Genomic DNA, 72089 nt, shown 5'->3' with positions numbered 1-72089 from the left:
ACCTAATTATACTGAGTTATACTGGGTACTACTGAGGTATAGTTAAACCGAATTCTACTAAGTTATACTGGTTATATTGAGTTTCACTAGTTATACTGGTTATACTGAGTTTCACTAGTTATACCAAGTTATACTGCATACTACTAGTGAGTAAGATATACCTAGTTATACTGGTAATGCTACGTATTACCAATGTGTTAGGTATACATCGTTATACTGAGTTATTCAGATCTGAAGATGAAATGAATAAAAAAAATGAAACATACAAAAATCTTTCAAATAAAGAACATGAAGAACCCTAAAATATATATATAAAAAATAGAACATGAAGAACCCTAAAATAAAAAAAAACCCTGAATTTCTAGAATTGTAGATCTAGGATCGTAGATCCATAACCATAGGTTTAAACGCTGCATCTCAGGTAGGTTTGCCACCTTCTCTTCTCCGTTTTCGTCATCTTCTTCATCATCACATGAAGCTCTGAGCCACTGCAGATTTGTTTTTGCTTTTGGTTTTCAGATCTAATCTCAGGGTTAATTGAAGAAGAGAGAAGAAGAAACAAGAAGGAACAAGAGGAAACAAGACTTTTTATTAATTGATTTGACGGAGAAGAAGATAGAAGAAAGAACAAGAGAAAGAGAGAAGTTGCGGAGAGGGAGAGAAGAAGAAGAAGTCGCAGAGAGAAAGAAAGAAAGAAAAGTGAACCGTCGTAAGAAGGAGAGAAAGAAAAAAAAAGTAAATAAGAAATAAAACACATATACTTAGGGTTGGTTTCTAAAGGGCAAAATTAATTTAATTTTTACATTAAAAATAATTCAAAAAGAAAATGATTTTAGATGACGTCTTTGGGAGATTAGATTTTCACATAAGGGAGTAATAGAGAAGATGTTTCTAGCTAAGACATTCAATCACCTAAACCCACTAATCCACTACCTGATCTTCATTGCAGCTTTCATTGATCGTTTAAAAGCTTCACTGAGTGATATATGCACCTTTTGAGATGCCTCTTTCCCAACTCATCTACTTCCTCTCGACAAATTGCTCGAGTTCTTTCTCAAACAAGCTTTCCGATAATTGCAAGTTCCTAGATTCGTTTCTCTTAAGGGAGGCCGCTGCAGACAAGTAGCCAAGACAAGATTGGGAGGTCTGGAATGTAAAGAAAGGGGTGAGTTAATGGGTGTGGATATGCTTCTGCGTGATGGCAAGGTATGTCAGTTTATGATTTTTAATTTTTCTGTTTGACATTATGGATTTTGTGAATAGCTGTTATCTGATACATGGTTCTTCGTATCAGGCTACGGTGATCCAAGTGTCTATAGATATGCACAGTCCCAACGGCTTCAAACACATATTGATTGATTGAAAGATTATAGTTTTGTTTTGCCGTAAAACATCTTCATTAATAGTTTTGTGTGGTTGTCAGAGAATTTGTAGTTGTGCTCATTAAAAAATTGTTTTGGTCTATGGGTTTTAGCTTTTAGGTGTACAACCTCATTGATGGAGGCTAATATCGAGATGTTGAATCTCACTCTAAGGATACAACTGGCGTTTTGGTGAGTTATCAGTTATCACATTCTTACCGAATGATCACTTACATCTATCAATCCTTAAAAGAGTTGAAAGTCCATAAAATTTTGAAGGATTTCTTTAGATAGGAGAAAGATAAAATTAGTAGGACCTTTGGGATCTTTGTAAACGAGTGGGGCTATTCTGACTACGACCAAACCAGTGAATTGTTTGGTATCACCGGAATAAAGGCAGGTCAAAGAATGAAGCTTTGCGGTCTGCATTACAAGATCCTTGTTGTAGATTAGATGTAGGCATGGACTTTCAAAACTTTTTTCTAGAAAACTGCAAAACTCAGTATGTTGTAACCCTTGGTTCTAAAAATCGGCCGAGTTGACGATTTAACGTCTGATTAAGCATGACGCGGGAGGTTAACGTGGCGAACTGGATCGATTCGGTTGGCTCCAGTGTGCCGCACACGTAGTTATTGAAGATTGAGTTTCGCAATGTTCAAAGAAAAAAGATTGAGTTTCGGTGTGCAGAGTTTTTGTTTCAGAGAAGAAGGAGAAAAGAGTTTTGTGGGTCCTAATAATAGTTTAAAAATCTTGCATACCATGGACCATAGTGAAACTTATGGACTTATTTCCCTTTTGTCTTCTACCAAAGTGATGTATTGATTTTGTCTGAGTGGTTTGCAAACGCACCACCACAGTTACTCTGGCGATGTATTAATGATGTTTTATACATATAATATTACACACAAAATTTATATTATACATATAAATGAGATATTATATATATATATATATATATATAAAAGGACAAAAATTCCTCTCCGCGTACTCTCCGTATTTTTTCTGCTTTTTCAATAACTCGCTAGGCTCCAGTGTGCCGCACGCGTAGCGCCTAGCGAGTTTTCGAACAAGGGTTGTAACAGGTATGTAAATTTTCTTTTTATGAAGTATCAAGAGAATTGATATTTCCTTTGTTAGATATAGTAGAGGTTCGTGGATTTCGATATATATGTCCTTTGTAGGTATTGGTAAACACAGTCGTGGACATGCTTCTCTCCCTTTAACTGTAAAGACATTAAAGTTTCCATCAGCAAATGACCACGTAACCAAGTAATCTCCTTCTTTTTCAAGCATTGAGTATATAGTACGTGCAACAAAGTGTTGAGTGTGCGTGTGTGTTACTGATGTTATCAAACAATATAGCTCAGACTCTATTTCCTTGAATTACACAGTTATATCAAAATCTGGTGGTGCACAATTGGATCTACTTATCTGCATTTTTAAAATATATTACAATAACAGCTATGTAGATAAACTTCCAAACGGGAAAGCAAAAAAATATAATAATATCTACTCAAACTTAGAAAATAAACATCAATAACAAAAATACACTAAAATACTGATAATGTAAATTTTTAATAGGAAAATAGATTTTTTAAAAATTATTTTCTTAGATTGTCACCCATCAAAAACTTTTTAAAATCAATACATCATCATAACTTTTAAAGATTTATTAATTTTACCTACATTTTTATTTACAAAAATAGCATTATAAACACATTAGCCCCATTTCTATAACCGCATAGGAAAATGGTCATATGCATATGAGAAAGAAATTGTGTCAACAATAAAAACATAACAAAAATAGATAATAATAATCAAAATGAAAAATTGACAAATATATTACACCATAAATGAAAACCAAAACACTTTAAAATATAAACAAACATCAAACATTAAATTAAAAATACTTACTCTCCCGCGCGAAGCAACTTATGTATGATATTTTCCTGTTACCATCTTATCTCGAAAAACCAATCGATTTAGGAATCAGATTTTTAAAGAATTTTTAAACATCATATATTAGAATTACATTTTAATTTTAATTTTACAGAGAGTCTAAATTCTTATGTATATAAGTTCACACTTCACATAAATTCAAGCATATAACAATTTCATGCTAAAAATAAAGAAAATATAACACTTCTTGCAACTTTCATAACATAAATACTTTTACGTACAAATGAAAATACTATTACGTAGAATTAAGAAAATATTTAAAATTTTATTCAAAAAAATTAAGAAAATATAACACTTCATGCAAGTGCATGGTTAAATATGAACACTTCCATAACATAAATATTTTTACGTATAAATGAAATAAATTCATGTATGTATTTAATAATTTATATTGTTGTTTTCCTTTCTTTTTCTGTTATATGACATATTGTTTTTAAAATAAAATAATGCTTGATTAAATAAAATTCAACAACTAGAAAAATAAATATTTACAATAAATAAGTATCATCTCATAGTTGTAACCGTTATTGTTAATATGGTTACGAAAAATTGCAAAACCCTTCAAAACGTATTTATAAGAAAATTTTGCTCAAACAAAATGACCAATTATACACATACTACATTAGTTAAGATTTTAAATATATAAAATATGTATCAAAATAACTTATATAAAATATGTATCAAAAGAATCTAATTAGCCGAAACAAAGGAGTACTGGATACATATGAAAATCTAAGAGATTGATTAATAGGGATTTAGAATTGGATTTTTTGCTTTAAAAATTAAGTTATAAATTTTACAGCTTTAACTTTAGATTTTATTGATGTAGAATTATTTAAAAGATTTAAAAGCACTAAATATAAAACTTTATGTTTAATTTCATAATTTTAAGTTCACTAAAAAAAAATATGTTAGTGGTCTTTTCAACTCAAAACCAGAAAAATTTAATAAATCTACAATTTTATTTTAAAAGAAAAACATATTATATTTATTAATAAAATTTAAAATAAATTTCCCAAAAATATTATAGAATAAAAGTACCTTTTGATTAATGAAATTAAAATATTTCTTCGATCAATAAAATAAAAATATATTTTAATATAAAATTGTTTTAGTGTAAACTCCCCGGTCCGTAGGACGGCCAACCAAGTAGACTTAATAAAAGACTTATACCATGACTTTAAAAGTGGTAAAACTATGGTATATCATCAATCAACAATGGAGGTTCTGAAAGGTTCTATGAAACGAGTCTTCATGGGTAATCTCTACATCAATCTAGGTTAGTGTCGTTTCGTGTGAGTTAGTGAATATAGAATATTCTCTTGTATCAATTTGAATATCCTAGTATTCAGATCTTCTGTTGTAAATATCTTGTAGATCACGCTTTCTGTGTAACTACACAGCCTTTCTAAGGCAACTTAATATGAGGAATCCCAAAATTTTACCAACTATCATGGTATCAGAGCCAGAAGCTTCTGAACCTAATCTTCTTCTTCTTCTTCTCAACACATTAACTTTGAGAGAGCCTTTGGTGTGACAATTATAAAGTCACACATACCGCTGATTCTAAACCTAGATGATCACAACTATGATACCTGGCGTGAACTCTTCTTTACTCACTGCCTGACATTCGATGTTGCTGGCATATTGATGGGAGTTCTGTACCTGATGGAGCCAACGATGTTTAATGGAACAAACGAGATGGATTTGTCAAGCTGTGGATCTACGCAGGGCCGGCTCAAGAAAATTATGGGCCCCTGGGCAAAATAATTTTTCAAAAAAAAATTTACATATACTCTATGGATAACATAAAAATTTTGGGCCCCTTTTAAAATTTTTTTTTTGAAAATCAAGTCCCATATTAACACTAATTATGCAAAAAAAAAAATTGGGCCCTGGGCCCACGCCCCCCTTGCCCCTATGCCTCAGCCGGCCCTGGATCTACGGTACCTTATCACCAGATCTCTTCCGCAGCTCCTTCGAAACTGGTGGCACAGCTCGAGATATTTGGGTTCTTATTGAAAACAAATTTTGCAATAACAAAGAAGCTAGAGCTATTCAGCTCGACAACAAACACCGAACTACTGAGATTGGCGATCACACCATAGAAGCTTACTCCCAGAAACTGAAATCTCTATCAGATCATCTAGGCAGACGCAGAGAGGACTTGGGTGTGGCACTTGCCCCACACAAAATTTTGTATTTTCTTCAGTAATTAGCTTATAATTTATCTAAATGTCCTTAATGTATATATTCTTTATAATGTGTGCCCCATACTCATTAAGTTGTTGGATCCGCCCAGACTAGCTCAACTTCATATTGGGTTCTTGGATAAATTTAATTTATATACAATATAATTGATTATATATAATATTTTGGGCCTTTATTGCAAAAAATACAATAAAAATTTGGACCATTTTTATCATTAAATTTATTTGTTTTAAAGGTGGGCCCTGAGCGTGTGCCCCACTTGCCTACCCCTCATCCAATGTGGATTCCCATCACTGATTGTACGCTTGTTACCTATCTCCTTAATGGTCTCAACGAACGCTTCGACAACATCATTAACGTGATTCGACATAGGGATCCATTTCCTTATTTTGCAACTCCGAAGTCAATGCTTCAAATGGAGGAAACACGACCGAAGAGAACTAACAAACATGTCGCGCAACACTCGGATCAGGCTTCATCATCTACGGCTCTAACCAATTTTTCTCAACCAAGCAACAACGCAGGCCGTGGCAATCACCCACGCTCTAATGGCAGAGGTAGCAGGCGTGATGGCAACAGAAACAGAGGATGCAACAACCAGCGATACTATCAGAAATACTACTCGAATCCACCATCGCATGGCTCCTACCCTCAGCGGCAGAATCCTCAACAACAATCATGGGCTCCTTATATGTCATCACCAGCACCTTACCGTCGCCTACGTGGACCTAGGCCACAGATACATCAAGCTCCCATGTTGAAAAATGAGTTCCAGCCCAGAACTGATTTTGCGGCTGCATTCAAAACGATGACTCTTGGAGACCCCATTGCTGCAGATTGGTATATGGATTCCGGAGCCACCAGCCATCTTGCCTCCACGACATGTATCCTAAATTCTAATCACACATCAAATATATAGACCACCAGATTATATAAAGTAAATTTGGAAGAGACAATTTGTTTTGCTGGCCGAATATTATTGATTAACAAAGTCTGTGTACAAATTAAAGTTCATGAAGCCAAATACGTTCTCATCTGAGTAACCGTTGATGAGAACTTAGTCACTTAGAAAGCATCTTTTTTACCAACAAGCCATAACCAACCCAAAGAAATTCCTGTAAGTGCTCCTCCTAATATAAAAGTCACCAGCAGATTCCCCAATGCATTCTTCTCCGGACCCTTCACAAAATATAAGTTAGAATAAAAATGTAGCTAGAGGTTGATTGTTTATAATATGTTTGTGCTCGAAGACTGTCATAGACTGTCATAGTTATAAGAAATAGAAATGTAATAACAAGGAAACGATCAAACCCGTAGGAAGAGTAGATTGATTACCATGTAACCTTTAGGGGCTACAGTGAGAATGCAAACAGTGAGATGGCCAGTACTTAATCCCAAAATAGAAATGAGCATAATCATCCATCCTTTATCACCATATTTTGCGGTGAAGTAAAACGCCGGAACGAGTAAATAACGGGACAAAACCACAATTGTAAGTGCTTTCCTATTTTTAGTCTGCAGCCATTTCACCAGCGGCATGTACCTCCCAACCAAATCCCAAAAGTTGTACACCGCTACTAGGACAAGTGCGTACCAAGTCCCTAACCCGTGTTGTCCTGTGTTCTCGTATAAGAACCCAGGGAAAATGGATAATGTCAAAACATAGATGAGGAATAGATTCACTGCATGGTCTATGTTTTGAAGCAATAGATCTTTTTTACTTAGCCTTTGACTCTTGGAATCATAATTAGTCTACAAAAAAAATTAGGAAATCAAGCAATGTTTCATATTAAAGAATCTTGAAAAAGAACAAAAGAAATATCATTTCATTTTGTTTTGGAAATTATCAAGAAATATTCTTAAATAATCTTGTAAAACAAACTAAGAAAGTAGTGATTCTTGAGGAATCTGAATTTACCATGTCTGATTGATATTGGATACCAGCAGCAGCAAGATCAGCAGAAACAGTTTGGGATCCTTCTGAAGCTGCCTTTTGTCGGTAACATTTGACGATGGGTAGTTTTGGGAACACATAAGCGTATAGCATCACACAGAGGAATTCTATGAATGTTGAAATTACTAAGAATATCACTGCACACGAAGAAAAAAGAAAAGAAAAAGCAAAAGATGAAACCATAAAACACTGAAAATATATGTGTTCTCCCAAAATATGTTAAACGTACTTGCGCCTTTTCGTAGACGGTCGTTTGATTTCTCAAAGGCTGCTTTAGTTATTAGCCTAAGCGCTGAGGTTAGAGCACCAGCTACAGCCAAGCCAGCCATGAATGACTACAATGAAACAAGAAGATGTATATCTAGCAAAAACCGGCTTATTAAATCTAATTTATCTAAACTAGAGACCTTAAAAACGTTAGATATTATTAAACCTGGATGAGTTCAGGGCACATTAGAGATAAATCACCAATCATTCCTCCTTTAACAGTAGCATCCGCGATGCCAAACAAAGATACAACTGCGCATAAACCGATATAAGGTCCGATTCCACCTTGACCTTTTGTTGTCAAGTCCAACTGTTTTTGAGTTTCTTAGAGTCGAGTCCATAAATAAATTCAGGCTCATGAAAAATAATAATGTAGGAGCAAGCCTCGAAATTTAAATTTACCATTATGAGCAAGAACGTGGATATTGTGAATAGAATGTAACCGACTAGTATTCGCTTTCGAGTATTGATTTTCGATTCATGGTATGCGAGAATGACGATTGTTCCAACCGCAAATGGTTGGTATACAAGTGGTAGAACCCTTGAAGGATGATAAACCTATTAGAAACATGTCATCAGACTGGTGAATGATGACCACTAGAAGAATAGTTAATAAGAATGAATATACAAATGAAAGGTAAACAGTAATTAAAAAGTTGTTGATAAGAATAAGATTTCGTTGTGAGAGTGAATATAACAGAAAGTTTAATAAAAAAATTCAGATCAAGTGAAAGTAAATTCATAACAAACAAAATTAGTTACATACTAATCATTAATTTGGAATTCGGTTCTTTAAACTGAATTTAATATAAAATGAATTTAAATTATTTTATTATCAATATTAATTTCTAAATTAAAAGCATAATATTTCAATTATGAATTATTATGAAATTAAATTTCAAAATAATACTTCCTCCGTTTAATGAAGAATGTCATTTTAACTTTTCACACAAATTGAAAATTACTAAAATACGCTTATGATTAAAATGTGTTTATGTTCTTAAAATTACAACTATTTAATCAATAGTATTTCAGATAAATATAATTATTTATATGTCATTGTATTTTGTAATTATTATCAAGATATCTGGATCAAACATTTTAGTATTCGGATTCGGTCACTTCAGATATTCGGATTTTTGGAGCGGATCCGGATCTGCTCGAATCAAATCCGTTATCTCAGATAATAATTCCAGCCATAGTTTTAAATTTTCTCATCATCTATTCTATTAAAATAGGATCATGACCTATTGATAAATGTTAAGTCCAACTATTTATTCTCTTTATCTAAGGAGCCAATTATTGTACTCTTTATATAACCGTACTAGGATAAGACATATGTCTTGTGCAAGGTAAATTTATATGAAAATTATTTAAAAAATATCATATAGAAAATAAAATGTATATTATTGATCGAATTAATATTTTTGGCCCTTAAACAATTTTTTAAAAACTTTTTTTGTTAATTACATAATTTATTTACCAATGAACTGATCCAATTTTTTAAAATATTTTAGGTCAAAAAATTATTTATCGCATAAAAACCTAACGCTTAGGCCGAAGAATCTCATGCCTATTATTTGGTTACAATGAAACTATGACAACTCGGTTTTATACCATGCTTTAGCAATTTAAAATTTAATTATGGTTATGATAAGTTTACGTTCACGTGCCAATGCTATCTATCTTTGATATTTTTCTCTTTTTTTGTGTCATTTTGGTTATAAATATTGATTTTTGAGTTTATTCTCATTTCTTTCTTTTATTTTGGCCTGAGATTTAGAAAATGTTTAAGATTCAAAATTATTAAAGAGATATACTTAGGTTATGATCTGCGTCTTGTGTATAATAAATATTTTATATTTATTACTTATTTTATATTTTTCTGCATATTATGAAATAATAAAATAATAATTATATATTAAATAACTAAGAAATCAGTTACTTTTATGTTATAAATTGGCTTGCACATATAAATCAAATGACCTCTCTCTTTATTCGCAATCATTTTAGGATTAATAAATCAAAAAAATCAATATTATCTATCGTATATGATATATAATTAAATTTGAACGATATGAAATACATATATATTAACATTAACACCTATTAAAATAAAATTATTTATTTGTATGATTTTATTATCATTATATCTTAAAAAATTTAAACATTGGTCATAAAAGTTTATGTAAGACTTTTAACAGTTTTAGAAATTTATACTTGTTTTGAAAAATTTAAAATACAACATATACAAAAAATCTAAATTTTTAATATATGATTAATGTAATTTTGTAATTTATTTTAATAATAAAGAATTAAATAAAAAAAATAAAAACAAATCAAGATTATTAGCAAATATTCATTATTTAAAATCATTAATTACTATATATATATATATATCATAATCACATTAGGTAATTCTGTAAGTTTAATTTAAGGAAATAATATATAATAAATTTTAATTTGATAAATGAATGGTCTATAATAGACATATTTTTTAATATAAAATTCCCTACCAATTTAATTTTGAACTAACAAAATTCTCAATTGATTTTCAAGTCGCCACGTAAACAAATAAATATTCCAATTAAGTGACGACTTAGCATGACAATTTTTTAATTAATACAAACTACATGTTCTACACTTTTTAAATGTTTCTCTATTAATGTATAGATAATGTTAAACCATTGATCATTAATTTTTGACATAATAATCTTAACAGTTTAGTAATTTTGTCATTTTTTTTAAATTCTAAATATAACATATACGAAAATTTCTAAATTTTAATTTTATGGGTAATTTGATTGTTTAATTTATTTTATTAATATAAAATTAAACAAAAACGATGGATGAGATATAAATTGTTATCAAATATTTATTATAAGAATCATTAATTATCATATATATATATTAGTCATTTTGGTAATTTCATGGCTTTTATTTAAGAAAGTAAAAGAAAATAGTAATTGTACACTTTAATTAATTTTATGATTAGTTTAATGAAAAGTATAATATATACTTAACTAGACCAATATATTTTTTAAGGATTCTGAATTTCATTTTGGTGACGACACGTGGCTACACTTAAAGGTTGTAATGTTTCTCAATTAACTAGATTTTTTATCCGCACATCCGTGCGGGTAGATTTTCATTTTATAAATATATATCGGATACCATCGCAAAAATTTAAAAGATATGATTTACATTTTTGTGTTATATATTGTGTAAATCTATAATGTTATTGGTTATGTTTCTTATTCGATAATATTAATGTATAATGATTTGTTTATATATTTTACTTTATTATTAATTGTTATTATTTATTAATATATTTTTGAGTTTTGTAAAATAAATTCATAGGATGAAACACAAAATTGAGAATCTCCTTCAATTTTTCTAATTTTTACAGACTGAATACAATACATTTTAAAATTTTATTCAGTTATACTATAAAACTGATATTTTCTTAGCATAATCTATATTTCTATGTTATTTATTTTAGTATATTGTGGGATTTTATAAGTAAATACATTATAATAATACTATATTATTAATTATGAAATCAATCGCTGCATTAATTTAAAAATATTTTAAAATTTTATTAAATTTTGTTAGGTTTTTTCAACAAATTTTGCTATAAGTAAAAATAAAATTTAAATTTACAATTAAAATTTAAAATTTAAATTTACTGTTAAAATTTAAAATTTAAATTTACTGTTAAAATATATTTATTAATATATATATAATTTATAAGATTTTTTAGAAATGTTATATATTAAATAGATTAACTTAAATAGTCAAATAGATGTAATTGAGAAATAGACCTAGTATGAATTTTTATGGTATTTCTTTTAATAAAGAAGATATAGAATATAATTATAAAATTTGAAAAATAGCATACACTTTTATTTTATTTTGTTTTATAATAAAATTTTATTTAAATTAATATATAATAGTATATATTATTTGTTACAAAATTAATCAATGGTATTAATTTAAATAAAATATTTTAAATTTTTAGAAGGATTTTGTTAGATTTTTTCTCAACATTTTGTTATAACTAAAAATAAAATTTAAATTTACAGTTAAAATTGATTTATTATTAATATTTTTATATATTGAATAGATTAATATAAATAATTAAATAAATGTAATTAATGAAATGGACCTAGTATGACTTTTTTATGATAGATAAAATGGTGCTTCTCTTTTAAGAGAGAAGATATTTTAAAATTTTAGATATATTTTGTTAGATTTTTTCTCAACATTTTGTTATAACTAAAAATAAAATTTAAATTTACAGTTAAAATTGATTTATTATTAATATCTTTATATATTGAATAGATTAATATAAATAATTAAATAAATGTAATTAATGAAATTGACCTAGTATGAGTTTTTTATGGTAGATAAAAATGGTACTTCTCTTTTAATACAAGAGATATATAAGATATCTGATTTTATTTCAACACTAACCACTGCATCCCATATATATTAAAAGAGAAGCATTACAACATATTTTTGTAGTCACATGTCATCACCACAGTTAGAGGTGTCAAAATGGGTCAAATGGGTCAACACAATCCATAACCCAAATGAGTTTATTGTTAATGGGTCATGGATCAACCCAACCTATTAAATTAAATAGGTTAGATGGGTTAGTGGTTGACCCATCGACCCAACATCTTTATATTGAATTACTAGGGTCGGTCCGCCCTACAGCCGGGATATTAGTTAATTTGATATTTACTAAATGCTCGAGTTGAAGTTTGTTTTAAGATTCAAGAATTTGGTTATCTATTATGTGTTACTTATTAGTATGCGGTGGTATTTTAAAATGACATATGGTATTTCATATATTTAGTTTAGAATAAAACATGGACATATGTATTGACTATATATAAAAGTTGGGTATAATTTTAAAATGACATATGTATAGAGGTTTTTTAACCATTACTTCACTGGCACAAAATATTTATAACTGCAAATAACTTCTTTTAAAAGCAAAACTAATAAAAGCGTGTACAACAAATGTATTTTGATATATATTATATGCATCAAGTTATAAAGGTTGGAAACATTGCAAAACTGTTTGGAGCAAAATTTTTAACTTCACGATCTTCATCTTGACGTCAGTTCAGTGCCGGTCCTGGCCACAAGCAGAAGAAGCATGGATTTCAAGCCAACACGATAATAAGCATTTTCGTGGCCACATATTTATAAAAAGTGACTTTAGCCTATTGGTTCTAAGAGAAATTAACAGTGCTGGAGGTGCTGGGTTCAATTACCCTTGACAGCCTTTCGTTTTATTTTGGCCCCAAATATAAAATGGGACACGTGTCACTCCCATAACGCACGACTTGATGACGTGGCATCACAGGAGGGCGGCGAACATATTTTTATATATATATATTTTTAAGTTAAGACCAAGTTGATCGAAATGAGAAAATTTTTTGTGGTTTTGGCGGAAAAACGCATTTTTGTGGAAAAAAGAGTTTTTGCAGTTATGGCAGGAAAATGCGTTTTGTGGTTTTTGTGGAAAACAAGTTTTTGCGATTTAGGCAGGAAACCACGATTTTGTAAGGAAACGAGTTTTTGCAGTTTTGGCGGGAAAGCGCGTTTTGTGGTTTTACAGGAAAATGTGTTTTTGTGGTTTTGGCGGGAAAACACGTTTTTGGGATTTGGTGGGAAAACGCGTTTTTGCGGGAAAACGAGTTTTTGCGGAAAAACACATTTTTGCGGGAAACGCATTTTTGCGGAAAATTGCATTTTTTGCGGTTTTGGCGGAAAATGCATTTTTGTGGTTTTGGCGGAAAAACGCGTTTTTGTGGTTTTGAAGGGAAAACGCGTTTTTGTAGTTTTGGTGGGAAAACGCGTTTTTGTGGGAAAACGCGTTTTTGTGGGAAAACTGATTTTGTGGGAAAACTGATTTTTACAGTTTTGGCGAAAAATTGCGGTTTTGTGGTTTTGGCGGGAAAACTTGGTTTTCAGTTTTAGCGGGAAAATTGGGTTTTAAGTTTTGGCGGGAAATTGCGTTTGGTGGTTTTGGCGGGAAAATGTGTTTTTGCGGGAAACATGTTTTTGCGGGAAAATGAGTTTTTGTAGTTTTGGCGGGATAACGCGTTTTGCGGTTTTAGCGGGAAAACGCGTTTTTGCGGAAAATTGCATTTTTGCGGAAAATTGTGTTTTTGCGGAAAATTGCATTTTTGCGGGAAATTGCGTTTTTGCAGTTTTGGCGGAAAATGCGTTTTTGCGTTTTTGCGGTTTTGTCGGGAAAACGCGTTTTTTCGGGAAAACTGATTTTTACAGTTTTGGCGGAAAATTGCGGTTTTGGCGGAAAATGCATTTTTACGATTTTGGCGGGAAAACGCGGTTTTGCGGTTTTGGCGGGAAAACTAGGTTTTCAGTTTTGGCTGGAAATTGCGTTTGGTGGTCTTGGCGGGAAAACGTGGTTTTGCGGGAAAACGAGTTTTTGCGGTTTTGGCGGGAAAACGCGTTTTTGCGGTTTTGGCGGGAAAACGCGTTTTTGCGGTTTTGGAGGGAAAACACGTTTTCGCGGTTTTGGCGGGAAAACTCGTTTTTGCGGTTTTGGCGGAAAAACATATTTTCGCAGTTTTAGCGGAAAAAATTATTTTGCGGTTTTAGCGGGAAACGCATTTTACCACCAAATAAATAATTGAACTTTTGAGAAACTCATGATTTTCCAATTCTATCAAACCTTAGAATTGGGTGGTTTACTCATGGTTTTCTTAATTGAAAACAAAATGGATCAGAGTTGACCCAACCCAATAAACCCATTAACTTGTTAACCCATTAACTTGTTAACCTATTAACCTATTAACCTATTAACCTGTTAACCCATTAATCCATTAGATCAAAAATAAAAAGTTCATTTGGGTTAATGTGTCAACTTGGGTTGGGGTAACCCATGGATCATGACCCATTTTAACACCTCTAACCACAGTCATTCTTAGAATACTTAAAAAATAAGTTGGTCCGTATAAATATATAATAAGCTTTTTATTAAAGTAACCATAAATTAATCATGAATGTTCTTCATTGTTTCCTTAAATAAAAATCACAGAATTACCTAACAAGGCTAAAGTATATATGACAATTAATGATTTTTAATAATAAAGATTTGATAAAAATTAGTCTATTATCTATTATTTTTAAAAATTTTAACTTATTAAAATAAATTAAACAACCACATTAACTATATAATAAAAAAAATTTGTATATGTTATATTTTGAATTTTTAAAAACGACTATAAATGACTAAAGTTATTAAAATTCTCATATTGAAATTTTTGTGATCCATGGTTTAAAATTTTGGTTATAACAAGATACAAATGATTACGAAATTACATAAGTAGGAAGTCTCATTTAATAAATATTATATATATATATGTATATTAATATTTTTTAAATAAATTATATGCCATATAAAATACATAAGTATTTTATTTTCGAAATTTGCTTTGAATTTTTTTGATAAACATTTTGAACAAATATGGACAACTTAATATTTAGATTTTAAACTTTGCAGTGAATGTTTTTAAAATTATAAATTATTAAAACTATTAAACATCCCACAATTTTTTTATAGTTATTAGTGATTTAAAATTTTTGTTATAAAGAAATACAAATGATCAAAAATAATATAAGTATAAAATATTTTAAACAGATGTCAATATTAAAAATGTACTATATATCTATGTTAATATTATTTAAACTTAGTTTTATACCATATAAAATAAAATAAAGTGTTTGTGTGGATTAATAAAACATATTTATGTATTTGCACCAATTTAATTATATACGTAATAGTCACTAAATTTTTAATTATTCAATATATATTTATTATTTCATAATATGTAAAAAAAACATATAATACATAGAAATAATTTATATGTAATATTCATTCCGCGCAAGACGCGGATCTTAACCTATTTTTATTATAACTGACGTACATACTACTTATTATTAAAATACATTTTAGTAACCTTTACTTTAACTCAAAAACTTTCGGAACTGACCCCTACGGTTACAAAAATGTATTTAGGAGGAAAAATAAATGCTGGTCGACCAATAACGTATAACATGCTAAGTAATCATATTAACTCACTCAAATATAGTTCTCTTATCCAAGCCCAGGTACATTCCCAGTGTCAAGCGTCTACACAAACATGGACTATCTATTCTGGAGGAAGAATAATATCATAGAGCCAGATCAAAACAGAGATCCTTATCCCTGGATTATTTGGTATATTTGGAAGGCTCGAAATGATAAGCTTTTCAGGGGAATAGACAGAGACCCGTTGGAATTAGTTCGCTACGCAGAAAGTGAATGCCACGCCTGGTTTAGTGCAAATGAGATGGTACCGCCAGTAGTAGCCAACAATAGCGAGGAAAACCAAGTCTTAAGCTTGAGTAATATTTGCTTACTGGATGGATCTTGGACAGCTTCTGCTCGATTTAGTGGATGTGGATGGGCTTGGATGGATAGTGGGGAGAACATACAACTTATGGGAACACGGAACTTCACTCGATGTGAATCAGCATTGCATTCGGAGTTAGAAGCACTGCGCTGGGCGATGGAGAATATGCTTCAACACTCGCCATGCCAGAGCTTTGGAACAGACTGCAAGGAGCTGATTGCAATGATAAAGGAACCCCAAAAGTGGCCAAGATTCGCGACAGAATTGGAGAAGATAGAGACGCTGCAGATTTGCTTCCCAGACTTTAAGATCACCCATGTCTCACGAGTGCGCAATCATTTCTCGGACTATTTAGCTAAGACTGCTAGGACCTTCCATAGGGAGTTATTGTTCATTGGTTGTTCTATTCCGGTCTGGTTACCCAGACCACCTCAAGCCTGAGTAATAGAATAGCCGTTCGACGTCAAAAAAAAAAAAAAAAAAAAAAATATAGTTCTCTTATTAATTCTTCTACGATTACATTTACCACTTATATAGATATTTTATCAACACTTGGGACCCAACGTATTTATCCTTTCTAGAACATTACAAACAATTCGTCTAGCTATTATTTAGTTATTTGGTTTCATGTGTTGGGTTATATAATTAACCTATCAGATAGTATTAAAAATTAATTCTTTCAAACATTTTTCAAAAAAAAAATATTTGGTTTGCGGTGCGGGTTGGGGTTGATATCGGTTTTCGGATATAACACCTTAAGAACCGTTCGAGTATATAGGACATGTCTAATAGAGTATGCAACTTTGATTTTCGGATCAATTCCGAGTCGAATTCTTGGGGACGAATATTCTTGACTAGTTATGTTAGGTAACTACTAAGAAAATATAATATCTTGCAAACTTTAGGAATAAAGTTTAAAAATAATTTCTGAAATGCATATAGCACAAGTGTATAGTTATGCAACTTAACATATTTAATATAGTTATAAAAAAATATATTAAACTAAATTTATATTAATTACAGATATAATTACAAAGAAAAACAAAAATATAAAAAAATTCTAAAAAAATAAAACAAAAAATATATCCACCTTTTCAAATGACGAGTCAGAATCTAGTTCTCTTTTTAATTTGTTAGTAGCCATTCAAAATCAACATTTTCAGATAACCAAAACAAAACATCAGATTTCAAGAGTCAATTTGAAAAATGTGAATTGATTCAATGTTTTTCTCGTTCATTTCCAATTTTTGGTCATCTTGTAAAACCAGCACTTTCTTAGATAAACCTTAACATAAACAAATTTTGAATATGGGAATTAACCAAACAGAGACAAAAGGCGAACCGGAAAAACTTGGTAGTAGTAATCTGCGATAGTGAGCATACTGTTCCAAGATACAAGAGATCCGATTCCAAGAATACAACAAACTACCATTGCTTGATACTTCCCCTGTTTTCAAATTCAGATATAAACAAGAATCTGAGGAAAATAATTAAACATTTTGGTTTTGGATCTGAGTTTTGGGTTGTGAAAAATTACCTGAAGCTCCTCAGGAGCTTGGTCCTCGCATACATCCAACATTTTCAAATAGTTACAGAAGCTCAAAAGAACATACTCCTGTCTCTGAAGACACAAAAATTGGATGGAACAAGATGGTCTATTTTTCTTTTCAGTTTACGGTGCAAAAAGCTACAGGTACTTACTTGGAACTTAGCATATGAAATTATTGCGGAGTCAACGACTTTCTTGATTTTATTAAGAGCAAAAAACATTCATGTTGATGCAAAAAAATATTTTTTTAAACATGGAGATGAGTGAGTAAGATAAATATAGGGTTTTAAGGTTTGACAGCAAATTTGAAAGCTTTTAAAATAAGACTCAAGGTGTTATCATACCCTGAGGTCATATGTATGGTTTAGAAACTTTTCTTTTATGTCCAATATATGTAATCGTCCTTTTATGTCTTTTTTATATTTAAAATCAAACAATTATTCTATTACTCAAAATTGAGATGGTCTAGATAACCATACCGAAACAACCAATAAAACAGACATTTCTATAAAAAATACTTTAATGGTACCGTAAAACTCCATTAGATCTCCAAATTCACTTGACAAAGAACTCATGTGAAGCGGTTTCACAAAATGAGTATGCCCGTGTGATCGAAAGTCTCATGTACTTGACAAATTGTACTAGAGCAGATTTAGCGAACACACTAAATGTACTAAGTCGATATACAAGTAATCCGGGTCATAAACACTAGAAAGTTATAACGATAGTACTCAATTACTTGCGTCATACCAAAGATTTTGGACTTCACTATGGTAAAGAACCAGTAGTTTTAGAAGGATACAGTGATGCTAACTGGATATAAGATTCTAAAACCTCAAAATCCACAAGTGGATATGTCTTTATACTAAGAGAAACAACAATATCGTGGAAATCTATCAAACAAACACTATTAGCCAGATCCACCATGGAATTTGAGTTCATAGCCGCAGACAAACCAGCAGAAGAAATTGAATGGCTTAGAAGTTTTTTAGAAGACGTTCCTATGTGGGAGAAACATGTGTCAGCTATACACATACATTATGACAGTCAATCATCGATAGCTCAGGATCAGAATAATCTCAACAATGGTAAATCTCGTCACATCAAAGACAACATAAAACTATTAGAAAACTTATCTCAAATGGTATAATCAAAATAGACTACACCAAATCGGCTGACAACCTAGCAGATCCATTCACTAAAGGTTTGCCACGAGATATTATTTCTAAATCATCAAAAGGAATGAGTTTAAAGCCTATAACGAATGAGGATGCTTGATTGCAACACTACATATCATAACTGGAGATCCCAAAATGTAGGCTCAAATGGAAAATAAAATCAAACAGAATGTACCAAAAGCACTTTGAAACAAAGCAGTCTCTTCCCAGCACCTAAGATGATAAAAGTGCTATCTAATGTGAGAAGGATAAGCATAGGCTTTTAATGATTCCATAGCTTCTAAAGTGAAGTATTACTCAATACTTTTCATGGTCAATCACCTAATGAGTGTGAAATAAGGCTGTTTCTAGGAGAACGAAGGCAAGTCTATATTCTCTAAGTTCACTCATGAAAACCAGGAATATTTCAGGGCCACAATGAACACGATAGAGAACTAAGTTCTACGAGAAAATGAAGCTGCTTTATGCATGTTGTCTCGATCTACATAAAACACCGGTTGGTTCAAGACATCTTGTTCACCTTCTTTTTAAGTAAACCCGACATATATTAACTATGAGTGATTCAAGGCTCAAAAATGACACCAACTCAAACATAGTAAACTTTTCGCAAACACACTCGAAAAGTCAGTATGTGTAGTCTTTAAGTTAAGTATAGTCAGTAGAGTTTATAGAGTTTATCAATCAGCCTAGTATTCGTATGTTTAGAGTCATTTCTATTCATGTGGGGTATTGTTGGATCAATTTCTTAAAGCCCATAAGCTTTAATATAATTGTCTAAATATGAAACAAAATGGGCCTCAAGAAAAGCATGTTGGCTTTAATGAAAGGGAGTTAAAAACATCCCAGATCGCTTATGAGAGGAAAGATGGTATTTATATATGTCGGAGCACTTGTTGGTGTTCAGCAAGGGAGGAGACTGGACGCTCCGCGTGCACGCGCCGCCGTCCGGCCGGCTCGGCTCGGCTCTGATCCGCGTGGACTTGGGCTTGGGCTTGGACTTGGATCTTGGGTCTTGCTGAAGAGCCATAGGCCCATAAGGTTCTTTTGGACCATGTTTAGGTTAGCAATTTTTTCCCAAAACCAAGATTTAACATTACGATTTTTGTGTTGTATTTGAATTTGACCTGCTCAGAAGAGCTATCGACATCGTGATGGAGGACATAGCTTACGATCATCGGCTTTGATCATGCCGCTAGGCATTTGATTAAGACATTTCACAATGATCCGAAGACTTTGTCGCATCTCTTCGATAATGATACAGTAACGATCATAGCGATCGTTATGAATCGATTGACAAGTCCAATCCCAATATCTTGATTTCGAAAGGCGACACATCGGAAACCTATATATATATCGTCTGCTAAGACACGACCAAATTAATGTTTGGATAAAAATTCTTTCTGACATCATCCGACTTTTATTTCGAGGACTCACAGAAATCCCTCGGATAGTGCAACAATCCGTTCGTAAAGACGAGGATTTTTTTTTTATAACCCCAATAAATTTTCCACGCCTATACTATTATATATAACTAGGAAACAAATCTGCGCATTCGCGCGGATAATTAATTTTTTACTAAAAATATATTATTTAATGTTAATTCTATATACTTAAAATAGCTATACTTTTTTACTAAGCGATCAAAATACATTTTTAATTGTTCACTTAGATATACCAGTTTCAATATGTATAGAAAAAGTTCTAATTTTTTTGAACATTTGCCAAAAAGGAAAGAAAATATCATATATGATGTTGGAAACTTAATCTGGTTATTGATACGATGCGTGTGCATATCAGTATCAAACACATTACGACAAAATAACTTTGGATATAGCTTTCAAGGCTCACTGGCTTTCAGCTTAACAATAGTCCTATATATTGAAAAATATTGATCCAATGTTCAAATTAAATTATATCGACTGTTTATACCAAATGTGAAAAGTACTGAAAACATGAAATGTTTATAGAATGTATAAGCCAAAATTTTATGTATCTAGTAAGTGATCAAGAACAAAACAAATGTACGGAGACTAAAAACTGTTTATTTTCCTAGATGACTGATCAAAGTTCAGATAGTGGTTTATCACCTAAGGAAACAGAGAAATAACCTGATCCATAACCAGACATCACTCACGGCTGCAGCGGTTTTCCATGGGATCGACAGGGAGATACGCAACATCATCTCGGCAAGGAGAACCAGGAAGCACTTTGGATCCCTCATGGTTATGTGGCTGAGATAATTGGTTTGAAGGTTGTTTGTAGGCTGACATATTGCCTTTGAGTTTGTAGTTGAATGATCCATCTTGTTTTTTTATTTCTTTTTGTCAAAATGGCTCGGACGTAAGATCTTCTTGTAAAATCTTCTATTCATTTATGATATTTACAGTTTAGCAAAAAAAAAAAGATCTGTCCTGGGTCAACTTTCTTTCTCTGTGGATATACATCACGTGAAGGAAGAGATCGGTAGTATTATTGCTTCTTCTTCTTTTCTTTTTTTTTTTGAGAAAGGATTTGGGTAGTATTATATCTTTCATCAAAATAATTTATATATTCCCCAAAAATTATTATTACCTAATCTTCTGCTTCAAAGAATGTTCTTTCTCCGTTCTTGTTCTTCTTCTCGGACCATATTTCCATCTAATTTATTAAAACAGAAATACAAATAGAATTTTGTCCATGATTTACTTTGATAATTACATGCCATGCCACTCTTACATTTATGTATAAATAACTAATTAATATTGATCAAAAATATAATCCAATCGTATTACAGCATTTAATCTCCAGTCCTTTGCAACATTTAATATCTTATACCATCTACAGTAAAAATCTCTATAAATTAATACTCGATAAATTAATAATCTCTATAAATATAAAATTTCACTGGTCCCAACTTGGGCCGATTCAAAATTTGACACAAATCGATAAAATTATAAGATAATAACTTTTTAGAAAATTCTATTTAAATATATGGCGCCACTAAAATTATTAAATAATAATTTATATGTATGCATATTTTATATAAGTAAGAACCTATCATTATATGGTTTGTTTATATTCACAATATAATTATCTTTATTTTCTTAACACTTAATATATTTTTGATGAGATTTAGTAATATTATCTAAAACCATATTTAAGTTTTATGCAATATATATTATATACTCCAAATAATATAATAAAATTAATATAAATGTAAATTTAAAAAAAAATAACAATTAATTACAATATACTAAAATAAAAAAATTTCCTTACCTTGGAATAAATATTTCTTAAAATAAGAAATCTAAATAAAGAAACTTTTATAAATTAATAAAATTTTAAAGTCTTAACATTTATTAATTTATAGAGGTATAATGTACCCATATCCTATAATATCTCTGTGATTGTATCTAAGTTTACTTTCCTATTTTCGGCAGTAATTTTTTTGCTTCTTAATAAAACCAGACTAACGTTTTTTAAAGATATAGTTATATGTTCAAACCAAACTGTAATCCAAAACCGGTGATTCTTGGTTTTACATTGACTGGCGTGTTTTTAATATTTAAATATCTAACCATACTGAGTATGGAAACGGAAGCGGGTACGCGGAAGCGCAAACGTAAAGAAGCGCAGAAGCGAATTTTTAAAAAATATTAGGAAGCGGGTACGTGTTGGAAGCGTATATCTATATATATATATATATATATATATATATATAAATATATATAATTTTTTTAGAAAAATTAGGACTAAAACTTTTATGATTTATATCTGAAATAAGCATTTATTCAGTTATAATAATTTTGAAATGATTTTATATTAAAACTGTAAAAATACACATAAATTAAGTTTACAAAAAAATATTATATTAATTATTTTTAATACTTCATAAATAATTGACACAATATATTTCAATGTGTGCTATGTCTTTAATAAAAAATCTCAATGCACAAAGATAATTTATAGTTTTATTTTTAATATTTGTATATTTATAACTCAATATTCATTACTATTAATTTTTTTATTTTATAAAGATTAAAACTATGGTTTTATATTTTATTGGTATACATTGCATTTTTCTTAAAAACGGAAGCGTGATTCCAAAACGGAATCGTAAGCTTCCAACAGGTTTTTAAAGAGAATATTTTAGAAACGTTTTGGAAGCGAGATTCCGCAAGCTTCCACAAGGTTCCGATTCCGATTCCGGTTCCGAAGCGGGAAGCGGACGTCCGATGAAGCTTCCGTGCAAACCTTTCACATTTTACTCTAATTCTCACATTTTCTTAAAACATGTAAAAAATAACTCAACACAATTTAAAAACAGATTGAAATTCATTTAACAACTGATAATAAGGTATATAACATTTATGAATATATTTTTTCGTACAATAAGGTACGTAAACAATATTATTGTAAATTTGGACAATCTATACCATCAAATTTTAAATAAATGATTTAATTATTTATCATATATACCAAATTTTTGTCTATACAAAAAATGAAAAATTCACTCTTATGCGCGGATTAAAAATTTCTTAATCATTTTGTAAAGAATGTTATGTTGGAGAATGAAGAATATATTAATGTTTTTAATTATTTTTAATTAGGTTAGAAATTGAAAAACAAATCCCGCTTTTAAAGCACAAATCAAAATTTAGTTTATATTATTTTTATTTACAACTTTGTATTTTATTACATTTTTATTGTGCCTTATTATTTTTTTCCAATATATGTTTTATTTCTAAATATTTTAACAATATAACATATCCCATTATAGCATTATTTTTTGATCAAAAACAACAAACAATGTGACAATCAAATATTTAATGATACCGTTGTTTATTGCTAAATTTTAAAAATCTTCTAATAGTATTTTAGTTGAAAATTTCTATGTTAAATTAAAAAAAGTGTAATGCTCTTACGTTTATGTCACAGTAGTGGAACCTAATACAAATAAAATCTACTATTGTCACTATACACTAAACACTTTAAATTTTTTCAAGAAAATGTAAAATAGTATTAAAAATTCAAAAATAACGACATATATTGGAAAAAATAAGAAATTACAAAAGAGACATTCCCGCGTTTTCAAAACACAGGTCCGAATTTAGTAACACTTATAATTGTACTACTCTTCTCGGCTAACATCAGAAGGTTCCACCTTAATGGATGTGCCAATTACATACGACTGGTTATTACGTCGAAGGAACAACATTATTATTGAATGATCTTGTGGGGTCAATTACAAAACAGGTACATGTCAGGTGGTTAGCCGTGTGGATAATAGAAACGGGCAGAAGTTAACACTCCCCGGTCACAGTAAGCAAACGAGAGAAGTTTCTTCAGAAACCTACCAGCAAGGATGGTCAGAACTGTTCAAGGGCTGATACTGGATATGCAATACATTCACAAGCCTAATCGGTCTGCAACGTAAAAATTTTCAATAAACATTTCCTTCCAGGGATAAAGTTTGTAAAGCTGTGGGTGCACCCATCCTACTATATAAAATGGATTAAATTCAAGGCTTTTGAGAGTATCCACCTCAGCTAAAATATTCTTATCCAAAAAGAATTAGAAATAGATGTCATTTAGAAGATAATTAACTAACATACGATTTTTGATATTTTTAGAAATTTCAAATTTGTAACTGCTAATTTATTAATAGAATCATATATTTATATTGAATTATGTTCTATTTTTAATCGTTAGACTTCAAGGGTTAATAAATTATTAATTTATAAAATATATAGTTTATAACTTTATATTGTAGTTATAAATAAAGAGAAAATAACCGGGGAGGGTGAAGATGCTCATGTAAAATTATGTAATTAAAATGGTAAAATGGTGAGTATGATGAGGTGAATCTAAGAATATTTGTTGTACAAATTATGGTGCTTTCTTCGTCCACTATAATGATTTAAAATAAAATATATATTCACATAAATAAGTCAATTTTTTTTTTGGTAAGATGTTAAGATTATCATTTTCTGAAAGGTTACACTGTTGTTTTTAAACAACTTATTACAGCAAAGAAACAAAAACAACCAACAACAACTCAAAGTAAAAAAAAAGCCTTAAGGAAGTCTTATACAAGAAAGATAAAAAGAAGTAGAGAAGAGGAGAAAGAAGAACTTGCCGGGTAAGAGAGGAGACGGTCACGCATCATACGGTCGAGAGAGGTAAGGATGACTGATGAAGGTGAGGAGACAGCTGTGAACACACGATCACTACGCTCTTTCCACAGCACGTAGATGGCTGACTGAAAGTAGAGCTTGATGACTGGAGTAGCATGCGCATCTGCGTTGACGCGAGGTTGATTGATCCAGGCTGCAACAGAGTGTAGATCAGCCGGAGGAGAAATCCAAACTTCAGCAGCAAAAGGCTCCCATATCAAGCGAGAGAAAGAACACTCAAAGAAGAGATGATGGTGAGTCTCTATTTCCAGATTACAAAGGACGCACGTTCCTGAGACATTTAACCTCCAACGCCTCAAGCGATCATTGGTTGGCAGTCTTCTCCGCAAAGCCAGCTATGATATAAACGCATTACGTGAAATATGTTCCTTGAATCAAATAGTCTTGTGCCAATATTTGTTGTTGATAGTGTTTATATTCTTTTTTGACATTAGTATCCATATTTTTTAGTAAACTGATCCAAAGAGATTAGTTTGTGGAGCTAACCAAACGAGGATTATAGTGTTTACTTTGGAAAAAGTAATAGGTTGAATGATAGATGGCGTGCGTGCTTTTTCACATGGAAATCTGCACATATATTATAATTGTAAGATTTGAATCATAGAGAAAATATAGTGTATATGACTGAAGTTGGGCCATTCCGAAACTAAAGATGGCTAAAATTCTTCTTTGTCAAAATGCATAGATGTGAATCTTATATGAATAGAGTTCTCCATTGCTTATAGCAGTGTAATAAACTCCGTGTGTAAAGGAGAAAAAATGTTATATAAGTGAAAAAAAAATTATGATTTTTTTCTTGTACCTATAGGCTCTTCCTAATTTGAAGAAGAAAGAACATATTGTGTGAAAATCTTTGGTTCGGTCAAATTTTATCCAGTAGTTTATAAAACTGTTGTTATCTGATTCATGTAATTTTTCAGTGTTGATTTAAAAGTCCAAAAAACTCATCTATACTGACTTTTTGATATTTTTTTCTGTAATTTGAATTTAAAAAGAGATAAATTTTCGATAAGTTATGTAAACTCAGAACAAGTATCTAGCTTTAGAAAGCATTTACATGTTTCAAACTTATAATATATACATATATAATGTTTAAAATTATGCATATAAAACCTGTGTAAAATGTGCCTGAATATGTTTCTCTTCTTTAATGTGTTAATCGTACTATATATAACATTATTTTAAAATTTCAAAAAGTTTATGTCACATACAAAAAACCATCAATAAAAAATATAATTCTCCATCTGCAACAAGAAAAATGAAAAATTAAGAAAAACTAACATTGAAAAAACAAGAAGTTATTGTAAAAGAAAAAAACCGACAAATAATATTATAAATAAAATAAATTTATAAAACACAATCCGCGCGAAGCGCGGAAAAAATCTCTAGTAACATTAAAATGGTTAAAGTCATTATATGTAAAAGTTATTATGTGCACCCATAACATTAAAGGTTCGAATCCAAGGTCTATTCGTGGTCACTCTTCTACGACATACCCACAATATTATTCGTAGCTAATTTCTACAAATAGCAAGTGATTATATTTGTCGCAATATTGGCCACAATTAACCACAATCGAGACTTAAGGTCATTTTTTGCACATCAATACCCCCAAGCTGTATTTGCCCCAAAAAAAAATATATATATACCCCAAGCTGTGTTGTGGCTAACTTATACATTTTTTTAAAAAATACAATGTTTATAAAATCAATAAAATAAAATACAAAAAATATAATTAAATTGGTGTATTTTAGTTACAAATAAGATAATTAGATATGAGTTTATATATATTATTCCACGTCCATTATCAATAACATTAACCTGTCAAGAAGAATACAAGACTCCTGCAAACATTTGCTGTGCTGCTTGATTCAATCAACTATCGTAAAACTGTGGGGGAAAAGTGTGTTTTCTTGGTGATTGTGCACATCATAACTATCGACTCCATCTCATCTCTCGAACACAGCCTCTGCACCCATCCCTGCCAGATGTTTCCCAGTCAACAATAATATTTTCAGACACCAAATTAGAAATCGCATGAGTGGTAGTTTGAGAGAGATGCATACCAATGCAAATTGCCACTACCCCAAATCGACAGCCTTTCCCACGGCGTTTCATCTCGTGCAACAAAGTAGCAAGGCAACGTGTTCCTGTTAAAGTTTGAAAGAAGTATTAGCTAATCTTGTTCTCTTAGCTGTAGGTCTATTGTGTTGTGTCTCGCCTAGGACTGAATGTAGCAGATTAAAGCAGTTGTACGTTGGTTAGAGCGCAGTTTGTAAAAGCACACTTATATGGATGCGTGGGCAGATTATTTCGAGTGTGGATTCCCAGGGGTGTTGTTGAGACTTGAGAGTTTAGAGTGGCTCAATAACCAACCCTCTTTGGCTTGTGAACATAAATAAGAATAGTAATTTTGTAGCTCTGTTCTTATATACCTGTAGCGCCCAAAGGATGTCATATGGCCATTCAAGTCCCAATTTCTTATGGCGATAAACAAACTGAGATGCAAATGCGTGGAAACATGCAAGGATTCAAACCAACGGATGTCATCATTATTTATAAGGTTTGGGGATAAGATATGTGGCAAGAAGATCCTGGAAGTGTTTGCTTTTTTAGACATGATGGGGCTTATACTAAGGAAAAATACCTGGGGAAGAAGATTTAAACGATTTCTGCCCGAACTAAAAGTCTGAACAAAAACTAAAAAACCACAGTATAAAGGAAACCTAGGTCGCTTCCTTAGACCTTAACTGATGTTGTCTTCATCAGCAAATTTTTGGTATAGATAAACATAAAAAATCTAGGCCTCTAGCATCAAAGTGTAGACTCACTAGTCCCAAAACGTGCCCATAAATTCCTTACCAGTCCATAAATTCCTCACTGATATCCCGTACAGGAGTGGCTGCTGAGTAACTGCCGTGCATCGTATGCAAAAGGAGGGAGCGCAAATATATATATATTGATCAGAGAGGTGTGATATAATTAAGGGTTGTGTTGTTTGACGATGAAACCATTCGAGGAATAATCACTTTATCACTAAACCGGTTCTCTCTCAAACAGTGCGATTTCTAAAGCGAAAAACAAAAGCAACACCTTTTCGTAAATAACCTCCGGCCGGCGCCGGCTCCGGCGTCGGTACATACTTTTGTTTTTTCATAGTTTTCTAGTTTGTGTCATAGTGTGTTAATAAAGCATTATTTCTATGAAATCATTTTCATCAACTTATTGTATCAAGCGACGTGTGTTATCGTTACACCGTCTCTTATATTCTGGCCATCGCTGTGGGATGGGTTCGCTGTGGGCATACAAGTTTCTGTTTGCCAATTGGCTCAGTGGACGGTTACGGCGTTTGGGTCAGACTTCTGACGAGTCCATCTTCTCCCTAATTGGTGAGTTTTTTATCTCCTTAATTGTTGAGTGTGATCTTCAGACAAACAAAACTTGGAAGTTCGGTTTTGTCGTTGTGTTTCCATGGCTGGTACGTCATGGTGGTTTTTTCTTGAAAGAATTGAGAGTTCTGTGGAACAAAAAAAGGAATCTCAAACCGCCATGGACATGGAAAAGACTGGAGACTTCATGCGCTTCAATTAATTTAATATGGATGCTCATGACTCCCCTGCTCCAGAGAGATAAGATTCAGCATTATTTGACAATAAGAAGGAAAGTGGATTGTTTGTGTGAAGGCATGGAATGGAAGGCGATGGAGCTTGATGATTATCAATGTCAATTAGAGGAATTATGTATGCTATGTATAGCGACTACAACAAGTCATGTTATCTCCCGGTGCGGGAGTGTATGTAATGGGCAGCAATGTAACAGATGGATCGCATCCACTGATCTATTAAGTAACAAAAGGCGATGGATCACAATAGATGACAGCCGAACACAAGATCATTTAAGACCGAAAACAAAAATAGATAAAGTTAGCGAATCAGTCTATCCTGCAAAAGAGTTAGGAAACATCGTGTTATTACTTTTCTATTATCATGTTCAACTTAAAAATATATTTGTTGTATGTTTCAATTCTTGTATTATGTTAAACGTCTTTTGATATTAATAAAGATAAGATGTTATAAAAAAAAGAAACCATTGGAGGAATACGACAGCTTTTGATGATGTAAGCCACAGAGCAAGGAAATTTTATGTCCATTAGATGATAAATAGCAAACAAAACTAGCGGTTGGATTAAAAGTTTTTTTTCCTATAAAAAAATGATGACATCCTTGATAAAAAAAATTGGTTTGCTATTATATATAGATATGAGAAATTGAAGATTATCTATGTCCAATTTGAATCGATCTCAAATTGATCGTGGAATTAGACATGCTATTAACGTCGGCTTATCTGTCAGTCGCGTCGGGTCTGCCGCTCAGTTGAAAGCTATGAAACAAGTATGCGGTAGTTTAATTCAGAAAATGAATATGCTAAAAATCTTATCTCTAAAGGTCCCTCCCTCTCCGTACGTCGAGCAACGATCCCGAGCCTCCTTTTGCAGAGCTAACAACACTATCGTCTGTCTTTATAAACAAATCAGTTGTCTTCCTCATTTCTTAAGTTTTACACAGAGAAACAATCATAATTTCCCAGAGTAAGTCTCGAACGTTTTTAGTAGAATTTTAGTTCGTAAGGGCTGATTCACGAGTGTCGTGTGATAGTCTACCATTGGTTTTATCTTGAAACTCTTATTCGTTATGATATGTCGCACTTGCGGGGCAAATTTAAGAATTAAGGAAAGAGATATCATATATTTGTCGCACTTGGAGAGCAAATGTAAATAATTAAGGAAAGAAATATCATATATCTCGACTTTATGGTTATTTATGGTTATGTTTATGAAAATGTTTTTTCATTCGTCTTTCATTCTTATCGTATTCATTTAATCGTTTGTTCGATTGTCCCGGCATGGGGAAATCGGCGGACAATCGGACAGAGAAACATCGTGTTCAAATATGAGAGGGTTGCTTCGCTTCTTTGTCTTATTCCCTCGCCCGTTTACTTTCTCTATCATAGCTATGTTTGTTTGGTTAGATTAGATGTAGTTGATTTCTTGTAATCTAGGAAGCTGTTTCTCTAATTAATATATATTATTAAAAAGAAAGAAAAAACAACATGAAGAACATCACCTTTTCCTTAGTCAATTTGTTCTTTTCGTTAGTATTATTTAACGAACTAAACGTCATCCAAAGTCCTAATAATTTTTAAAATGTCATCCAAAGTTAAACCTATAGCGACATAAAATTAAATATCATAGAACTAATGACTAGTGCTAAACTGCTAATAAAATTTGTCATCCGTCGTATTAGCCAACTCAGCTCGATGTCATTTGATACGAATTTTGTTTCTTTTTTTTGTCCCGACGTAAGGAAGACAGGAACTCTGTTTGAATTATGGATAATACAGATTATTTATCAAATCGTACAATTATTATATGTTATCTTGAAGTTGTTAAAGTTCTAACTATATACACATGTATTAGCTAGGTTTTTAGTCAATGCTTGTTTTCTGGCGGATAGCTATTTGAAGGCTAAGATGCGTCTGTCATATAGAAATAGAAAAGTAAATAGAATCACGGTCATTATTAGTTTTTAGGGACTCAATTAACTTATTATTAGCCTACGCAAAAACAACAGTTAGTTTTCTTTTTTTGAACTATTACGCAAAAACAACAGTTGTGATATGTGTGACACCCGTCATCACATAGAACAGCGTGCTAGCAACAATAGTTCTTATACACAACTCTACTCACCCTAATTCAAAATAAAAATTCGAATATAAAACCCAGTAGCACCAATCCATCAAATTTCATATACTCGTATGTCTCATCTGAAATAAGAAAGAAAGTGGGTGAATAACAGGAAAATCACTCAGTGAAGTATGAGATGTTAAACTTGAAATCTATGGACCCAGACATAGCACTCCAAATGAATATAATTTAATCCTAACATGTGACAAACATAATACCTAAATTATCCATAAAAAAAACAATGCATCTAGAGAGATACACAGCCGCTACCCACTCACGGGCCAAAAACTACAAAGAAAAAATGTTCGGTATCACCATCCGAAGACGATTGATCAACCTCTAAGCCTTAGCACAACAGGTCGACTAAGCTGTGCCGCATCATCTCTACATCAAATCTATTGGTCTCCGACTGACACACATAATTACATCTCCGTGGTCGACTAACGTCCTAATCACCTCAATACAATATATATATATATATTATCAGTTATAAATGAACAAGCACTGTTGAACCATCTAACACCCTAGTTCTGGTTTAAACAAAAAATTTAAAAACCAAACAAGCAATGACAGACTCGATTTCACACTAACGAAACATATTAGAAATAAAGTATACTTATTCGAAGTCCTAAGCCGTATACGATAAGTTCGGAATAGACCCTCAGCTTGGGCAAGCTTAGAGGTGATGGATAGGAAGAGATGTCTAGCTCGGCTAATAAAACTTTGAAATATTTCTTTATAACATTGAGGGCGTTGACTGAAACATGTTCCATTACCACTTCTTATCCCTTCTTTTTACGTGATGGACGTGAACTCAAAATCTAGGTTGAAAGAATTCATTATGCCCATGTAAGCCACGTTTTGGATTACATACTGTAATGTTGCTTGTAACACAAGAAACAAGGAAGAAATACTTAAACCTTATGGTATACGTACGTTCTGTCATGGATCACGTCATCATATAAGAGTTGCAACACGAGATGAAACGGACACAAACATGAAGCGCATGATGGCATCGATGACATGGCTATGACGACGTCAACGGGAAGACCAGACTGGAGCTGATGACTAGCGATCAATCAAAGGTGGAGGAGAATAAGATTGGTACACAAGAAACAGTGTCATGCTAAGAGTTTTAGGGACCTAAGGCAAATTTTAAAAATAAACTTATTTACAACCGTAATGAAAATAATTTGTAATATGATATATTATTTTCACCAAATACACAAGCCTAATACCATAAAAAAAATAAGTTTATAACGTAAATATGTTATATTATGTCATATAGAAAAAAATACATAAATTCAGAAAGTGAATTAATTAATTTTCGTAGAAATGTTTTTTTCTTAAATAAGTCTAAACCACTAGACTAGAAATTATTTTAAATTTTGAGACCCTAAAAACAAAAATATTAATCGGGAGCCTGAGACGAATGTTTTTTTCAATACATTATAGGCACGCCTCTGACAAGTAAGAGTGATAATGATCTCGCTTGTTCGGATATCGACAATGATGGCTTGCAATTACTCCATTGACGAGGACATGGCTCTCCGGTGGTGGCTCGTGGCTCATGGCGGCACATATCAGTGGTAGACAATGTTGCGGCGGTGGCTCCGGCTAACGACAGCGGCAAGGGTGGTGAAAGGATCCAGCTCCTAATGATGGCGCTGAAGGAGAAAGTACAAATGGAAGTGGAGGGACGTGCACAAAAGAATAGTGGCGAAGACTAATGACGGCTCATGATTTAGGTATTGGGAACTGCGAGATGATTATGGTTAAAAAATATATAATAAGCCCACGGTTTGGTTAAACCAAATAGAGAAATTGAGATGATTGGTTTGATTGATTTCAGTCAACTTAGAAACCAAACCGGTAATAGAAATCCGGGTTGTTACAATATGTTTTTTCTTCACTGCCAAAAAACTAGTTTATTTGTTTGTTTTTTTTCTTGGTTCGCACCTAACTTTTGGTCTGTGCTTCACGATATATATTGCACACATTTACCACGTTATCAGTATACACTTTTCCTAATTGAGGGATTAAGTCTTCATCATGTTTTAAGGTTCTTAATTTATTTTTATGGTAAAAACTTATAACACCACGACCGCTAACAGCTAATGAGCCTTCCCACGTCCGTTCATTCAGTCTGTGGGCCTAATCTGTATGACGGATGGTATGTTAATTTTTTGTAGAGTTAAAGGTTTTTTTTACTAACATGAAATCACTTTTCTGTGTTTTGGTCTAACGGTATCGCGAATCACTTTCCGATAAGTCAGCCATCTTTTCACTATTCCAACCCAGTCATTCGCACGGTATTGTTAATCATTTTATAATAGATCACCTATGTGTAAATGTTTATGCCCGCATACACAAAATAGTATTTTGTAATTAACCTCCACAACTTAGAGCTTGGAGCAGTTCCATTGGTGAGTATGTGCATATGGGTTTCTAACTAGATTTAATTTAGTTAATAATTAATTTTAAATCTCAAATAATGATGTAGTTAATCATAAAGCAACATATAGGCAAAAGGTATGTTTGTTGTTTTTTTTCTTTCCCGTCAAAGTTTATTAGAAAAAGGCCCAAAGCCCAACACGATTACAAGGCCCACAACTATTACGGCCCACTAAAAGACCCCTAACAACCCGCAAGCCCAAGAAAGGCCCTAGGCCCAAGAGAGCAAAAAGATGACGGCCGCAATCCTTCGCGAACCGCCGCATCACTTCTGCCTCAACTATCACCGGAGAACCACCCACCGGTTCACCGAACCACACCAGAGTTCATCGACTCCACACCTTCATCACCGCGACCGCCTACCCACCCAAGAACGCCTAAACTCGGAGAGAGTCAATCGTGACCGAGATCTCATCCGCCACAGTTCAAAACAGGGCCAAAGGGGGGGGCTTCGCTCAACAAACGACCTTCCAACAGAGAGCATCCATCGTCCTCCGACGAGAGCTCAGCCAACAAACCCGAGCCAACTACACAAAGCTAGAGACAAACACAAAAATAAAAAACTAAACCCTAGAAAGGAACTAAGGGGCCATAGGCCGGCAACAATGGAACTGACGGAGCCTCCACGTTCCGGAAGCTTAAGCGGCGCTGCAGAGCTGACGGAGCCTCCACAACCCGGGAACTTGAGCGGCGATGCAAGAGCTATGGAAGCCTCTACATCCCGGGACCAAAACGACGCTGAAACGAAGATCTACCTCACGAACCTCCTCGCCGCGAATCCAGAGGAAGAAGAGTCGCAGCGAGCCGATCTCTTCCCGGAGCGAAACCCTCCCCCAGATCCGCGTGCATGTCGGAGAAACCTGACAGATCGGAACAACCACACGGGGAATTGAACGGAATGACAAGGAAGTGAGCCATCGGCGCCGGTACGCGCTCGGACGCGCCACCGGACGCCGTGGCTGCCTTAAACGCTTTCTCTCTAGCTTTCTCTCTCTCTCTCCGTTTCTTGTTTTCTGTTTTTTGGTATGTTTGTTGTTTTTTGTAGAGATTCTAAAATCAGTCATTTATTTGTCTCCTTCTTCCTTTTTCAACTTTTTCACTGTTTTAACTGTTAGAGCATCTCCAATGGTGATACCCCATTGAAGTCCTTAGAAAAAATGTTTTTTGATTTTTTAATTATTTTTTTCTTTTTCAAAAAAAAAATATCAACCAATCGCGGGCTGGCACATGTCGTGGAGGCCCACAAATAGTGCAAGGATTCACTAAGAAGAGCATCTCCAAAAAAAAAACTCTATTTTGAAGTTTCTACAACTCTATATTTGAAGTTTAAAGGTGTTTTTTTCCAAAAGCAAAACTTCAAACTCAACTTCAAAACTGTTTATATTTTATAATATAGTCCTTCTATTTGTCATAACTAATCTGAATTCATAATACTTTTATAAATAACTAGCACATATATAAACATATTACAACAATATTAATTAATAAATATTCTATTAAAATATTAAAAATTAAATAAAAATAACTTAATTAATATTAAACTTCAAAAAAATATCATATTATTCCATAAAATGATTTTCGTAATGCATATATGATCTATTAGTGCATTTTGAAGTAAAAATGGCTCTCCTTTTTTTACTTTGTAAATTACGAGCTAAAATTTGTTGAAATCAGATGATATTGATACTTGTAAATACATTAAATCGGAACAAGAAAGTAAAAGAGAAACATAAAATATTGCTAAAAGACTAATTTCTTTTCGATGATACTAATACTCGTGAATATATTTGATATGAACAAGAAAGAATTGTAAGAAAAAAAACATCAAAAATAACAACAACAACCATCTTCAGTTACACAAAAAAAATTAAAAAATATTTGAAAAATTTGAAGGTTTCGGATCAAACTTACATGATTATTAGTGTTGTTGTAATATTTAAATTTGTGTAATAGTTATATCTTCATGTAATTTTGTTAAATAGTTTTATTAAATTTCTTTTATATATTATTGTTGTCTAAATCTAGTATAAAATATTTTAAATCTTATTTTAAAGTTTTATTTAATTTTATGTGTAAAATTTAAAATCTGTAAACAAAATTTAAAATATTTATGAGATATAATTTTTTTAAGGATTAAAATAATAAACGAGAAAATATTTATGAATCACAAAGGTGATGTGTGATTGTAGGGATCAAAATGCAAAAAAAATATGAAACTTCAAATTTGAAGTTTTGAGTAGTGAAACTTCAAATATAGAGATTTACTCCTTAAAAATTCAAATTTGAAGTTTTGAAGTTTCTTTTTGGAGAGCAAAAAACTTCATATTTGAAGTTATAGAGTGTCTTTTGGAGATGTTCGAAATAGTCTTTATTTAGGAATTTTAAGGATTGAATCCTTAGCTTTTGGTGGAATCTACTGATTATTTAATTATTTTTTCCTAAGGATTCCGCCTTAAGGATTGCCGTTGCGGATGCTCATAGATACTTGTTTAGATCCAATTGATGGGGTTGCCCTTACAAGGTTTAATATTTTAGTTCTTTGTAAACTGATTTTACAAAAACCTCCTATACTATGGCTGTGATAATGCGGTCCATGACAGTCCCGTCTCTCTAACCTATACTCTTCCCAAACATTCACCTTCAATAATTATATGCTCGCTGAATCGAATCAAAAACAAAATCACAAAAATCCTCAGCGAGAGAAGAGAAAAAAATGGCTTCGACCCTTCAGCCGGAGATGGACAACGACTCAATGGCATCATCGCCGAGGTCGGAGTATGATAATCAGCCACGTGTACGGTTCATGTGCACTTTTGGAGGAAGGATCTTGCCTCGTCCACCCGATAATCAACTCAGCTACGTCGGCGGCGACAATCGTATGATCGCCGTTCACCGTAACACTAGTTTTGCCTCTCTACTCAACAAACTTGCTAAACTCTCCGGTAAGAAAATCATATTCCTTCGTCTTATATCCATAAATAATTATAAGTTATAACAAACATAGTTATGTAATAACAGAGTTCGTTTTCTGGAAAACGACTTGACATCATGAACAAGTAAATCGATTAGGGAATTATTATTTTAAATGTTTTTTGCAGCTTTTACAAATATTTTTGCAATAAACTGTTGGAAATTTGGCAGATAATTATTGGCCACAAAGCTTTTGCGGGAAAGTATTCAACTTATGATAAAAAAATATAACCAGAATTATAAGTTTATAAATAGTTCATATTGTGAGAGTTCGGTTTCTTGTAAAGGGATTGATGCATGATCTCAAAAATCGAGTAGGGATGTTTGAGTTTTTGTCAACTATGATATGCGTGAATTATTGCTTGTGAGAAAGCTGGAAAAAAGAATATTTGATTGGAAACTGGGCAGATATTCATTGGTGAGAAAGCTTTGGAATTTTGCGGGAAAGTATTCAATTTATATAAAAAAAAGAGTATTTGATTGGTAATAATAATTATTGTTATTTTTATAAAAAAAGAATTTTTATTATCATTGTGATTGTTGCGTTGGAATATTTGGATAAGGTAAAAGCAACATCAGCGTGAAGTACCAGCTACCAAACGAAGATCTTGACGCGTTGATCTCGGTATCAACGGACGAGGATGTAGAGAACATGATGGACGAATACGACCGCGTCGCACAGAATCAAAACCCACGATCATCTCGTCTCCGTCTCTTCCTCTTCACCAATAACATCGCCGGAGAAGATGATAACGATAGTCGAGCAAGCAGTATCAGCTCTCTCCTCGATAGCTCCGTCAATCGAGAGCAATGGTTCCTCGACGCTCTCAATCTCGGCTCCTCCGCCGTATCCAACGGTGGTTCCGGCAAAGGTTTCGAGCGCGTCAGATCTGAAGTCTCCTCGATCGTCTCCGAGGTTCCTGATTACCTCTTCGGGTTGGATACTTTCGACGAGACCGCGCCGCCGCACGAGCTCCGTGATCGTGATCCGAGGGCTAAGATCCGACGAGAAGTCTCGACGCTTTCGGATCCTGGCTCGCCTCGTCGCGATGTTCCTTCGCCGTATGGTTCGACCTCTTCGGCTCCTGTGATGCGGTCATCTACACCGGAACTTCAACCAGTTCAAACTAAACCGGATAGTCCAGAACCGGTTTCGACTCCAAAATCTGATCCTCAACCGGAGCAAGTTATTCAACAGAGTAATCTTCCGGTTAACCCACAGTGGCAATATGCCCCTGGCCCACAGGTTCATTACCAGCAACCGGTTTATTATGTTCCTAGTTCGGTTCAACCGGGGAATCATATGGTTCAACCGGGCAATCATATGATTCAACAAGGCAACCATATGGTTCAGCAGGGTAATCATATGGTTCAACCCGTTCAAATGCCGGGTCAGTATGTTCCACAATACCATCATTTACCTATGGGATACCATCACCAACCTCAGACTCATCGGATTCCTGGTCCTGGTCCTGGTCTGGGTCAAGTATATGGTGGAACTGCTAGACCGGTTATGATGGCAGTTGATGGAGTTAACCGGCCGGCTTATTATGATATGAACACACCAGGCCCGGTTCAGATGTATCACAATCACCCTGGCATGGTTGTTCCTGGTATGGAAGGACAATACAGAACCGAAACGGATTCTGATCCGGGTCGCGCTTCTTAACGGGTTGAAGAGAAATGAGAAAATAATCATCTTCCTTGAAGGCGCGTCTATGTGTGAACTGTGTATTACATTTTTTCTTACTTTATTTAAAATTTCTTTTTTTTGGGTGTAATTTTGTCAATCGTGTATTACACAAGCTACGATGAACAATGAAACCCAATACAAATCCTATCATTTATAAATAATGAAGTATGTTTGTGATTTATTACTACTCAATTTGCTGTTCTTATCATTTTCTGTCCACTAAACTTGATCCACCCTCTTTCTTTTTTGATCAAACAAATTAATTTGCTGTCAATCTTTTTTTGATCCACTTATCTTTCTTTTTCATTGTTAAATGAAGAAAGGAGCTTCAATGTTTTTTTCTGCAAACAATATTTTGTTAATGAGAGATTCTCTATGATAGCACTAAATTTCTTTTATCACAAATATAATCAGTTTCCGAAAGTCAAAATTATCAAAATGTTTCATTAAATAAGTAAATAGACATTTCTATGGTTAATAATTTAGACTTAAAGTTTATATTTGAAGGGTGGAATTTTTGAGGTAGGTTTAGGATTTTTAAAATTAAATAAATAAAAACTTAAAATTTTAAATAAAATTTTAAAAATAATTTTAAAACCAATCTTTGAGTTTCAAAACAAAAATTCGAAAAACTATTTTGAAAAAGAAATTTGAATTTTGTTTTTTTTTAAAAGGTTGAATTCTAAATGTATAATTTGAAAACTATAATTATTATTTTAAAAACAATTATTTATATATATAATAAGGATATAAAGATCTTTCGACTCTTTGATGAAACATCTTTTGATCATTTTTTTTTTTGGAATTTTTCCGTAAAAAATCTATTTTTGGATTATTTTAGAGAATTTGCCTATTGTTAATTATCTTCCTAATTTACAAGTTTACATAGAATTGGAAAATTCTCCAAATTGGATGTATTCATCTCGGCAGCGGAAGCTGCGGCTGAAGCCACCGGATATGAAGATGAAATCCGCATCAAACATAATACATGGCTCCCAAGGTTTACGTGTCTTCTTGAACTATAATCTTCTTGTTCTTGAGTATTTATGGAGTTTTTCGTCCACTACAAGAAAACAGCGTAATTCTGACGGACATTCTGACGGAAAATGAGATCCTCGGAATATTCAGACGAATTTCTTCGGAAATTCCGAGAAAACCCAAAATTTGGGTTTCCTCGGCATTTCCTCGGAATACACCGATGAAATACCGAGGAAATCATATTCCTCGGAAAACACCGACGAATATCCGAGGATATATTATAGCCGCTACAGAGCCCTTGGGAGATTTAAAAAATTTCGAGGAAATTCTGAGGGATAATAGGATTTAGGTATTTCCTCGGAATTTCCTCGGAATATTCCGAGGCTTTTCCGAGGAAACAGAAACCCTAAAAGCAAAGCCCTGAATCGTCGGAAAAGTCTCGGACTATTCCGAGGAAATTCCGAGGAAATACTTAAAACCTATTATCCCTCAGAATTTCCTCGAAATTTTTTAAATCTCCCAAGGGCTCTGTAGCGGCTATAAATACCTAAATCTCCGAAAACAACGTTTTGCGGTTTGAATAATACTTATATAACCCTTATTAAGTGTCTTAGACTGATTATGAAGTCAAAAATGTGTTTTTTACCCTATAATAAACACTTTTTCCGATTGTATGAACGAAATCCCCACAACATAAGAGAAACACTTACACACTTTAATGAACGGTAAAGGGAATACTTACAATTCGTTTTGAAATTTTGTTATTTCATGGTTTATGATCATCTATACAAAGATTTCTCAATGGTATGCATTGCATTTGTATAAGAAATGATATAGGGCAAAAAAATTTGATGTTTTGAAACCCCAAACATGTGTTCCTCGGAATTTCCTCGGAATAGTCCGAGGAAATTCCGAGGAACAATATAAACCAATAGAAATACATGCACATGATATTCTTTTTCCATGAATTAATGAAAATATTCTGAGGAAATTCCGACGGATATTTAAGTGGCCGTCGGAATTTCCTCGGAATATTTTCATTTACCCGGGCAACACAAGCCGCCAAATATTTCGCGAAAATTGAAATTGAAAATACCGAAGAAATTCCGACGGATAGTTTCCGTCGGACTCTAGGTTTTATAGACATGAAACGCTTCTTCTTCCCCATTTCTCTCTTCTTCCTCCGGCGATTTCTCTCTTCTTCCGGCGATCTCCCCCTTCTCTCGCGACGATCTCTCCGACGAATCCTCTCTATTCCTACACAAATCATGTAAGGACCCTATCCCACTCTCTTAGGTTCTATTTGTTAGGTTTTTAAGTAGATTTGATGATTTTAGAAGTTTTTTGATAGATTTTTGTTAGGGTGATTGGTTAGGATTGTGATTTGGTTGTGTAATAGGTTTAGAATTGTGATTTGGTTGGATAATTTGTTGTGTTGAATTGATTTAGAACTTTTTTTATAAATTTTTTATTATTTTTGTATTTATAAAATCGATTTTGGATTTTACAAAACGTTTTTTGTATATAAATTCGATTTTTGGATTTATAAAAGATGATTTCATATTTATAAAAATATTTATATTTATTAAAACTAATTTTGCATTTATAATTTTTTTTATTTATAAACACTATTTTATTATTTTTTGTATTTATAAAAACTATTTTTAAATATAAAAAACGTTTTTTTGTATATAAATTCGATTTTTGGATTTATAAAAGATGATTTCATATTTATAAAAATATTTATATTTATTAAAACTAATTTTTTATTTATAAAACATTTTTTGTGATTTATAAACACTATTTTATTATTTTTGTATTTATAAAAACTATTTTGTATTTATAAAAAGATGATTTCATATCTATAAAAATATTTATATTTATAACACTAATTTTGTATTTATAAAACATTTTTTTGATTTATAAACACTATTTTATTAGTTTTTTGTATTTATAAAAACTATTTTGTATTTATAAAAAGATGATTTCATATTTATAAAAATATTTATATTTATAAAAATAATTTTGTATTTATAAAACAATTGTTTGATTTATAAACACTATTTTATTATTTTTTGTATTTATAAAAACTATTTTGTATTTATAAAAAGATGATTTCATATTTATAAAAATATTTATATTTATAAAACTAATTTTGTATTTATAAAACATTTTTTTGATTTATAAACACTATTTTATTATTTTTATATTTATAAAAACTAATTTTAAATATACAAAACGTTTTTTGTATATAAATTTGATTTTTGGATTTATAAAAGATGATTTCATTTTTATAAAAATGTTTATATTTATTAAAACTAATTTTGTATTTATAAAACATTTTTTTGATTTATAAACACTATTTTATTATTTTGTGTATTTATAAAAACTATTTTTAAATATGTTATTCAATTAATATTTATTAAAACTATTTTAAATATGTTTTCTATTTCAATTTTAATTTTATATTTTCGAATTTCAATTTAGAAAAATAAATTTATAATTATTTTTTAATTTTGGAAATATTCCTAGGAAGTGTATCCCTCGGGATATTCCGGCGACAGCTTCCTCGGAATATTCCGAGGGACATAGGTCCTCGGAATATCCCGACGGATACACTTCCTCAGAATATTCCGATGGCTAAGGTTTCTCGGAATATTCCGACGGCCGAGGTTCGTCAGAATATCTTCAGAATCTTTAATTCTTAGTATTCCCTTAGAATTTTCCGAGAAAAATTCTGAAAAAAAATTACTTTCCGACGATCATTCTCGTCGGTATGTCCTCGGAATACCGTTATTCCGAGGACATACCGACGATATTTGTCATCGGAATCCCGGTGTTTTCTTGTAGTGGTCTGAACACTACATTAATCAGTGCAATAATCATTAATTGGTAATTGATTATTTGAGAAGAAGATTCTTGATATAGCATGCAAAATGACAAGAAAATAGAGTTGTTAACATGTAGCTGCTGTCGTTGAACAGATCCTCTGATGTTCTGGTCTAGATTACTCAACACCTATTAAATTAATAAATCACTTTTTAGTTAATTTTTCATGGTAGAAATTAATAGTCAAATGTTACAAAAAAAAAAAAGAAAAGAAATTAATAGTCAAGAATCTGAAACATACAGTGACTTGTTCTTGAAGAAACTTGATGTACTATACAGCTTCGTTGAGAACAGAAGCCGTATCCGTCTATAAATGTATTATATGTTATTTTTTGAGCTTAGAAAGAAATAACGATAGATAAAACCCTGTGAAAAATCGAGTAGTTCATATAATATCTTTACCTTGCCAAATGGTGAAACCAGGTGCTGAAGCCCAGTGATTCGATCACCTAGTTTTTCTTTACGAACTTTGAATCTTGGCAATGGAGATAATGTGTCGATTCCGGGCCTTTTTAGCAAGGGAGGTGAATAATTATCGCAGGTCTCTTCTAACTCTTCAATCTTTCCATTCCTCTGAAAGAATCATCACATGATTTTTTTTTTTGTCAGTTAACAACTCAAATATTAGGCAAATAGAATTACGTAGGTTTTGATTCTATTAGTAGTTACGTGCCTTTGAAGTAAGATTCTTGCAGTCTTGTGTTATTATCTCCTTGGGCTCTTTGGTCTCGTAATCCAAGAAAGATTCAGCTTCTGAATCGATCAAGAACATTTTTTCTAAGAATGGAAATCTTTCGAGCAGCTCAAATTTCGAGTTAGTTTTTCGCCATGAATCTGTCAGTAATTAGTTATTTGGATCCAGTAATCCTTCCAAGAAACTGTTGTGCCTTCAAACTCAATAAATAAATTGAAAGGATTAAAGAAACTCTAATATCACTATGTAAATTAACATCAATATATAAGTATACATGTGGACTTACATGTTAATAAAATCATCATTATAATTGTTAGTTTTGTTATCGAAGTTTTGCCGTCGGCAATCTGTGATATCGAGGCTGGTCTCTGTCGGACGTGGCAACGAGTAGCCGGACAATACGGCTGCGGTGGAGTTTGTGTAAGCTCAAGAACTTGGAGCTTGACAGGTTGCTGCTGTGGTGGAGTTTTGGTTCGTGTACATGTGTTACACATGGAGAGTAATGTGTGACACATGCTTCGGAGAATAAAAAGGAAACGTCAAGATGCGATGATGTGTGATATTTCCATATGCTTGGTTGACGAAATAAGCATTAAAGGAATGTTATTAGATCACAAATTGGAATATTTGGTGATGCTAAAATATAGGAAATATTATATTAGATAATAGGAAAATATTATTTAATATATATGGTGGCTTTACGTAAGATTAGGGTTAGAGCTTTCACGTTGTAATTCTCAGAGAGAAACACAAAGGGTTTTGGGGTTTCATAGCTGAGTGAATTGGTAGACTTGATCAACAGGTGTTGAGTCAAGTAAGTTGAGTTTGTTAGAAATCGATCCGTGTCGAGTTGTGTAATTCGGATCAAACAAGTCTGTAAGAGATTGTGTAAAGGATTTCTAATAAAAGATACACGAGTTCTTGGAATCACTTTGTGCCTTGTGTTTTCGCTGTATCTCGATTTTACAGTTTGTTGGCGAACTCCACCATTTTCCGGTGGAGATTCCGGCGATCTTAAAATCCTCGACGTCATGTTCTAATTATAACTGGTCTTTTTTTTGGACAACTTATAACTTGTTTTGTTTACTTTGGAAATGGTAGAAGTTGCATAAGACATGATGTTGGCTACATCTTGTGTTTATATATAAGCATGATGCCAAAATACATTTAAAACGGAATATTATCATTACTAACTACAGTATAACCTTTTTAAATTAATACTCTATAAATTAATATACACTAAAAATCTTTATAAAATAATTCAGTTTTATAGTCCCAAATTGAGTTTTTGCTTCAATTAGTATATCGATAAATTAATATATCTATAAATTATATCAACAACTCCAAACTTGCTATACCGAGCACCTCTATTGACTGTGGGGTCAAACCAGTCACATTTAAAGAGAACGCATTTCAGCTTCATCAGACCGGGGAACTTCACTTCGATGATCTCTTGTAAGATTCCATAGAAATCAGTTTCACCTTTCACACATACTCCATAGTTCATTGTTGCTCGCCGACTTCGATATTCGTAAGTGTGAAAAGTGTAGCCTCGTGTGAAATACATAGATGATGTGGTGACCTTAGCGACCGGACCTTGTATCAATTCGTGAAACCACTGAGGATAGAATGGATCATCATAATCAACCTGGATCATCAACATATATATATAAATATATAACTTTATTAATTATATAATAAATAACATATTTACGTTTGATAATAAAACTTAACCATGAATGTGCAACTACGTTTCTCGTAAATTGGTCGTTAATCAGATGGTAGCTTGTCGATGTAATTTAGTCGTACATTTACGACCACATTACGACTACCTGAAAGTGTGGTCGTAAATGCGAAGTTAGTTTACGACCAATTTATGACTAAACCTTTTAGTAGCAAAATTACGTCTAAGTTACGACAGACTTTAACATAGTCGTAAATTAGACGTAACGTCGAAGTTAATTTACGACTACACATTTGTAGTCGTAAAACATTTGTAGTCGTAAATGGTAGTCGTTACTCTCACGTTTTCTTCTAGTGTTTGAGGCGATGACAATATATAGAGAACGTGAGAAAAGCTTCTCACATCATCAGCTTTAAGCTGTTGCAAAACAACTCGACCTGGTATGTCTTTGCATGTACTTTTCTTTTTGTTATTTATTTAATATGCTACTACTTTGGAATATTATTTCTCAAGCAAAATTTTTAATTGCAGATGAGTGGTGGAAGTTTTTTGGATATAATGTTTCTGTTTTGCAGAAGCTAGCAATTCGAATTCTTAGCCAAACTGCATCATCATCTGGCTGTGAGCGTAATTGGTCTGTGTTTGAAAGAATTCACACAAAAATAAGGAATAGATTGGAACATCAAAGACTTAATGATCTTGTCTACGTTCATTACATTTTGCACCTGCAAGATAGGTAAGCTAAAGTTAAAATACAGAGCTGTGAAGTTTTAGAAGATAACTCTTAAATGTTCACATGTTCAGGTTCTCCAAATGGAAGAGGTCATATGATCCGACAGAATATGAATCCACTGATAAAACTGATTTCTGGGTAATGGAAGAAAGTGGAGAAGCTGAACTAAATTATAATGAACTTGAGAATGCACAAGATGTAACTTCTTAAACCTTAAACTCCAACGGTAAATACACTTTCTTGTATACTATATAGGTTTCTTTGGCTATGATGTCCATTATTTAACTCATACAATTTTCATATTTTCTTTGTTTTACAAGGTAACGATGTCGAAGTCTCATTGTTTCAAGATGATACCACTGAATAAGTTTGACATATATTATCATTCTCCAACTGACTTTTTATAATTTGTTATGTTTTCATTTTCATTATGTATTCAAGATTCAGATAGTATCTTTATTTTATGATATTATTTCTAGATATTAGTCATCAGAAAATTTATATATATATATATAATAAATTAAAACCCTGGTTTGACTGGTGAAACTGGTCCGACCAGTCAACCAGTGAGTTAGGCCTGGGCATTCGGGTCCTCGGGTCGGGTTCGGGTCGGGTCTTTCCGGGTCCGGGTCTTTCGGGTTGAAGAGTAGAGGATCCGATAGGGTAATTTTATTTTTTCGGTTTCGGATCGGTTCGGGTTCGTCCGGGTCCGGGTCGGGTCGGTCCTTGATTGTAAAACCCGGTAATACCCGACATTTTTTGGTTTAAAAAAAATTCGGTTCGGTTATCGGGTTTTGGGGTCGTTTTGAGATTTTTGGGTCTATTTTTGTGTTCACGGTCGGGTTTTCTCTAATTTCGGGTACAAAATAGAATTTTCGGGTAGAAAATGCCTTGTGTACCCGAAATGTACTAAAAACCTGCAATTAGCTACCTGCAATGCTTACAATTTACAGACCTGCAATCGCAATGCTTACAATTTTACTAGCACATTTTAAACTTAATAGCAACAATAACAAACTGATCAAGTAGTTTCATAACATAAATGTCATAAAACCCACACACAAGTTTAACATAAATCATAAGTAGAGTAGTAGACATAACAATTTAACAACAACAAACTGACCAAGTAAAACTTCAAAAAATAAAAACTAGGCAACGAGAAGGAAAACACAATAACAACAACAAACTGATATTCAGTCTTGAGTCTCCAACAGCCGCAATCAGTAGCTTTCAAGCTTGAAAGATAGGTTCAAATTCTGAAAAAAAAAACAGTGAAGATCATTATAGTGGACATAAAGATGAAAGAGATTAGAAACTAGAAATTATACCTCTCATAAGAGCATCTTCTTCTTCTATCAGTTTAAGCATTTTTTCTTTTCCTGGGGTTCCTTTTCCTTTGAGTCTATTCTCACATTTGAGCCACTGCTCTGTGCACATCAACACCTCTATCATATAGTGTGTCAAGCAGCTTCTGCTTGGATCTAAAATTTGGCCACTGGTGCTGAAAGCCGACTCTGAAGCAACAGAACTCACTTGCATTGCAAGTACATCCCTAGCTAACAATGATAGAACCGGATACTTTGCACTATTAACCCTCCAGAAAGAGAGTACATCATACTCTAAACCACCTAAAAGGTTTGGAATCTCTACATTCTCTTTCAGATAAGTATCCAACTCACTAGTATTTACCTGAAATCCGGTTTCTTGAATAAGCTCTTTGTAGATGTCGTTCATGCTCTCATAGGCAAGCCCATTACCAAGTACTGTCCTCTGAGACACTTCATCTCCTAACTGATCTTGTGACTGAGATTGAGACTGAGACTGAGACTGAGATTGAGAAGATGGTCCTTGTCCTTGACCTTGAGACTGACTATTAAACGTTGAACCCAAACCACCACTGCCACTGCCATTGTACAGATCAAACAAAGTCCTCAAAATGTCCTCGATTTCATCTTCCAAATGAGTAACCTCAACCGAGCCTTCTCCATACAACTTCTCAAATAGCTTTTTGGTAACCTTCATCTTCTTGGTTGGATCAAGAACACCAGCGACAATGACAAGTTTATTCATCTTCTCAGGATTTGTCCCAAATGGATTCCAATACTTGCCTAGCTTCCCTAACATGTTTGCTGCCTTAGACCTTAAAGCTTCATCAGGACCAGGAGCTTTGCTTAAAGCAGTGATGTTTCTCGTGACTGTGACGATCGCATGATACAATTTATGCGCAGCAATAGAGTTTGTTGCAGACAAAACCAAAGTAGCTTTGTAGAAAATGATTAAGAACTGGACTAACCTATCCACTGCTTCCCAATCATCTTTAGTTGGTGGCCCAACTCGTTTTTTTCCATCCACAATCACATTGAAGTAGTCGTTGTAAGGCTTGTCCTCAGCTTCCATCTTCTCAAAAGCCACCCTGAATTTCATTGCTTGTTCTAACATCAAATAGGTAGAATTCCACCTAGTTTTCACATCTAACGGTAAGCTCCCTCTCTGGATTCTTCGTGACTCTACATGTCGCTCAAACGAAATCTGCCTCGGAGTTGAAGACCTCACAAAATAAATGGCATTGTGAATGGCGTTGACACTGCTCTCTATCTCCAGTAAACCTTCTTTAACAATCAGATTGAGAATGTGAGTAGCACACCTAAAATGCAGATACTTTCCATCTAGAACCAGTGCCTCATCCCCATTTTTCTCAATAAAAGCTTCCTTAAAGTTCCTCAATGCTGAACCATTCGCTGTGGCATTATCTACGGTTATGCCATACAATCGTTTGATACCCCATTCCTCTAAGCAATCAAGAAGTACCTTAGATATTGTTGATCCTTTGTGATCATACACATTCTTGAATCCAATGATGAGCTTCCTCAACTGCCATGAGTTGTCAATAAAATGAGCTGTGATCACCATATAACTGGAACCGGTATGAGGAGCAAGCCAGATATCAGTCGTCAGTGACAGCCGTTGCTTGTTCTCGTTAAGAAGCTTCTTCATTTCCTCTTTCTTTTTCACAAAGGTCTCAACAATATCACGGGTTGCTGTTCTTCTAGAATGAGGCACGTACAGCTTAGTTCTCTCGCAGAAATTCCTCCAAGCTACGCTCTCAACCCAAGATAAAGCCAACTCTCCCACAACCATCATCTCATTCGTCGCTTGTCTGAAGACAGATTCAGATACTTTGCACACTCTCATGTTACCATCTTCTCCGACATCTAAAGCTCCTTGATTATTTTCTTTGTTCACAGAGAGCCATGCTTGGTAAGACTTGCACGCAAGAGTCACATGTTTCTTCAAGCTTGTTGTTCCTGATTTTGTTGCACATGCCATCTCTTTCCCACAGTAGTTGCAGATTGCTCTATCATTATCTTCTTTCTTTCTACTGAAGTGCTCCCATACCTTTGACGTCCTCTTCTTTTCTGATCTTGAACCACTTGCGCCTTCTGGTTTCTTACGTTTTGCTTTCTTGCGAGAGATTGGAGTCTCAACTTCATCTGCTGATTTATCTAACTCTGACTCTGAACCATCATCACAAGACGCCATCTACATTATAGACAAGACAACATTAAACTCTAAACAAGAAAGAAGCTTCAAAGAAAGATCAAAGATGTATAGACAGAACATAGGAACAGAAGAATGTCAAACTCGGGTTAAAACAAAACCATAAACACAAATGACAAATCAGTAATCAAAATTGGATTAAACCAAAAACATAAACAAGATTCAAATCAAAAGTTCGAGGCTTACCCTAGTTCGATTTGTTGACAACGCTGTTGCTGATGAAGAAGTGGGTAGGGTTAGGGGAACTTGATTCTGATGAGATTCCAGTTTGTATTGTTTGATTTTGGCTTTGGAATTTATAAATCGACAAACTCTTCGATTCAATTGCTTATGGGGGAGTGGAACTGATTTTGGAAAGTAAGAGGTTAATGGTACATCGGAGAAGGGAATATTTGAAGTAGGTAGGGTTGGTTTCGGGTCTAATAAAACCCTATCGGGTATAGGGTAATTTTCGGGTCGGGTACTATACCCGCGGGTCCTGAGCAGTAAGACCCAATAGGGTAATTTGGTTATACCCGTACCCGACCCGAACCGGGTTTTTCGGGTCGGTTTCGGGTCGGTTCCGGGTCGGGTTGTCGGGTACGGGTAAAATGCCCAGGCCTACAGTGAGTACGCCGAGTTGGTATCCGATCCGGTTTTTAAAATATTGATGAGAAGTGAGACTTGTCAACTTTATTGTAATAGAGATAAATGTCTTATATATGTATTTGTTTCATTTTACATATTAATTAATAAATTCAATTTTTAAAAAATAGTGTTAATTCTTGAAATATTGTACATATAGTCTAAGGATTCCTTCTAAAGCCCAAATTTAATTAAACCGACAAGGACAAAAGCGAAAGTCGATTAGTGGGGTCAGTTTCGACAATTTGGAGTCGGTGTTTTAAACGGCTAGGGTTTTCAAATCCAACGCACATGCTCTCTATATAACAACAGCCGCATGAAACCTAAACAGATCATCTCCACTTCGCGATTGATAGTTTGTAAATCAGGCTTCATTTTTTTAGTAGGGTTGTTGGTAAATTAATGTTTCGCAGGAGCCTCCCGGGCTAGTCTGAAAATAATAATTTGAGGAATTAAGCCCCAAAGCTCCTGCTAGATTGATGCCATTCGTGTTGCAGTTCTGTCTCAAATCTTATCTGGCTTAACTGTGTCAAAGCAATGTCTAGATCTCGTATTCTTGATCGTTTTAATGGTCTACTGTTCTGATATTTTTTGGCTATGATTACAAAATTATCCGCGCTTCTGAGGTTTTAATCAATGAAGTATATTCGGAAAACAATGGTTGAATTTCTTAATATGAGCCAATGTTCTTTTTGTTTCTTCGTTGTTAGTGTGTAAATGTTGAATTTGGCAGTGATGATTAAATCTAACAGCTTTACGCCAGTTCTGCTTCAGATAATTCTTGATTGAAGAAGCTGTATATAAACTCTGAGCCTTTTTTTTTTTTAAATTGCATTTATTCTCTTTTTAATTGCTGATGAGGAAATCCAAATTTGCGAGGTGTAGTGGAGCTGAGACCCTGTTTACAGGGAGAACCCCTTGGCAGAAATTGCAATTTCTATGAAGTTTATGGATTAACTGAGGCTCTGTCTTCCTAGTCTGTTTTAATGGTTATTTTACTCGTATTCTGAGCTCAGCTATACACTAGCAATAACCAATATGCTCGTAGTCTGAGTAACTCAGACATTGGCTTTGTCTCTGTATTTAGATGTTAATTATCTTTGTGGTTGCTGATTAGTTTGATAAAAGTTGCCGCCGATGAGGAAATCCAATTTTGTGAGGTGCAGTGGAGCTGAGACCCTGTTTTCAGGGAGAACCCCTTGGCAGAAACTGCAATTTCTGTGAAGCTTATGGATTGACTGAGGCTTTTTCTTTTTAATTGATTATTGATTCATATTCTGAGGTTAATTATACACTAACACAGTGATTAGCTGTGTTAACATCAGCTTTGTCTTCTTCTTTTTTTAACACTGAATGATTCTATTGCAAAAAAAAATCCAGAGGATCAGGCTTTGTGAACAACAAAGCAATGAAGAGAACAGAAAATAAAAAAACAGAGGTGGAACACTACTAGGTAACGTAAGCCTGCCTGAGGCACGATGGCCTGACAAAGAGGAGAGAAAAGAGGCTCAAGAAAATATTGAGTCTGTTGGAAGAGATCTTTTAGCTAAGCTACCAGAGGTATTTGCACAGGATATCATTTCTTGCTCTATAATGTGCCGTAGCCAGACCGGCCCCCATTGATATAAGATTGGCTCCTGCTACCCACAATGACGCTTTCAGTAGTAGACACCGCCAAGATATTACGACCAAAAGAAACATCTTCCAAGGACCCATGATGGAAGACTGAAAGCAGTTGAGCAATGCTAGAGATTAGATGATTACGTTGACTTGCTTCATGTTAACCATGCTTTCCACCGCCCAAAACATCAGCTTTGTCTCGTGTTTAGTTAGTTGAACAACCAACTAATTGTTTTTGCATGTTAGTAATTAATTTCACTGCAGGTTTATAATGGTAATTGCTCGTCCTGCGACGAACTTGAGATATAATGGTGAAGACTAAAAGTTAAAAGCTTTTTTAACTAATCAGAAAAATTTTAAGGTTTTTTTTTATTTTAAAATTAAATTTGAATGTCATGTCTTTTTGTATGGATACCTTATGTATAATTTGATCAAAGAATAAATTCTTTTTACCTTGATTGTTAAAGTGATCTTAGTTTCAATGAGATATCTTACAAAAGCGTCACCATCTGTAATGCAAACCAATTTGTTTACTTTTTTTTTTTGATAACCGTGGTGATCCGACGACCGAAGTCAACCGACTAGTCCCACGAAGTCCACGGCATTCCATGTATTCTTGTGATTTAAAGCTAGTCCGAGTAGCCACACGGAATTTCGAAGCCGGGTCCGTATTGGGGCTGTTACTCCCTCAAGACCACTAGCCCACAACCGCGTGATTAGAATTTGTTTACTTTTGTACAATTGTAAGTTTTTTTTTAACGTTGATTTATTATGACATTACATTTATGAGAAAAATTACATAGACGATTTGACAACCGACAATATTATCTGCCTTATGAAGATCTACGCCTAACTGCATCATCTGAGTCGTCCTATGAAGATCCATTCATGACCAGATTTACTTGCACTATGTTGAAGATTCTTTGTAAGCTTTTTTTTTTATGAACACATACAATTTTAAGTCTTATTTCTCAATTATGTGTGAAGCTAGATTGCATGGAAATGGAAAACAGATACACAGAAACAATAACGTTTCAAAAAAACGTGGAAACGTGATTTCTTTTGTTTATTTTGGAAACGTTTTAGAAACGTCTATCAATATATATACATATATATAATTAATTAATATTTGTATTTATTTTTATTATATTTAGTATATCTTAGAATACAAATAAACAAATAGTCATTCTATTTAATCATACGAAAATAAAACAAGTCATCATTAAACATCAAAATCATATAAAAACTCAAAATAACAAAAATTCATTACTTAAATATTAAATAGCTTAACTAAAACGAAAAATCATAACAGTAAGTCAAAGATCAATAACATCATCTTCAACCACATTTTCATTAGCTTCATCAAACATGACCGGTATAAAAATAACAAACTAATCCTTATATTTATTAACTTTTTATATAATTTGTTCTAAAAAAGAGTTTTTAAACGTTTCCAAAACAGAATCGTGAGTTTCCATAATAGAAACGCAAGTTTCCATTAAGTTTCCAAACTGAAATTTTTAAGAAACAAGTTTCCAATGAATTTCCGCGAGTTTCTGTGAGATTTCGATTCCGAAACGTTTCTAAAACGTGAAATGGACCTTCGACGAAGTTTCAATGCAACATAGATGTGAAGCCTTTAAATTCTTTAAATTTTCTTCCGTTGGAAAAGAATTATAAAAATAAATAATAGCAAAAAAGGAATAACTTAGTTTTGTACTGTTGTAAGTTTCCAAGACTGAGGTTCTACCAGATCACCACTCAGTTATATGAGCATTTTGTTTATACAACACAATAACAAATATTGACTCAAAGTGTCTATTCCGCAAAGTACAAACAAACATTTGTGATACACTGAAAGACTAAAAATAAAGTCAATTAAACAGAAGAAGAACTCAATGAACTTTAATACTCATATAAGAGGCATGAATTCAGAGTAACATGAAATGTGTGATTACAAACCCAACTTTTACATTACAAGAACATTCAAACAACTATTACACAAAAAGATTAAGTCTTTCTTCTTACCACAAAAGAGATTTAAGACCACCATGGGGTATCACCAGTCCTGAAGTCAGTTTTATCCCATGGAACAAATAAAACCTTTCCACTATCATCGATGTCCGCATGAGCCAAGGCAAGGGACTGTTCCATTGAATTGACTAATATCACGTTGCAAATTTCAACACTTATTACTCTTATTAGTAATACTACGTAAAAAAAAATCAAATTTAGTAGTAGAACCAATGTATTCAAACAATATATGACACATTGGTAGAAAGAAAATTCAGAAAATATATATTTTGTGTTATTCACGTCATTATGGCCTTATCTTCAATATATTAACTATGGAACAAATTCAAAGTATTTTATGTATAATTTGATAAATAAACACATATATAGACACATAAATTTAAAATATATGTGATACATCTGCTAAAAAGAATAATAAGACGAAAATTAAGGTTCTTAGAAACATGCAAAATAAATAATAGTGCAAGCTAGCTCTAAGTAGTTCCTAGTAGTTCATATTACACATATTAGCTCTAAATAGTTTCTAGTAGTTCAGGGTTTACCTACTAGTTTGAAGCACAAGATAAGTTACTCAGTCCTGGCATAACTATTTTCCAAATCGAACCCGCAAAGATCCGATCCAAAATTTATAAATACCCGAATGGGGATGAAATCTTTAATCCCAAAAACTTGAAACCCGAATAGACCCTAAGCAAACCCGAATGGATATCCGAACGCCCGCCCGTACCTGCCCCCTTCCTCTTCCTCATCCACGAGATTCTCTGAATCATGGAAACATTTTTTTGTGTGGGTCCTTTCTTTGTTTCAAATACTGGAGGATACAATTTAAGTGCTCTAACTTCATATGGTATAGCCCATTCAAACATACGAGGAACATTATAGATTGTCCGACAATACGCCAATGCCTAAAATTCCACCAAAAAGTCTTTTGTACAAAACTCTTGTAGATGGAGGTCTCTTTCTACGTTCAAGAACTTGACAGCAGCTACTACATGAACACATGGGATTTTGCCTATATAAAAGCACCTGCAGCTGCAAGTTTTTATAGCCAAATCAACCGTATAAAACTTTCAATCACTACCATTGACATTGTACTCAAGATGAAAGATGTCTATCTCAGTAACATCTAAATGCCCTCCTACCAAACATCTTTTTGACAAATCCTTTTCCACTATAGGCACAAGCTTTTGTGTGAATGGTATTTCAGTTGACTTCTTCATATGTTTGTTAAAGCATTCAACTATTTTCTGAATGATAACATTAATCATTAGCAAGTAGTATTTTCTCGCTTTCCTAAGAACACTATTAATAGATTATGTTTCATTGGCTGTGTCAATATTGTATATGTCTCCTTCAAAGTAACATCTTGCCCATTTTTGCACTTCAACACCTTTCTCCAGATACGCCACTGCAGAATTGATGATATCAATCAAATTACCCTCGAGCAACTTTTTCTCTCAAATAAGAGATCAGATTGTAGTATTTCGGGATCGAATCCACATGGAGCATGGGCACACAATATACTATAGAAATCAAGATTAAGCTAGACAAAAATTATTAAAGCAATAAATAAAGCAGAAAACAAGTGAATAGTTATTGTAAGATACTCCCTCCGTTCCTTAATGATAAAACTTTTAGAAATTGTTTTTTGTGTTTTCTATGAAAAAAATTAATTGACTTTATTGAATTTCTATTGGTTAAAAGTTATTGAAAACATAAAATTACAGAAAATGGTACATTTATTATGGCAGTTTAATATGTTTTCTTAATATGTGTGAAAATACTAAACAGTCTATATTTGTGGAACGGATGGAGTATATGAGATGAAATCTAAACTTAGGATTTCATGCAATCAGAATTATCAATTATAGATGCCAAGAGTGTGTGATGAACCGTCCTAGAGCTTGAATGCAATAATAAGATATTCAGCTCTCGCTGCAAGTCTAATCAGATGACTAAGTTCTATGTTCCAGCTCTCGTATGCGAACAAGGAATGAGTGTTGATCGATACTATTGTCGATCAACACTTCCTTAGCCAAGCGTCAACGTCATAATCAATATGTTCAATAGATGATCAGAATAGCTCTCGCATGCGCCTAACAATCTAGCTCAACAGAATTATTATCAGGTAAAGAACTTAATTTCGTAGTTTTCTATAATTATAGGTTCAGGGTTCTATTTAGCTACTTTAGAACACAAACAGTAAGATTAAATCTGTTGAAGGATCCTAATTATATCACCCTAGCAGTTTTATGTTATCAATAACCCATCAAAACCCTAATAAACCCTAAGTCTAACAAGATGATTACTCAGACATAGTTAAGCAATGCATAAACAATGACTAAATAAATTGCATAATAGAACAAGGTAGAAATACTGGAGTTCCAATACAATATCTCTGAAGGAGTTCTTGATCTTCTCTCCAAAAGATACTAAATAAAAGCCCTAAGAAATATGGTGTGGTAAAGATGTGTAAGGTGGTGTTTTGCTTAAACAATGACAAACATTATAAATACTAGGTATAAAGTTGGCCAAGGGCATTATGTTAATATCTGGAACTTCTGGTCTTGAATCGGCTGGAATCAAGTCGTACCGATCTACTCGCTCAGGTGTTGAGCGACACCAAGGATGAGTGGCGATCAACATTTCTTCTGAATCTTGACTATGACTTCTGATTTTTTGAGCAGCTAAGGTTTCCTCATCCATAATCTCAACATTGCTCCAAAACATGCATGGAACTGAAAAGACCCTAAATAGACTCCAAACATAACATAATGACTCTAAAAATGACTTATACTATGAATAAAAATTTGTAAATTCCATAGTATATCAATTGACTTTCTGGAAAAGCACCGTGAAGATCCTTAAACTCAGCCAATGTATACGTATGTTCACAATCTCTAAACTTACTCGCACAAGTATATGTGTGGTTGACAACATGTCGTTTGGCATTATGAGACTAATGCCAGATACAATACCCATGTTTGGCCATTGGGAACACCTCACACAATGACTTAATCAAGCTTACTGTTATATCCGAAAGAAATACAAACACGGGTTCGTCTAATATCATTGACTTCAACTTATATATTCATAAACCACATTTAGCTATCATCTTTCTAACCATTAACTACCCTAAATGCAATAGATTTATGGTGATGATTAGGATCGTGAGCTGTCGCAACAAGTAGAAATCCACCATAAACATGCTTAAGATGTGTTCCATCCACAATGATAACTTTCCTCATCACTGCAAACCCTTCTATGGAAGCCCCCAATGTGAAAATAGATACTTAAATCTTTGGGCCGCATCCACTTCAACATAACTTATTGTGCCATGATTCTTCTACTGGAGCATGTACATATAAGAGTATATCATAGAAAAAGTCTCTTCTAGAGAACCTCGCACTTCGTTAGCAGCTCGCCTTTTTCCTCTCCATGTTGTGGAATATGATACATCAACACCAATCTTGTGGGTAACAATAGTGATCAGGTCTTTTGGAGTTGGTGTGTCATATTGATATACCATGAATTTTACCCATTTTTAGCCATGGTATATTAGTGTTTTAGGAACTATTTATTCTGTTTTGGAGTCTTTTTAGCATATTTACAGGTTCAAAATTTTTTTGGAGAAGAGTGATGATTTGAGTGCATTTTGGAGATAAAATGAGAGGAAGTTCATAGCTGACCATCAAACAAGTCCAAAGGTCGACAATCAGAGACAAACATCGATCCACGCACATCCTGTGCCGTCGATAGACAGCGAAGCGTGCAAGACCCGGCTAGGTTTCCAGCCGACTTAAATCCCCAGTCACAACACATTTACAGAAATACCCCTGACTGACTTTTAACATAATATTTATGTGCTCTGTCATTGTTCTAGGCAACACACGCTTTCATATTTTCTACTTTTCACAGCAAATAATTCTTAGAGTTTTTAGCAGTTTGGAGAGAAGAACCAAGACTCATTCAGAGATTTGTATTGGAACTCCAATATTTCTAACTATATTCTATTTATGCATTTTATTCAGTTTATGTTTATGATTTACTTTGCTATGTCTGAGTAATTCGCATGGTAGATTAAGGGTTCAAATAGGTTATGAGTGATTAGCCCAAAATATATAATTGCTAAAGTGATAAATATCATTCAAGGAATTGTTATTAATGCTTGTGTTCAAGAGTAGCTAACTAGAACCTTGAACTTTGTCTTGTGGACAACTACGTCGGTAGGTTCTGCACCAGAATTAATTCCCTTGAGCTAGGATTGTTTAGAAACAAGCGACAGCTGATTTAGACAACACTAGTGAACCTATCGATCAACTCGCTAAGGCCTGCCTAAGGAAACATCGATCGACGTTAATCTCATAGCATCGATCGACGTTAGATCCGTATCAACAAGCGAAAGCTGAGATATTGGACTTAGTCAAAACATAAGACTCGCATGCGAAAGCTGGATATCTTTACATAAGAAGTCGAGTTCTAGGATTGACAACCTAAGTATTCTATACCTCTATAATCCTGATCACCTGAATAGAAACCTTAGATCTAGCGCTTTCATTTAATTATTTACAAACCTCAAACCAATCAACTGCCTTGTTTGCTTTTCTTGCTTATTTACTGTTTTAAATATTTTACCTAGCTTAATCACATCTGATTAGGATCTATTGTGTGTCCTAGCTCCTTGTGGATTCGATCCCTAAGTACTACAACTGAACCACTTATTTGAGAGAGTAAAAGTTACTCCTTAGGGTAATTTGAATGATATCACATATCTATCGGAATATTCTTCACCCAAAACAGATGCTACAACTTGTGATGTGCCTTTTTCTTCTATTTCTGAGGGTACTTGTAGTTACAACTAAGCATATATGCAACTTGATGTAAATCTAACCATCCAACGATTTGAATTCTTAAGATTTGATACTCGCGAATCACTTACTACCTTATTTGTCTCCTTGACATTTTGCCACATATCTTACAATATCCGACTTAACTGTTTCATACTCAAAACAATTCTTAGGTGAACCCCTCTGAACTAGAACTTGCAAGGGCTGTCTTAGTTCTAAATTATTGACCCTTAACAAACTTTATACCATCATCCATCCTTGATTTACTACTGTGGTGGCTTCAACTCCCGGTCTTGCGGCTTCAGCTTCCGGTTTTATGGCTTCAACTACCGGTCTAAGTTATGATTTACTACTCATGCTCAAGATTCTCATTCATCTCAAATTCTTCATGTTGTTTGTCTATGTAGAGCATGATAACACCATCCATCTTATTCTCAACAATTGCATTTTCCTCGGTTGCATATTTATCAATACCCTCTCTATCAGAAAGACCAACGTAGCTATCAGTTCTACCATCCTCTCCTGAAAGTGGCAGACCACCATATGTATCATTTATGTCATTGTTGATCTCCACAGGTAGAACACTTCTACGGTTCTCATTATTCACTTGCATTAGATAACCCAAATGTCTTCATCACCAAAAATATACGATGACTTGTTCGCATACAAAACCATTGGAACGTAATCCTTAACATCCCATCTACCTTAATCTTTCTGAATGTACGCTCAACCAATCCTAAATATGTAAACTCCTCCACATATGTCTTCATCACTAGAGTGTGAATTTCATCTTCTTCTGAGATCTATCTTATATAAGCCCCATCCTTGATGTAACTTCTCCCTTAGTCAAAACATATGATTGTTATAGTATTGGCCATAGATTTCCCTGAGAAATAGAATTATGATTAGTTAACAATTTAAAGAATCCAAGTTGTTCAAGAACTTTGGTACATAATTGTACCAGTAATCTTAGTAATATTCGTTTTGCTTTAGTAGTACTAGTAGTCCAGTAGTACCTAGATTTTTTTTCTTTTTATCGATTTAGCCCTTTTAACCGACCACGAGTGTGTTATGCAACCCAAAATTTCATGAAAATGCTACTAAATTAACTCAAAATAAGCTTCAAAATCACCAAACGGAGCTAATCAGGATGAAGAAGAACGAATGTGGTTGGGAAGAGGGAATAATGGACACGTGTGAGAGGGAGAAAAGTAGTTTGGGCGTGGGATCCGCTGGTAGTTAGAGTTTAATCTCTTGAGTTTAAGAGAGTGAGATCCGCGTTTATTAAGATAATGGAGTGACAACATGGTCCGTGACCTCTTTAGAAAATATTTAAAAGAAAAGGAAGAGTGTGTGGAGTCTGTAAGGAGTGAGGTGTTAAAGAAAAAAAAAGGGTAATAGGATAAGGTAAAAAGAGGGAAGTAAGAAAATGAAAGAGGTAGTGAAAATAAATGTTGAGGATGTATGGCAATATAAATTAGTTTTCACACTGCCTTTGTTTCCACATTGCCACATACTTTCAGTTTTTTTTTTTGCACCGGTGACATAATCATCAGTGAGTTTTAAATGGGTTATTAAGGAACCTAAATCGGTTATTAAGGAAACTAAATGGGTTATCAATTATTAAGCTCATATTCTCAGTGATTCTATTCAGAAAATAAATGGGCTATTTGTTAGTATGACCATATCCTCAATGATTCTTGTGAGAAACTAAACAATTCTATTGGATACTGCCAATTTTGAAATTGCCATATTATCTTAATGATATTTTTTTTTTCTCTTTTAGATACATTTATTAAAGGCCTTCATATATTTTTTGTTTTTTTTGGTATAAAATTCAGAAACTTATAAAAAAGGACAAATTAGAAAAAGAAAAAAAAAGTAAAAGGCCAAAAAAACCGTTATTGAGCTCGGAAGAGGGAAATTCAAATAAAACATATCAACGGATACAAAGCCTAGCTTGTTGGAACGAAAACCCTAGTCATCATTCAGAAGAAACCATCTCCAATGAACACACACCCGCAAAAAAAAAAAGACATGAGTGATAAAAACAATGTCAAAAAGTCCTGGATGTAAACATTGAGACACAATTACATAAATCTGGGGGAAAGAGAAAGAAGAGAACGATAAAGAGCAAAAGAATCAAGAACGATCCTCACTTGACACTGATTCCTTAGAGCTTCTTAGAGGGTGTTACTGAGTATGTGCACAGATGAGGTTTCTCACAGCCATTTGCAAAGGTTCGAACAAGCTTCACTTTTGAGATGATAGACAAAGGATAAGATTCTATGAAGAGTTTCATGAGCAGTGTGCTGAAGATGGAGATATTGGACATTGGGACTTGATTTTGAGTAAGTTCTCAGTCTCATTTGGACTAAGTCTAGTCTCCAAAGTCGAGCTAATGACTGTAAACAAGCACTTGGTGGAAGACAACCCACTAGTAAGTTTTCTTTTATTGAAAAGAAATATGTGTTGTAAATTACCAAGTGTCGGTCGATATCCGCCCATCCAGAGTGACGATTAATACCCCATTAGTGTCAATTGACACTCATCCCGTCTCTACTTTTCTTTATTTTACTCGAGTTTTCTTTGTTTCTTTTTCCAATACATGGTGATGTGTATAGCTTTGGGATTCTCCATTTGGAAATGTACGGTGAAAAGCAACCAAACCGATGTGTTGTTCAGACGAAACTTTATACTCCACAACTATATTGAATCTGTGTTGCCAGAGTGATTCTTTACAACAGCCTTACAATCGGATTCCCTGTTGTCGAGTGCCTGAAACTAATACTAATTTTGGAGGTGGTACTTAGGTGTTGTGTAGAATCTTCACTGAACTGGTTGGCAATGAATGAAGCTGTAAAGAATGAATCACAATTAGAGAGATGTTTTTCATATTTAGTTTTTTGAATGAATGTTAAATTTATTCATCCGAAATACCTTTTTTAACAATGGAAATCACTAGAGAAACTTTCCAACTCGAAAATCGTTTGGAAGAAGTGGAGATTGCTTCATCGACTTCCAAATAACACTTCCTTGCTTTTTCATAGCAATTACCCATAGTACATTGAATTGAAGTGATCCCGTTCCTGATTTGCTTGTCCAAGAGGTTGAGCAAGCGGGACTAAGGCAGTAGAGAGCTGCCAAGTTAACTTCGTGCTAAAAGTCTGCTTATAACCCGCATTTGGAGAAGAAGAATAGATATATCCAAAAGAGGAACTAGGCATTGAAGTGACGCATCTCATCTCGTATACATTATTTGTGAATGGATTTGACATGTGTCATCACCATATTATTTTGAAAGAAAAATGATGATATGGCATACTAGTAATGATGACATGGTTTGGAGTTAATTATGACATGTACATTTACTTTTAATGTTGATTTGTAATTTTGATAAGTTTTTGAAAATATGATAATAACTCATAGATCATCAATAAATATAACAATAAATACTATAAGAGTAGAAATATAAATCTAATAATATTTCACAATTTTTGAAATATTATTTTATTTTATTTTTATAATTGTATAATTTTAATTATAAAAACAATTCTTCAAAACTCTATACATTTTTTTTTTAATTGTAATTTTTCTAATCCTAATACCATTAGCTTTTATTTTGAAATTTCTTGGGCTTTTACAATGGACTTGTACATGTTTGAAACTAAAAAAATCGTGATGTCTGAGACTCGGATTGTGTCTTGTAAAAACCAATTGGAGTAACGCTACTTTCACTGCTTTTCACAAAGATTTCAAGATTGATGCTTGTGATGAGGTTCTGACAACAACTGGCTTAAGTGTAATGGATACCAGAGATTCTGGTGGGATGAGCCAACTGTGTCTGAGCTAAGCCTTCACCAGAATCATCACCTTAATTCGGGTTCCAGCTAATCATATGATTTATGATTATCGCTTTGATGCTACGTTAGTCCTCTTGTTCAGTGTCAACACCATCGCTTTTTGTAGTTTATTCTCTTGTTTGACTTGGTCAAGAAGTTATTGTGTTCAAAAGAGGACATGATTGATGATTCTGTTTATGTATAAATTTAATCAATTATCTGTTGAATTTTTAAATCTTTTTTAAACAGAAAATGCGAAAGTTGTGGAAACAAACTCTCAACGCACTTATCGTTATGACTTTTAGGGTTTGTTTTGAATGTTTCAAACCCTAATCTCGGGCTAGAAGAAAACAAAAAGCAAAAAAAAAAGCTTGATTAGGGTTATTGGGTTTTGACAAATGGAGATAAGATCTGTGAAGCGAAAGAAGAAGAAAAGAGAAGAGATTATCAAAGTAGATAGGATCAGCCACCTCCCTGACTCTCTTCTTCATCAGATTCTCCTCTTACTTCCTCTACAATGTGCAGCTATAACCAGCTCACTCTCGAAACGATGGAGATCTCTCTTTCTCTCATTGCCTGATCTTGATTTCACTTCCATTAATGAAAACCCTAAACCACCATCTTTCTCTTCAAACTCCATTTACCAACTGCTTTCTCTTCGCCATCACCGCGACGCCAACAATCTCAGATCACTTCGTTTTCGTACTCCAATCACATTCACAAGTCTCAACTCCTTGATCCGTTTAGCTGTTACTCATCAGGTTCAAGATCTTGACGTTGAAGTCACTACCAAAGACTACTTCAACTTCCCTCGTTGGATTGTTACATCTCAGAAGTTAAGAGCCTTAAAGCTCAAGTCAGCCTATCCTGGTTTTAGATTACCTCCTTCATCATCAATCTTTGGAGGTTTTCAAAAGCTTACTTCACTCTCTTTATCTCTTGTGATTCTATACAACCAACCATATCTCTCAGATTTCTTCACAGATCCAAACTTTCCTCTTTTAGAGAAATTAGCCCTAGAAAATTGCTTCGGACTCAAGGAACTTAGGGTTTGTTGCCGTCTTCTCCAAGAGTTTAGTTTAAAGAACTCTTTACAGCTTGATAGCTTAGAGGTTTCTGGTAATAACCTTCACAGACTTAAGGTAGTGAGTTGCTTTCATTCATACTCAGAAGAGAGCGTTGTGAAGATTAACACGCCGAATCTCAAAACGTTCCTATGGAACTCAAACGCAGTCACAACAACTGTTTATTTCTTGGACAAGTTAATTTGTCTGAGAAAAGCTTTCGTTGGAGTGCTTTTGCTTCATCAAGATATCAATTCTCAGAAACAGAGATTACTTACTCTCTTGTCTGAACTCTCTCATTCCTATAAACTACAACTTGGAAACCAATCTGTGGAGGTTTATACAACTTACAATACATCTTCTTCTGACGTTATTTTTTTTTGGTTAACACTGTCTTATTAATGTTGTGACAGATTTTGTCAAGCAAGAAAGGATTAGTAAAGAATCATCTTCCACCGTTTCACAACATGAGATTCTTGGAACTGCAAACACGTTTCGACCGACACAATGTTCAAGCATTGTCATGTCTGTTCAAGAGCTGTCCGATGCTTAACATACTTCTTCTCAAAATCATTAATGATCAAACGAGTGAAAGAAGGGTAAGTAATAAAGAGAACCAATGCTTTCTTCTTCCCAGATTTTTAAACTGAATTTGTCTTCTCATGTTTTGACAGCAATGGAATAATGACTTGTGGGATATGTCTAACTCAGAGATTCAATACTGGGAATCTCAAACCTATGAAGTGGAATCTTTCTTGAAAAATTTGGAGTTTGTGGAGATTCATGGATTCTTAGAGTGTGAGAATGAGATGAGCCTTGCTATCTTTCTGCTGAGACATGGAAAGGCTTTGATCAAGATGACTCTGAGATCAAGTTTCCTCTGTAGAGACAATCTCCGGAGACAGATGATAAGGTCACAGTTAATGGGATTCTCAAAGGCATCTTCCAAAGCCAAAATCTCATTCCATTGAAAGTTTTTATTCATAAATCTCTCTGTTTCAGGACTCAGGTTGAATAGCTATTACAGTTTTCTTTCTGTTGAAAACTTATATGCTTCAAGAACTATTCTGTTTCGCATGTTTATTGTAGAGCTTGATCAAGTAACTCGATCCCTTTTACCACTTTCCAGAGATCCAATGCCTGCAAATTTATATACATGTGTTTATCAATCAAGTTTTGTAAACAAGTAATGTGCATAATAAACATGTCTAAAAGTCTCAAATCCTCACAGAGCCTAAGGTTTATAGTTCTTGACAGTAACAGTTTCAATCACAACCACACTGAAACTAAAGACATCTGATTTGAATAAGAAAGACCCTCTGGAGACATGCACCCACTTCAATAAAAAAATAAACCATAGTGTTGTAGTTTTAAAATAAGGAATGGGGATGGTTAAGGAAAATTAAAATGTTAAGAACTTATCCCACAGGTACAACTCGGTTCGTATTGGATGAAGTTTCATTGCCTCCAAATATTCTAGCCAAGCCAAAGTAAGAAATCTTTGGATTCATATCCTCATCTAACAAAATGTTGCTCGCTTTTTTAGATCCCTGAGGATGATCCTTAGTCTAGAGTCTTGATGCAGATATAGAAGTCCACGAGCGACAACTAGAATGATATTACAACGCATCTTCCAATCTAATCGCTAACACAGCTTCCGGTCTTTTCAAGGATAGTGTTATTTTTTTATGAACAAGTGACAGAAGAAGGCTTACCGAAGATGAAGAAGTTTAAGCTTTTGTGTGGCATCTATTCTTACAACAACAGTTAAGGCCAAAAATCAGGGATCAGCCACCAATGGCGTGTTGTAAATTATTTGACCATTCCAGTTTCAATCCTATGTGTTGAAAGAAGATTTGTAACAAAAATTATATTTTATTTTGGAAGATGATAGTGTTATTGTTTGTTTTATATAAAGTTGGATAGCTGATCGTTATAAACAGTCTATACGAATTTGGTCTTTTAAAGAATGGCTCAGTTGGACAGAGATAGGATTACCAGTGGTTCTTGCAATGCGACACAACACAACCTAATAGGAGTGCCCAACTCTATTTTTTTTTCTGCAGCGGGATCAAGAAGCCAACCTAGTAATAATCTAAGAAACCTTGACGAGAGGAAAATTATGAGTCTACTATTGTTCTCCTTATCATTTTTGCATTTCATGCTACAAAAGGCTGCGGCGGCCGCGCAGGAAGACAACCATGTATTCCAATAACAACAAAGAATGCAAAAACAAATAAAAATCGAATGCCTCAACATTTCTTCGAATCAGTTAAACAAAATGAAGAGTTGATCAACCTTTTTATAATTTCTTAGGAATCAAAACCCCAATCTCGATCTTTGATCTACTTTGTCTTCCCGCTTAATCTCACTCTCGATCTCACACCTCTCTCGATCTCTCGTGTGTATAAGACGAAATAAAGCATAACAAGACGCACAAGATTGTTTACCCAGTTCGGGATTCGATGTGAATCTGCCGGCTTGACAGTTAATGGTTAATATGATTGTTTAATTTATTTATTTTAATATACCATATACGAAAATTAAGTACTCTTTTCCTCGCTGAGTTGAAAGCCGCCTTTATACCACCTACGTCGCGTCTCATAACCGATTAACCTCCACCACCACGCTACAAGTTCGAATAAACCCGAACCGCCGTGGATCTACAGAAGAGACACTGCAGAAGGCTTGGATCTGACCCCACCATTATGATTCGTAAAGTCGGAGACTACAAACAACACCGGTGTCCCGCTACACCTATGCCGCCTTATGAAAAGATTTTTTTTTGTTTTTTTCTGAATTGACATGAACGAAAAAGAAGAAGCATGACCTAGGGTATCGACCCTTTTCTTACCAACATATCAGAGCTGGACTTCTTCGGACTCAAACAAAAGATGATTAAGGACGGGGGCTTTTTTTTTTAAAAAAAATCACTATTGGATTCTATTATACTAGGGTCTGTTTCTGTAAAAGAAAAGAAAACCTTTGCTTCTTTTAATAAAAATGCCACCAAATGTGAAAAAGGTTATAAAACAAGAGGTCAAAAAGAGTGGGACTCACTTCATTGGTATATTATATGTGTTCGAATTTGATGTGTAACTTTCAGTTAAATAGTAACTATTGGTTTGCACGCAAACATAATATATTTCGCATATTCTGAAAATTTAAAATATAAGATATACAAAAAAAATCTATTTTCTATTATATGATTAATATTATTGTTTAATTTATTTTAATAATATAACATTAAAATAATGGAAGATATGTAAATTGTTATCAAATCTTTATTATTAAAATCATTAGTTATCATATATATATATATATATATATTATTCACTTTTGGTAATTTCGTAGATTATATTTAAGGAAAGAAGAAAAATAATAATTGTGGTTTGTGAATTAATTTCATGGTTAGTTTAATGAAAAGTATATAATATATGTTTAGTGGACCAACATAATTCTGTAGAGACTTTAAGAGTTCTAGTGATAACACGGAAAAAATGGCTTATTTCAACATGAACTTTACCCGTTGTGCCTATTCCTTTTCGAACTTTGTAATAGTGCGTACTCCATACTGAACTAAATAAAAATTTAAATATACTACATGAACATTAATGCATCATGCATTTTCATTACCGAACTTTTAATAGTGCATATTCCATACCGAACTAAAAAAAAATTCAAAAATACTACATGAACTCTTAGAATTGTGCTTCTATATATATATTGATCGTCAAAGGTGTTAGTCATCCGCTAGTTTATCAAAACGACATTGTTTTGGACGAATTCTTTAAAATTAAAAATTAAAAATACTACATGAACTCTCAAAATCGTGCTTATATATATTGACCGTCAAAGGTGTTAGTCATCCATTAATTTATCAAAACGCGTTATCTTGGATAAATTCTGTAAAGTTAAAATTTGTTTTTTGGGAAATTCAAACTCTCACACTGGTGGACAAGTATAAAGTAAATATATGAATTAGTAATAAATAATTTAAACTTATAAAATAATAAGTTTTAAAGGTAAATTTATTAACATAAGTAATCATAGATTTATTTGATAAAACTAAAACAATAAAAATTTGATAACATTTATTTGATTAAACTAAAAAGTATATACTCCCTCTGTTCCTAAAAGAAAAATTTTCTAGAGTATTCACACATATTAAGAAAACAATTAACTTTTTACAATTGAATGTATTATTTATTTTACTATACATTTTCCAATAAATATCAACCAATAGTATTCAATCAATTCAGATATTTTCAATTAATGTTTCTTAAAAGTATACAACTTTCCAACATTAACTACTAAAAGTACCTTAAAATTTTGAAAATCTATTATTTTGAAACAAAAAATAAATCTAGAAAATCCTACTTTCAGGAACAGAGGGAGTATAAGTTAATGTTTACACGATTTATAAAAGAAAGTTATTTTGGTTTATAGATGTTATCCAAAATGACGTTGTTTTGATAAATTAACAGATGACGAACACCTTTGACGGTCAATATATATAGAAGCAAAAATTTAAGAGTTTATGTAGTATTTTTGAATTTTTGTTTAGTTCGGTATAGAATATATACTACTAAAACTTCGGAAATGAAAAGGCACGATACATTAAAGCTCATGTAGTATATTTAAATTTTTGCTTAGTTAAGTATGAAATATGCACTACTACAAAGTTCGAAAAAGAATAGATATGAAGGACAAAGTTCATGTTGAAATATGCCATTTTTCTAGTGTCATAGCTAAAATGTTGTAATGCTTCTATTTTAATATATAAGAGATAATATAGTTAAAGTACAAATATTAATGTAGATTAAAGTATATATACACACAAAATAACAAAAATTCCTAGACTTTACAATTTTCAATTTGAAAAATATTAAATCATTTTTATTTCTAAAATATAACTTTTAAAAATTTAGATATAAAATTTGGTATATATACTTTTACGTGATAAAATAAAATATTAAAAGTTAACTAATATTTATATTATTTTACAATATAGTGGAACGAGTTACGATTGATATTTTATGACTATTAATTTTTACAGGTTATGTCATTAATCATGCATAATATTAAGTAAATATGAGACAGAAGAAATATATTAATTCATTTATATTGAAAAAATTATTAAAAATTTAACCACATGTTAAAGATATGTTACTCCGTTTCAATTTTAGTTTGTTAAAAATAAAGTAATACCAATACGAGATACACCAAATAAATGAAGATGAATGTGTTGGTAAGGATGACAAAATAAAATAAAAAACCGTGTGGGTAAATTTGTAAAGTTTAATCCCTTTGTCACTATCATCTATTGAAACAACTTAATAGCGTATCTGGTCTTTGGGATGTCCTCCCTGACTATATTCCACTTCTTTACTCTCTTTGTCCTGGTCTTACATCGTTGAACTTGAGCTATGCTACTGTCCAAATGCTTGATCTTGTCGAGCTTCTTAGTCAATGCTCGAAACTGCAGAAGCTATGGTTGTGTACCATGCATTTGATTGTTCCACGTTTCGACGCTATGTTGGTTTCATACTACTAAATAAGACGTCTCTCAGGTAATGGACTTAATAGAGGACAAAGGTCTCAAAGTTATTGCCTCGTGTTGTGTAAGGAACTGCGAGAAAAAAAAAGGAACTGCGAAATTAAGGGTGTTTCCATCTGGAGCAGATAGTTGATGAAACAAATATAGCTCGCTCTGAGGGAACAAGGTCTGGTCTCTGTGTCTGAAAGCTGTCCAAATCTTGAATCTGTTATCTACTTTAGTGTCCAGTTTACAAAAGCAGCTTTAGTTACCACTTCAGTGTGATGGAGCCATTAACACAGCAGCCACTTGATGAAGGATTCAAAGCCATAGTTCAGAGATGCAAGGATCTTCAACTGACAAGGCCTTTGAATACATTGGGATACATGCCAAGAAGCTTGGTATGCTATCAATAGCATCTGCTTGGGACAGTGATTTGATGCTTCATCACTCGTTGTCAGGCTGTGAGAATTAAAAGAAGCTTGAGATAAGGAATTGCCCATTGGGGAGCACTGCCCTACTGGAGATTCATCTTCCATATGTTCTTCCTCTTCATATTGTTTTCACTAAGATGTTAGAATCACATCTGCGATAGAAGCATTTCACAGCATGTCTGTGAGTTAAAGTTTGGAATCCAAAGAAGCAGCTAAAATCATTGAGATAAACAGTAAGCAAACACCAATGTGCTGATACTTGCAAAGACTATCCAAAAACTACAAAAGTTTACCTCAAACCAACACAAGAAGCAAAATTTGAAGCAGTAGTAATGTCTTTGGCAAGAAGGACATAAAAAAGCAAGGATTACAGTGTATCAACATGAGCTGGTCATGTGGTTCTTTCCATCGTTTTCAGCAGACTTCTTGATAGATTCAAGAAGATGCTCTATTCTGTATTTCATTACAGGCTGACCATGTCGAGTCTTCCTCATCATTTTCCCTTTTGCTGCTTTCCTCCGGGACTCGGCCTCTTCTTTGGCTTGTTTCTTGGCCTGAAATGCCTCCTCCCTCTCCCTCCTCGCTTTTTCCATCTCTTCTCGTGTCTGCTTGTACACCTCCTCTACACCGATTCTCTTGTGAGATTTACCCTTATTAGCCACCTTACTACTACTCTCTCCAGTCTCATCCTCTTCATGAAAGCTCTGCATCTTCATCTCATCCTTTTCATGAGAGTTCTGCTGCTTCAGCGACTTCCTAAACTTGCTCACATGCTTGGCATTCTTGTAGAATTCTTTTTGCTTTTCTGAAAAGAGAAAAGTTAGCGCAAGTAATAAACATTACTTCAAGCCTAGTCTGAGGAACTCCAAACAGTTATCTTATTTTTTTTCTTTTTCTTTCCAAACAGTTATCTTCTAATGCTTAACATCACAAACATAGCCATCATATCATCATTCTAAAGCTAACGTTCCTCCTAATCCTCAAAGCAGCTAACTCTATCACAAGATTATGATAAAATAAAAAAAGATCTCTTACTGATGACAGCAGGGTTGTAGTGACTGTTCTTCGACTTCAAGTTAGCAAAAGTTTGGAGTGAAAGACCACCGCCTCCCAACCTCTTCATGTTCTTGTTCCTCTTCGTCTCGCTCTTCCTCGTATCAGTGTCATGTTCATCTCTTTGATGAAAGTTCTTCATCTTCGCGTGATTCTCCACAAAAGAGATTACGAACCCTAATTTGTAACCTGCGGCGAGTCTGGAGTCTTCTGAATTGGGGGAACTTGGATCTAAGTATAATTACAGCACTACCCTTGTTTCTTTTTATTTTTGAGAGAGCTACATTATTAACTTATAATTACGGAATGCCCCCACAATATTTTACAATTAGGATTTGTCGTATTGGGCTAATCCCATGTTACACCATCTCCATTCTCCAAAGTATTCGGCTCTAGACCGTTGACCATAAAGGAATATAAAAAATATGAAGAAAATAAATGAAAAGGAATAAAATAAAAAGAAAATCTATTCATTTTTTAATTTGATAAGAAATAAAGGAAATATCAGGATAGCACTAAAAAAGTTTTTATCACAAATATAGATTTTAAGAATCAAAATGACCAAAATATTTCATTAAAAAGATAAATATACACTTATACCCATAGGGTTAACTAATCCAAACCTTAGGGTTTAGAGTCAAGAGGTGGGGATTTAGGTTTGAGGTTTAAAATTTTATAAAATAAAAAATAAATATTAAAAATTTGAAAATAAAAATTTTAAAAATAGTTTCAAAAAGTATTTTCCAAAATTTGAAAAAAAAATTTAAAAACATTTTCGAAAAACAAAATTTCAAAAATAAAATTATAAAAAAGTTAGAATTTGAAAACATATAATCTAAAACTATAAAAAAAGTTATTTTTTTTATTTTTTATTTTTTTTTAGTTTTTTATATATCTAGGGTATTAGTGTCTTTTTACCTATTAAATGAAACATTTTGGTCATTTTCCTCCTTGTGGTATATTTTTGTGACCAAAACTTAAAAATGGTCTATTTATGAGAATTTCTCAAGAAATAATTGTAGTCTATTATTCCTTAAATTTTAAAGAATATTAAGGAATGATAAGGAACAAATATTTCTTGTAAATGGTGTACATTGGAAGGAATGATAAGGAATTCACTATTCCCACTCTTCCCTTCATCTATTCTTACTTCAAAAATAGAGAAATTTTATAATAGAGATAAGTTAACTTCAATGTATTTCTCTAAAATAAAGATCTCTACATATAGAGCAAAATATAGAGAAATGCTATTTTTTACTTTATAAATAGAGGAAAAAATAGCGATCTCTATTTTAGAGGCAAAAATAGAAATGAGTTTGAGTCTGGCCTACAACTGACTTGCTTTCAGACTTACTGCTTCTTCTCCACATTCTTAGCAGTTGATGCAGTAATTTGCCTTTTGCCTCTAGATGATATTATTGGGGTAAAAAAAGAGGTGGAGTTTGATGCTTTTAGAGGTCAGATTTTTGGTAAATTAGAATCATAACTGTCGAGAAAAAAAAAACATTTTCTGAAAATCTTGAATGTTTCCTAGGCATGGGCATTTTACCTGGACCCGAAAAACCCGAACCGAAACCGATCTCATACTATCCGACCTGAAATTTTATAATTAAGTACCTATTGGATCCAAAAATTTTCTATCCAAAAAAAAAAACTAAACCGAAGACCTGAATAGACCTGGATCCGAAAAGAACCAACCCGAATAAATCCGATCTGATAAGAACCGATTCATTCCCAACTTAAAAACATGAATATCCAAAATTATTATTTTTTAATTCTATTTTCTATATTTTATTTTATTGTCTAGTTGAAATATTTTTTTGTTATTATTTTTGTAGCATTTTCAAGTAATATGTTTAAATATAAACTTTAGAGGTTAAAAATGTTTTATTTACATTATTAAATTTTTAAGTTATTTTTAAAAAATTTAAATATATATGACAAATTTCGATTAAATTTGATAGGGTTTGAGTATTTTATGTCCTTTCATATCCTAAATACCCAATCCGGACATGATATGAACCCGAAAATTATGGGTATTTAAATGTATTTTAATTATAGACCCAAACCCGAACCAAAAATTTACAAGTACCTATTTGGATCTAAATGTTTAGGACCCGAAAACCCCGGACCCGAGAGAAAACGATCCAAACCTGATCCGAAGACCCGAACGCCTATGCCTAATGTTTCCCTTCATTTTATAAAAGTTCTTAACTTTTAAAAGTGAAAAACTAAGGTGTGGCAAAAAAACTGGAACCAAACCAAATCAGCTGATCCAAACCAAACCAAAAGTGTATGTTCTTAAAAATTACAGGGTTGTGAATCAGCTAAGGAGGCTTGGGATATACTACAAAATGCGTTTGAGGGTACTGCGAATGTTAGGAGGATAAGATTGGACTTGCTTGCATCACAGTTTGAAGACATAAGGATGAGTGACGATGAGAAGATAGGAGAATTATGTGCAAAGCTTAGCTCCATAGCCAATGAAACACAAGTTTTAGGTAAAAAATACGAAGATGCAAAATTAGTGAAAAAACTTT

General features: G+C 33.1%; 5 protein-coding genes and 5 non-coding genes across 11 annotated transcripts; 8 read left to right on the top strand and 2 right to left on the bottom strand.

The window, feature by feature from the left end:
* Positions 1–5808: 5808 nt before the first annotated feature.
* On the top strand, positions 5809–6450 carry LOC125584322. The gene has a single exon (XM_048752655.1). The coding sequence runs from the start codon at positions 5809–5811 to the stop codon at positions 6448–6450; it is 642 nt and encodes a 213-aa protein (XP_048608612.1).
* A 41-nt stretch (positions 6451–6491) lies between these two features.
* On the bottom strand, positions 6492–9226 carry LOC106430065 (equilibrative nucleotide transporter 4-like). Its single transcript, XM_013870841.3, has 6 exons — positions 8155–9226; positions 7919–8062; positions 7715–7820; positions 7450–7622; positions 6867–7283; positions 6492–6710 (listed from the first exon to the last, which is right to left on the bottom strand). The coding sequence occupies exons 1-6, from the start codon at positions 8155–8157 to the stop codon at positions 6597–6599; spliced, it is 957 nt and encodes a 318-aa protein (XP_013726295.2). The 5' UTR covers positions 8158–9226; the 3' UTR covers positions 6492–6596.
* Positions 9227–35855: 26629 nt separating this feature from the next.
* On the top strand, positions 35856–38135 carry LOC106430072. The gene is made up of 2 exons (XM_048756606.1): positions 35856–36235; positions 36827–38135. Exons 1-2 carry the CDS (start codon positions 36007–36009, stop codon positions 37930–37932), a joined length of 1335 nt encoding a protein of 444 aa, XP_048612563.1. The 5' UTR covers positions 35856–36006; the 3' UTR covers positions 37933–38135.
* An 11388-nt stretch (positions 38136–49523) lies between these two features.
* On the top strand, positions 49524–49665 carry LOC125589655. The gene has a single exon (XR_007325824.1). It is a non-coding gene; the product is annotated as a small nucleolar RNA snoR134 (small nucleolar RNA).
* Positions 49666–49708: 43 nt separating this feature from the next.
* LOC125589652 lies at positions 49709–49799 on the top strand. The gene has a single exon (XR_007325821.1). It is a non-coding gene; the product is annotated as a small nucleolar RNA U36a (small nucleolar RNA).
* Positions 49800–49840: 41 nt separating this feature from the next.
* Positions 49841–49934, top strand: LOC125589582. Its single transcript, XR_007325753.1, has one exon. It is a non-coding gene; the product is annotated as a small nucleolar RNA Z223 (small nucleolar RNA).
* A 34-nt stretch (positions 49935–49968) lies between these two features.
* On the top strand, positions 49969–50080 carry LOC125589594. Its single transcript, XR_007325765.1, has one exon. It is a non-coding gene; the product is annotated as a small nucleolar RNA Z278 (small nucleolar RNA).
* Positions 50081–50249: 169 nt separating this feature from the next.
* On the top strand, positions 50250–50361 carry LOC125589595. The gene has a single exon (XR_007325767.1). It is a non-coding gene; the product is annotated as a small nucleolar RNA Z278 (small nucleolar RNA).
* A 10868-nt stretch (positions 50362–61229) lies between these two features.
* Positions 61230–66567, top strand: LOC106405574 (putative F-box/FBD/LRR-repeat protein At4g03220). Its single transcript, XM_013846099.3, has 3 exons — positions 61230–62859; positions 62937–63122; positions 63198–66567. Exons 1-3 carry the CDS (start codon positions 61858–61860, stop codon positions 63492–63494), a joined length of 1485 nt encoding a protein of 494 aa, XP_013701553.2. The 5' UTR covers positions 61230–61857; the 3' UTR covers positions 63495–66567.
* Positions 66568–67744: 1177 nt separating this feature from the next.
* LOC106430045 (rRNA-processing protein FYV7) lies at positions 67745–69805 on the bottom strand. 2 transcript variants are annotated; one of them, XR_007323377.1, is made up of 3 exons: positions 69532–69805; positions 68790–69301; positions 67745–68648 (listed from the first exon to the last, which is right to left on the bottom strand). XR_007323377.1 is itself a non-coding variant. In XM_013870821.3 (2 exons), exons 1-2 carry the CDS (start codon positions 69689–69691, stop codon positions 68874–68876), a joined length of 588 nt encoding a protein of 195 aa, XP_013726275.2. In that variant the 5' UTR covers positions 69692–69805; the 3' UTR covers positions 68703–68873. The 2 variants fall into 2 exon arrangements, 1 of the variants encoding a protein (XP_013726275.2); XM_013870821.3 differs by lacking the exon at positions 67745–68648 and having other exon boundaries at positions 68703–69301.
* Between the last annotated feature and the right edge of the window lie 2284 nt (positions 69806–72089).

Source organism: Brassica napus, chromosome A2 (assembly GCF_020379485.1).
Source record: "Brassica napus cultivar Da-Ae chromosome A2, Da-Ae, whole genome shotgun sequence".
Lineage (NCBI taxonomy): Eukaryota > Viridiplantae > Streptophyta > Magnoliopsida > Brassicales > Brassicaceae > Brassica > Brassica napus.
This window is presented reverse-complemented; position numbering and strand designations above follow the sequence as displayed.

Bases quoted from the DNA above. Each gene is read 5' to 3' on its own strand.
- LOC125584322 (XM_048752655.1), top strand. From the start codon at position 5,809: ATGTGGATTCCCATCACTGATTGTACGCTTGTTACCTATCTCCTTAAT.
- LOC106430065 (XM_013870841.3), bottom strand. The intron at 7,821-7,918 runs GTTTAATAATAT...GTTTCATTGTAG, and splicing joins TGTGCCCTGAACTCATCCAG to TCATTCATGGCTGGCTTGGC. The intron at 7,623-7,714 runs GTACGTTTAACA...CTTCGTGTGCAG, and splicing joins CCGTCTACGAAAAGGCGCAA to TGATATTCTTAGTAATTTCA.
- LOC106430072 (XM_048756606.1), top strand. From the start codon at position 36,007: ATGGCTTCGACCCTTCAGCCGGAGATGGACAACGACTCAATGGCATCA. The intron at 36,236-36,826 runs GTAAGAAAATCA...TATTTGGATAAG, and splicing joins CAAACTTGCTAAACTCTCCG to GTAAAAGCAACATCAGCGTG.
- LOC106405574 (XM_013846099.3), top strand. From the start codon at position 61,858: ATGGAGATAAGATCTGTGAAGCGAAAGAAGAAGAAAAGAGAAGAGATT. The intron at 62,860-62,936 runs GTTTATACAACT...ATGTTGTGACAG, and splicing joins TTGGAAACCAATCTGTGGAG to ATTTTGTCAAGCAAGAAAGG. The intron at 63,123-63,197 runs GTAAGTAATAAA...ATGTTTTGACAG, and splicing joins ATCAAACGAGTGAAAGAAGG to CAATGGAATAATGACTTGTG.
- LOC106430045 (XM_013870821.3), bottom strand. From the start codon at position 69,691: ATGAAGAACTTTCATCAAAGAGATGAACATGACACTGATACGAGGAAG. The intron at 69,302-69,531 runs GTAAGAGATCTT...TTCTCTTTTCAG, and splicing joins CTACAACCCTGCTGTCATCA to AAAAGCAAAAAGAATTCTAC.